The sequence below is a fragment of the Nomascus leucogenys genome, chromosome 2, assembly GCF_006542625.1.
Source record: "Nomascus leucogenys isolate Asia chromosome 2, Asia_NLE_v1, whole genome shotgun sequence".
NCBI classification, from domain to species: Eukaryota; Metazoa; Chordata; class Mammalia; order Primates; family Hylobatidae; genus Nomascus; species Nomascus leucogenys.
Window position 1 is genome coordinate 78,246,983 of NC_044382.1, and position 72,089 is coordinate 78,319,071.

A 72,089-nucleotide genomic window follows, 5' to 3' on the forward strand; every position below is an offset into this window, starting at 1 on the left:
ACACTGGTCTATGAGAAAGAGCATTCCTTGGCAGAGGGAACAACAAGGATGAAAGCTCTGTGGCTAGAACATGCCTGGCACAGACAAAGAAGGGCGAGGAGCCCAGTGCATATGGAATAGAGGGAGCAAGGGAGAGAGTAGTAGAAGATGGTCTCCAAGAGGTAAGAAGGTGGCAGGATCAGGTAAAGCCCCGTGGGACACTGTTACGAATGTAGCTGCTACCCAGGTGAGGTGGGAAGTCACTGGGGGATCTTGAGCAGGGGAGTTAATGGCGTAATCTGTCTTACAGTTTAAAACCATCACTGTGGTTGTGTCAAGAACAGACTCAAGGCAGTAGGGGCAGTATCAGGAATTCCTGAGGGGGAGGCAGTTGCAGAAATCCTGGTGAGAGATCCTGATGGTTTGGGCCTAGGGGACAGCAAGATGTGGTCCAGTTCTGGATATATCTTGAAGATAGAGCAAGCAGAATTGGCTGGTAGATTGGATCTGTGCTATGCAAGAGAGGGAAGGAGATGATGCTGCTGGTTTTTCTTTGTTTTGTTTATTTTTCCACTTCACGTTTATTTGTGATCAAGTAGAATGCCAAATAACATTCAGAAATTAGCCATTCTGGGCCAGGCGTGATGGCTGATGCCTGTAATTCCAGCACTTTGGGAGGCCGAGGCAGGCGGATCACAAGGTCAAGAGACCGAGACCATCCTGGCTAACACGGTGAAACTCCGTCTCTACTAAAAATACAAAAAAAAAAAAATATTAGCTGGGCGTGGTGGTGGGCACCTGTAGTCCCAGCTACTCAGGAGGCTGAGGCAGGAGAATGGCATGAACCCGGGAGGCGGAGCTTGCAGTGAGCTGAGATTGCGCCACTGCACTCCAACCTGAGCAACAGAGCAAGATTCTTTCTCAAAAAAAAAAAAAAAAAAAGAAATTAGCCATTTTGTTTTCAGCTCCCTACCAAAGGTAAGGATCTAGGGTGAGAAACAAGCCCTGGACCTCAGAACAAACAGGACTCAGATTTTACCTATATCCAAAAAATCCTGAGCCAGAAAGTTTATTTACTCATTTTAAAACTTCTATTTTAGGTTCAGGGGTACATGCGCAAGTTTGTTACATGGGTAAATTGCGTGTCGTGGGGGTCTGCTGTACAGATGACTGTTACCCAAGTAATAAGCATAGTACCCTATAGGTAGTTTTTCAATCCTTCTCCCACCCTCCACCCTCAAGTAAGCCCCACTGTTTGTTTGTTGTTTTTTTAGACAGAGTCTTGCTGTGTTGCCCAGGCTGGAATGCAGTGGCATGATCTTGGCTCACTACAACCTCTAACTCCTAGGTTCAAGCGATTCTCCTGCCTCAGCCTCCTGAGGATTATAGGCATGCACCACCACACCTGGCTAATTTTTGTATTTTTAGAAGACAAAGGGTTTCACCATGTTGGCCAGGCTGGTCTTGAACCCTTGACCTCAGGTGATCCACCCATCTCAGCCTCCCAAAATGCTAGGATTACAGGTGTGGACCACTGTGCCTGGCCTGTTCCCTTCTTTGTGTCCATGTGTTCTCAATGTTTAGCTCCCACTTATAAGTGAGAACATGCAGTATTTTGTTTTCTGTTCCTGAGTTAGTTTGCTTAGAATAATGGCCTACAGCTCCATCCATGTTGCTGCAAAGGACATGATCTTGTTCATTTTTATGGCTGCATAGTATTCCATGGTGTATATGTACCACATTTTCTTTATCCAGTGTGTGGTTGATGGGAATTTAGGTTTATTCCGTGCCTTTGCTATTGTGAATAGTGCAGTGATGAACATATGTGTGCGTGTCTCTGTACGGTAGAACGGTTTATATTCCTTTGGGTATATACCCAGTAACAGGATTACTAGGGTGAATGGTAGCCCTGTTTTAAGTTCTTTGGAAAAACATCACACTGCTTCTCACAATAGCTGAACTAATTTATGCTAACACCAGGAGTGTATAAGCACTCCCTTTTCTCTGCAACTTTGCCAGCATCTTTTTTTTGTTGTTGCTTGTTTTGTTTTGTTTTGTTTTTTTTGAGATGGAGTTTCGCTCTTGTTTCCCAAGCTGGAGTGCAATGGCACGATCTCGGCTCACTGCAACCTCTGCCTCCCAGGTTCAAGTGATTCTCCTGCCTCAGCTTCCCAAGAAGCTGGGATTATAGGCACGTGCCACCACACATGGCTAATTTTTTGTAATTTTAGTAGAAACAGGGTTTCACCCTGTTAGTCAAGCTGGTCTCGAACTTCTGACCTCAGGTGATCTGCCTGCCTCGGCCTCCCAAAGCGTTAGGATTACAGGCGTGAGCCACTGCGCCCGGCCTTGACTTTTTAATAATAGCCATTCAGACTGGTGTGAGACGTATCTCATTGTGGTTTTGATTTGTGTTTCTCTAATGATTAGTGATGTTGAGTATTTTTTTCATAAGCTTGTTGGCAGCATGTATGTCTTCTTCTAAAAAGTGTTCATGACCTTTAACTACTTTTTAACAGAGTTTTTTTTTTTTTGCTTGTTAATTTGTTTACATTTTGCATGATGATGTTTTTGACTTGAGCAATGAAGAATGTTGAGTTGCCCTATACAAAGATGAGGGAAACTGTGGGAGGAACAGATGAGGAGTTTCATTTCCATTTGGTTGTGCTGACTTTGAAGACACCGGTTTAGGCATCTGAGTGAAGATGTGAAGTGTGCCCTTGGATATCTGAGATTGAAATTCGGTAGGGGGGGTCCTAATTGAGGACTTAAATACAAAAATCATTAGCATATAGATGGTGCTGGCTGAGTGAACCTGGGATAGCAGAGAGCACAGAGCTTGGGTCTCCTCCTCTTGCCTGTCTGTGGCATTTGTAGCTGCTTGGCCGGTTTTTAGAGTCTTGGTCCTCGACATGACAGGTGCAGACGGCACAAAGCTGTTTTCCTAGTGACTCTGGGAAAACACCCCAGTTTTGTGTGGATCCAGAAAGGCAAAGAAGATTTGCTTTGAAAAAATTTCATTTCAGCAAAATCACCCTGCATAGCAAGCTTTACACATTAAGCTTTTCAAATTGATTTGCCCTGTCATTTCAACTTCCTAAACTTCGCCTTTCTCGTTGCTCAGTTCGATTTCCACTGGGAAACAGTTGTCTGAAGCCTGAACTGTATATGTCAAAACATCCTGTTAGGGCTTTCTGATGTTGGACAATTCAGGGCGTTTGGTTTTCACATCAGGGGAGGGAAATTTCTTCCTGTTATTATGTTAGCACTGCAGACCGGGTCTCTATTGCTTCAGGTCTTGGGCCAAAAACAGATGCCTAAGACATGTAGTGGTTTTGCTACAAGACATGAAACTGGCTCAGCCTGAGAATAGTAAAGACAATTTCAAATAATAATGATAACTACCATCAAATGGACCCTTGTATTTGCCAGACTCTGTTTAGTAGTGGATGCTACTGGTGCCCCACAAAGAACCCCTTCATTGGCTTACATCGTCCTCCAGTGGCTATGAGTGTTGGCTGCTACCAGCTCACCCCTGCTTTCTTGGCTGAATAGGATCCACCTTATCTGGTCATATAGGAGTCACTTTCGCTGGCTGAATAGGTAACACTTCGCCTGGAAGAATATGAAATACCCCAGCTGGCTGAATAGGAAACACCTCACCTGGCTGGATAGTAAATACCTCACTTGTCTGAATAGAAAACACCTCACCTGGCTGGAAGGGAAACACCTCACCTGGGTGAATAGGAAACATCTCACCTGGCTGAATAGGAAACACTTCACCTGGTTGAATAGAAAACACCTCACCTGGCTGAATAGGAAACACCTCACTTGGATGAATAGGAACCACCTCCTCTACTCCTTCCACAGAGGGCAGCCAGCAGCCAGAGACTGACTGACTTGGGCTGGCCCCTTTCCCCCACTGGGGACTCCCTCTGGCTCAATTTGGGCTCCAGAGCTTTCGGTAGATCAGACCAAAGACAGTCTTGGGTTGAGACTACTTTCTTCCTTTTCATCCTTCTTTTGTCCCATTCTGCTTCCCTCACTCTCCTCCTCCTGAGAGCTCTCTCCATCTCAGAATCCCATCTGAGGCTCTGTTTCTAGGGAATTGGGCTTAAGATAAGTGTCCGGTACATTTCATAACATGTAACACTCTCAGCAACCCTCTGACACAGTATGATTATTTCTCCACTGCAGACATGGATACAAAGACTCAGAAAGGTTAGTGACTAGCTTAGGGTCTCATGCCTGGATAGGTACAAGAGCTAGGATGGGATCCAGCATTTGCTCCAAAGCACATGCTCCTAACAGTATGGTACTTTGCCTTCCCACAGGGTTGATCTCAGGTATTTTGAATCACAGATATTTTCTCCCTTTCTCTGGTTTTCTATTTCCAGATAGTTTTCTATTAAAGCAGTGTTGACTGGAGGGCTAGGGACCAGCTACCTGTGGCGACCATGGAAAAGGGATTACTTGGGCCCTTGGGAAAGCAAAAAAATGTGATTACTCAATAAATGCAGCTATGTTGTACTAACCAGAATAAGTAGATATTCTTGGAAAATCCAAAAACCACTCCCATTAGGTTTTATTTTTATTTTTATTTATTTATTTATTTTTTTGACGGAGTCTCACTCTGTCGTCAGGCTGGAGTGCAGTGGCACGATCTTGGCTCACTGCAACCTCTGCTTCCCGGGTGCAAGCGATTCCCCTGCCTCAGCCTCCTGAGTAGCTGGGACTACAGGCACCCATCACCATGCTCAGCTAATTTTTTTGTATTTGAGTAGAGACGGGGTTTCACCATGTTGGCCAGGCAGGTCACCATCTCTTGAACTCCTGATCCCCTTGCCTCGGCCTCCCAAAGTGCTGGGATTACAGGTGTGAGCCACCACGCCTGGCCTCCCATTAGGTTTTGGATGTGGGCAAAGATTCCCCCAACCACTTGTAAGTCACTCCTATACTCACTACCACCTGTTCTAGACTTGGCCTCAGATGCCGTCTGTGCAGAGGTATGCAGTGTGTGAAGAGAACAACTGTCCAGGGTCCAGAAGACATAAATATTTGTCTAGGTCCCACCACTCATTAGCAAGGTTTCCTTTGCACATTTTCAGGCCATACTGAATAGCACAGTTTTCTCATCTGTAAAATGGGGAAAATGACATCTCCCTTGGCCTTTCTAAAATCATCATAAGTGCTTGAAAAACTATGAGTTGCTCTCGGAAAGGAATTATCATTGTTGGGTTCTCTGGGTGAGAAGAGTGTGCAGGTTCATTTGTATAACTCCCAGCATACAAGCTGAAGGCTTCGGTCACCTGGTAAATCCCTTGTTTTTTGAAATAAATTGCTGCCCTGAAACTGACAAAATGAGATCTGACTGGTGTAAATGTAGGGGCAAACCTTTAGGTTCAAAACATTCATGACACACCTACTGGATGTGAGAGGGTTGGTGAAAGAACAATCCATGCTTCAAAAGGATTTAAGGGTCTTTGACTGACAGCAAAGTCAATATCAGTCAATAATGACGATGCCATGGTGCTTGTACAAACATAAATATAATTCTGACTTGCCTTAAGAGAAGTAGAGAATGCATGGTCTCTGTCTCCTCTAGATTGGTGACATTCCAGTTGGAAAAGAAAATAATGATGGGAGATTATTTTTATTGACCACTTACGTTATGACAGGCATTGAGCTAAGTGTTTTATATGAAATATCTACTTTCAGTTTCACAAAATCCTATGCTGCATGAAATAATACTTTTTAATTGTACTGAGGAGGAAATTGGGGCTTACATAAGTCACTTGCTCAGCATCCCATAAGGAGTAAGTTAAAGTCCTTACCAAGGACAAAATGTTATTCAGTCCGAGGGCCATGCTACACTGTGGGTCATGGAATCGACTTCATGAGTCATAGCTAGATATCGGAAAATATCAGAGTGCCTTGCAAGTAGTAAAGAGTTGCTGTGTAAAACTTCTGTTCCAGTAATGCAAGTGTTGTGGGTGTGTATGTGCACACATGTGTTTGTGTGTATTAGATTGTGATGTAAAATGTATTTCTCACTATAAGTTTTCTTTTATTAGACTTTAAGTTCTGGGTTACATGTGCAGAACGTGCATGTTCCTTACATAGGTATTCACGTGCCATGGTGGTTTCCTGCACCTATCAACCCAATATCTACATTAGGTATTTCTCCTAATGCTATCCCTCCCCTAGCCTCCCACCCACTGACAGGCCCTGGTGTGTGATATTCTCCTCCCTGTGTCCATGTGTTCTCATTGTTCAACTCCCACTTATGAGTGAGAATATGCGGTGTTTGGTTTTCTGTTCTTGTGTTAGTTTGCTGAGAATGTTGGTTTCCAGCGTCATCCATGTCCCTGCAAAGGACATGAACTCATCCTTTTTTATGGCAGCATAGTATTCCATGGTGTATATGTGCCACATTTTCCTTATCCAGTCTATCATTGATGGGCATTTGGGTTGGTTCCAAGTCTTTGCTATTGTGAACAGTGCCTCAATAAACATACGTGTGCATCTGTTTTTATAGTAGAATGATTTATAATCCTTTGGGTATATACCCAGTAATGGGATTGCTGGGTCAGATGTTGAAAAAACACCAGCTTACACTTTATTTCTTTCATGCATTTCATTGCATTTCTCACTTTAAGAGAGAAAGAGCAACACAAAGCATGTCCAGAGGAGGGTAATGATCCACCCGCCTTGGCTTCCCAAAGTGCTGGGATTACAGGTGTGAGCCACTGCGCCCAGCCTCAAAATATATCTTTAACACATAAAATAAATTCATTATTAATACAGAATAACCTAACAATTTATTAAAGTAAGACATTAATGATATCTTTCGATTCTACATGGGAGGAGGAAATAATATTTTGGTATATATAATGCCAAGCATTTTTCTGTGAGTACACTTATATTTAATCTATAATTTATGTGTATAATTTTATTATTTATTTGTTTAGTTAGTTAGTTCTATTTTTAGAGATAGATTCTCACTCTGTCCTTCAGGCTGGAGTGCAGGGGCATGATCACAGCTCACTGCAGCCTGAAACTCCTGAGCTCAAGCAATCCCCCCTACCTCAGCCTCCAGAGTGGCTGGGATTACAGGCACATATCACCATGCCCAGCTAATTAATTTTTTTTGTTTTTGTAGGATGGCATCTCACTACTTTGTCCAGGCTGGTCTCCAACTCCTGGCCTCAAGTAATTCTCCTGCCTTTGCCTCCCAATGTTCTGGGATTACAGGCATGAGTCACCATGCCTATCCACTATGATCTACAACATGTTTTTTTATGTAATATTTTCTCACGTCAGAATAAATGTGCTTTATTCTTTTTGAACATCTGTGTAGTATTCCATTATAGCCTATGTTCTTAATTTGATTAACTAATGGCCATGTTGGTGGTCATTTGAGTTATTTGCAATTATTTTGCCAATGATGAACATCTTTGTCTATGTAAGATATACATGCTTCACATCTCCCATGCATGGTAAGTTTTTATCTCCTGAAAAACATTTGGATTTCGTGAACAGCTAAGAGTAATTTGTTTCCATTCTTGTAGGAAACACGTATTCAGCATCTAATGGTCTCGAGCCTATGCTGTGTGCTGTGGTTATAGAGAGGGGTTCAGTTTCATCAACACAGCTTTGTAATGTGGGTTTCCTGTGACGAGGGCCCTAAGAGATGCTTGAAAATCCTTGCTCTGGGGTGGCTGGAAAGGAATTAGGAAAAGGTTTACAGAAGACATTTGATCTGAGCAAGTAGAATTTAAGTAAATAGAACTCTCCACGTGAAAAGGAAAGAAAAGGACACTTCAAACCATAGAAATCAAGCTTACAAAGCCAGAGAGAGATGAGCTAGCATGGCATGAGTTGTAAGTGGCAAATCATAGCTTGGGTCTGAAACAGAGATGGATGTTCTGTGCATGGAGGAGGGAGGACCCACGCAGGAGGCTGCTAGAGGCGGCCGGGACCAGATTGCAAACTCCATGCTGGAAGCCTGACCCTGGAGGGAGGGAGAAGAGTGAAGAATGAACTGAGGTCATGGGTTTTGCAGTCAAGCTAGACTCCAGTCCTTGCTCTGCCACTGCAAGATCTTCCCCATGGTGCCTTGATCCCACCCAAGAGGACAGCAGAGGGCCTTCTCTGGCCCTCCTCTGGCTGTGCCCCTCGCATAGGATGAGGGGTCTTTGGGGTTTAGAGGACACACCCATGTCTTCGCTATTGTGAATAGTGCTGCAATATACGTGAGCATGTCTCTATGTAATAGAATGATTTCTATTCCTTTGAGTATATACCCAGTAATGGGATTGCTGGGTCAAATGGTATTTCTGGTTCTAGATCTTTGAGGAATCGCCACACCATCTTCCACAATATTGGAACTAATTTACATTCCCAGCCCATCAACGATAGACTGGATAAATAAAATGTGGCACATATACACAATGGAATACTATGCAGTCATAAAAAAGAATGAGATTATGTCCTTTGCAGGGACATGGATGGAGCTGGAAGCCATAATCCTCAGCAAACTAATGCAGGAACAGAAAACCAAACACTGCATGCTCTCACTTATAAGTGGGAGCTGAACAATGAGAACACATGGACACAGGAAGGGGAACTACACACATTGGGGCCTGTCAGGGGGTGGAGGGAGGGAGAGCATTAGGAAAAATAGCTAATGCATGCTGGACTTAATACCTAGGTGATGGGTTGATAGGTGCAACCACCATGGCACACGCTTACCTATGTAACAAACCTGCACATCCTGCACATGTACCCAGAACTGAAAATAAAAATGAAAAAAAAAGGGGACACACACATCCAGAACCCATTGTTCCTTCTTCTAGACCATGCAGCCTGTGATTGCTGTGCGAACATCCCCTGATCTACTTCCAGGGTCTGCATGAACCTCCCTGCTGAGTGCCTGCCCCCATGGATGCACCATGCTACTGGTGTGCCCATCACCACCTCTGAGCAGTGTCCGAGCAGTGGCTGTTTTCAGGGGATATGGATGAAGCTTTGACATGTAGGCCCAGGTGGCCACACACAGTGAGGCACCTCAGTATGGGATGGAGCCAGGATAGGAGGGAAAGGGGATGGTTTGTGAGTTCAAGGCTTCCACTTGCTTGGAGCCCCATTAAATGTTGAGGGAAGTCCTGCTTCTTAACCTGCCTGCTTCTTAGTTTCCTCTTCTGTATAGTAAGACTGAAAAATGACTATGTCATAGGGATTTTGTGGAGATTAAATAAGATATCAGATGTAAGGACCTCAGCATAATGCCTGTGTAGCATTCAGTAAGTGCTCAATAAAGGCCTGCTGTAGGCAACAGGGCTCTCAAGGAGGCTTTGTGGCTAAGAGTGGGACGCTGGATGTGGTGGTGTGGTATGGAGGATGGGCTGGGGGTGGGCACATAAAGACAGGAAGACCAACCAGGAGCCTGCAATGGTGATGACACAGTTGATGGCGATCTGGACTGTCCTTGGCAGTGAGGTTGAGGCAGGTCAGTGGATATCTTCAAGCCACACAATCACTGAAGTTGGGAATGAACAACACCTTTCTGATAGGCATTAAAATCGCCATTTCTTCAGCATGACCCATTGAATACCAGCCAGAGAGTTACCAGGGTTGTTTTGCTTAAACTCAGAATCCCTGGCACCAGCTCAGATGCAGTCTCTCAGAATCTCTGGGGATGGGATCCAGGAGCACTAACAGAGCACACTGAGTTTGTGAGCCACAGACACAGAGCAAAATAAAGACCAATTGTTGACAAAGGATGGCATATTAAAATCTGTAATGACATTCAAAGAAAAGGGAGTATTACCTGGTTGGAAGGAAGAAATATTACTTACTACATTCCAACTGTTTTGGGGGAAATGTCTTTCTAAACATGAAGCTGAAAGGGGAAAAAAAGAACAAGAAGTTGTTGGTGACAAAAAGGTTGGAAGCCACACTGCTCTGGAGGAGGCTGTGAGTGTGTGTGAGTGAGTGTGTGTGTGTGTGTGTGTGATCTGAGGGATTGAAAATCGATATCCCATTTCCCTTGGAGTTTGTACAGCTGCCCACAGGGCGATTCCTGACTCAAGGATAAATAGGGCCATAGCACCCGGCTAGAGAACAATGAGTTTTCCAGATGGGCCACATATCCTTTCAATGTACTTTTCAGGAAATAAGGTTTGGAGGGGAGCTACTTCCTCCCTTGGAGAAGGGCACTCATATACTCATGACCTCCTCCCAGACAGTTCCCCAGGGGTGCATGGGTTGGTAAATGAGTGCTTGTGTGTAGGAGAAAGCATACTGCTTGAGATAGACCCTCAGAGGTTGGACAGGGGCCATATGTACTGTTATTTATGTACTGGTCTTTCTATGGACTGGCCTGCCATTACCTTGAGGTCAGGGGCAGCTTGTATTTCTCTGTATCATCCCCCTCCTCATATCTTTTGAGATTGGCCAGGTCATGCTGCCATCATAAGTGACTAGGGTTAATTTCTTGCTCACACTGTGTGTCCATCTTGGGTCCAGTCGGAGATGAACTCCCCACATCGTCCTCACTCTGGTACTCTAGTTGATGGATGAAGCTTTCAGCACCTGGGCTGCTTCCAATTACCAATAAAGGGAAGGAAATATGGTGGATTTCACGCTGGATCTTAAAGGCTTCTTCTGTCTGGGAGTCACAGGTAGCTGCTCACATTTCACTACACCAAGGAAATCACCTGGCTCCGTTTAAGTTGGAGGAGTTGGAAGTTCAATGAACTTAGTCTTTTGAAGGAGGAAACCACAAATAGTGGCTAACAGCAAGAATGACTGCTCTGTTGCCATAACAAACTAACTAGGGCTTGGGAACATGCAGGCAAATGAATGAAATGGGCTTGCCGTGAATCCTGAGCTAGTAAAAATGTGGCACATATACACCATGGCATACTATGCAGCTATAGTAAAGAATGAGTTCATATCCTCTGCAGGAACATGATGAAGCTGGAAACTATCATTCTCAGCAAACTAACATGGGAACAGAAAACCAAACACCACACGTTCTCACTCATAAGTGGGAGTTGAACAGTGAGAACACACAGACACAGGAAGGGGAACATTACACACCAGGGCCTGTCGGGGGTTGGGGGGCTAGGGGAGGGAGAGCATTAGGACAAATACCTAATGCATGTGGGGCTTAAAGCCTAGATGATGGGTTGATGGGTGCAGCAAACCACCATGGCACATGTATTCCTATGTAACAAACCTGCACGTTCTGCACATGCATCCCAGAATGTAAAGTATAATAACAAAAGTTGAATTAAAAAAAAAAGAATGAGGACTATAGAAGGATGCACGGTCTGGGAAATCCAGATTAAGTCTTGTTGTTGTCTGGGTGTTGGGTTTCATATTTGAAAAATAGGACACATTGGCCCTTTAACTTCAAATTTCCCCATTTTTTCTGTTCCAGCTTTGTGATTTGAATTCTGAATGCTCTTCATGGTCTTCCAGGGAAGCGCCCAGTAGCCCAAACCTACCACTTGGGGCTCCTTGCCCAGAAACATGCCAGTGAAGTTGGCAGTAGATATCCCAAGTGTGACAGCTGAAAAATGTGAGCAGAGAACTTAGGTCAGCCCTCAAGCCCCAACTGTTCCTGCTGCAATATGGACTCCGTTCATGAAAGCCAGATTAGCAGAGTCCTGAGGAGTATGGGCTGTGGGGTCTGGCAGCTTGGGCGAAAGTCTCACCTTCAGCACTTACTGTGTGGCCTCAGGTGAGTGGCTTATCCTCTCTGTCTTTGGTCTCCTTCCCAGAGGGTGTATTAGTCCATTTTCGTGCTGCTGATAAACATACCCAAGACTGGGTAATTTATAAAGAAAAAGAGGTTTATGCTGGGCGCAGTGGCTCACACCTGTAATCCCAGCACTTTGGGAGGCTGAGCGGGTGGATCACCTGAGGTCAGGAGTTTGAGACCAGCCTGGCCAACAAGGTGAAACCCGTTTCTACTAAAAATACAAAAATTAGCTGGGTGTGGTGGCAGATACCTGTAATCCCAGCTACTTGGGAGGCTGAGGCATGAGAATTGCTTGAACCTGGGAGGCAGAGATTGCAGTGAGCTGAGATCATGCCATTGCACTCCAGCCTCAGGGATAGAGCAAGGCTCTGTCTCAAAAAAAAAAAAAAAAAAAAAAAAAAAACCCAAAAAAAAAAAGGAGGTTTAATGGACTCACAGTTCCACGTGGCTGGGGAAGCCTCACAATCACATTGGAAGGCAAAAGGCATGTCTTAAATGGTGGCAGACAAGAAAGAATGACAGCCAAGCAAAAGGGGAAACCGTTTATAAAACCATCAGATCTAGTGAGGCTTATTTGCTACCATGAGAACAGCATGGTTCCCCACCATGGTGGTTTTCCAACCACCCCATGATTCAATTATCTCCCACCAGGTCACTCCCACAACACATGGGAATTGTGGGAGCTACAGTTCAGTATGAGATTTGGGTGGGGACACAGCCAAACTATATCAGAGGGTTTCTGTGAGGAGTAGATGAGTTCACACGTGTAAAACCGACCTGTGATGCCTGACACTCATTGAGTGCTCAGTGATGAAAGTTGGCTGTGATTCTGAATGTTATGACTTCTTTCTGTGTGCTGAGATTCCCAGTGCTCATGGCCTCAGTTCCTCCATTTGTGAACTAGAAATACTAAGACCTCCTAAGAGAATTGTAAGGCTTAAAGTTGGTGGAAATACCTCACACACAACACCAACTTGAGATTAGTAACCTGTACCCTGGCAATTTTTCTCCTGGTTCTTCAATTCATCAACTGTGTCACCTTGGGCAAGTCACTTTAATCTGTCTGTGCCTCAGTTTCCTTATCTGAAAAGTAGGCATCAACATACCTGTAGTCACACGCTGGGATTCTGAACCTCTGCTTTTAAGTGTGCCCTGGTCCCTTCCCCAATATTTCTGATTATGGAAGAGAAATTACAAGAGAAATTTTGTCAAGGTTCAAAGCTGCCTGAACCCTCAAAAGACAGCTAGAGCTTGAAAGCTGGAAAGTGCTCAAACTCTGTATTACTCAGCCCTTCTTACCTCCATCTGGGTGTCATTTCAGCATGCTGCCTGGCCTCCCTGCCACCAGGGTCACTCCTTCTCTCTGCACTACACACAGTGTGGTCTTGCTAAAATGTCCATCGGACCATGCCACTGCCCAGCCCAAGCCCCTCCAGTCTCTCCTCTTGCTCTGAGGATAAGAGCCAGGCATGAAGCATGGCGTACAGAGCCCTTCACAGTCTGGGTCCCATAGCAACTCTGGACTTTTCCCTTCTTCCCAACTCCCCACAGGAAACTCTGTGTTCCTGCCAGGCTGCGTTTTGTCATTCCAGGAGCTCTCCAGGCCCCTCCCTGCCTCTGAGCTTTTTTCCGCAGCTGTTCTCCCTGCCAAGAATGCACTTCCTAGCACCATCCTCCTGACTTAGTCCTACTCTTGTTTAAGGATCCAGTTTGAGTCACTTCTGCAGGATCTAAGATTCCTTCACAGATCTGCCTTCTCCCCTTCCTCCAAGGCTGGGTTGGGAGCCCCTCAGGTTTCCTTGACTTCATGCACACCTCTGTATCCCTCCCTCTTCTGCACTTGACCATGAGCTCCTAAAAGGCAAAAGGATGAAAACACTTAATAAGCACCTACATGTGTGCTAGGTGCTGTTCTAAGCACTTCACATATAATGACGTACTCAATACCCACAACCTTCTTATGACAGTTGCTCTTTTTATCCCCATTTTACATAACATGTAATTAAGCACAGAGAGGTTAAATAACTTGCCCACAGTCACACAGCTAGTTAGTAGCAGAGGCAGCAGTTTTATGGGGCTGTCATGGAGTAGAAATTGGTGAGTATTTGTTGAAATGTGGCAAAAGAATTGAAGAAGAGAAGCATCAGCATTTTTTTTTTTTTTTTTTTTTGAGATGGAGTCTTGCTCTGTCACCCAGGCTGGAGTGCAGTGGTGTGATCTCGGCTCACTGCCAGCTCCGCCTCCTGGGTTCATGCCATTCTCGTGCCTCGGCCTCCCGAGTAGCTGGGACTACAGTCACCCGCCACCACGCCTGGCTAATTTTTTGTATTTTTAGTAGAGATGGGGTTTAGCCAGGATGGTCTCGATCTCCTGACCTCGTAATCCACCTGCCTTGGCCTCCCAAAGTGTGAGAAACATCAGCTTTGAAGAAGAGAACATCACCCAATTCCAGGGCAGAAGCGAACTCTTAAGAAATATCATTAAGGACACTCTGGGCCAGGCATAGTGGCTCACACCTATAATCTCAGCACTTTGGGAGGCTGAGGTGAGAGGATTGCTTGAAGCCAGGAGTTCAAGACCAGCCTGGGCAACACAGTAAGACCCTGTCTCTACAAAATAAAATAAATTAGCCAGGCATGATGGCATGTGCCTGTAGTCCCAGCTACTTGAGAGACTGAGGTGGGAAAATTGCTTGAGCCCAGGAGTTCGAGGCTGCAGTGAGCTATGACAGAGCCACTGCACCACTCCAGCCTTGGTGACAGAATGAGACCCTGTCTTCAAAAAGAAAAAAAAAAAAGCCCTCTGGTGCTTAGGTCTTCATAGTAGTTGGGGGGCAAGATAAGGGGAGTGACGCATAAGAAAAGTTAGAAAATTGATGAAAGTGTTTTTTTCTGTTGCCCATCTACCCTTGGGAAGACTTGTGGATGACAGGATAAGAACTAGAATGGAGAGTTCTTGGTTTGGAAGAAAATTCATAGAATATAAATATGTAAGGCATATACTATATATATTTTAGTCAAATCAATAAGGGAGCAAAGAAAAGAACATGCTGATTACTTTCTGTAGTGGAAGTTTATTCCATAGTATGGTTGGGGTTGTGAATTTCTTTGTAAATTTCTTGGTAGACAGGTAACTTCTTGGTGCTAGAGGTGATATCCATGGGCACTTGTAGGTTTGAGTTGGAGATTTTGAGGCATCAGAGTGTAGAAATGGAATGGTGTCATTCCCCCTCCTGGCCTTTTAAAATGTTTCTGAGGTCCCAAGAGACAGGCAGGGGAAGACAGTGAAAGAGCTATGTTGACGTAACCTTGGAAAGCCTGGGCCAAACCGGGTTTCTTGGGGATGTAGATCTCTTCCAGCGAACATATAATCCGGCTATCCTCTTCCAGAAAGCTGGAGAACATGGTAGGCTTGAAACCTGGTAGCACTACTATGCTGGTGGCTCACTAATAACTGGAACAAATTTTAGGAAGGTTCTGTTTGCTCTTGGAGCACTGGATGGCTGTTGCCATCTTCACCTAGCTGGTGCTGCTTGTCAGGACCTCTCCTTGGGAAAATGATGCTCTGTGTGTGTGTGTGTGTGTGTGTGTATGTGTGCGCATGAGTGTACTGAAATAATTGCTCTATGAATAGCTGACTCTGTTACTTCTAATTTGGACCATTTGTTGGAGGATCCATCACAACTGTATTTGATGGTAGGCAGTGTTCTCCTTCTCAATTTGTAGATCTTTCCTCACTTAGTTGAATTTATGTAAGTTGCAACAGAGCCATTAAGTTGGAGGAACCATAACTATTGGTGAAGCAGCTGCTAGGCTTAAACTGTGAGGTCTTGGCTGGCTTAACTGGTGAAGTTTGCAGATTTCCTTCTCCACCTGGTGGCAGGATCAGGAGCTCTTGAGACATTAAGGGCAGTTAAAGCCTCCATAGGCTGTCACCAGGACAGAAATTGCATCATCTGGGTTCTGGGTTCCAGGACTTATGTGATTCCTGCTTCACTAGCAGATGGAGAATGGGAGCAGGACTGATGTATAGACAAGTGTCAGGATCTTTGACACTTCACAGAGACATTTGGGAAGGAGAAATCAGGGGAAAGACCAAACTCACTGCTGGGCAAAGCAGGTAAGACTCAGAGTGCCAAGATTTAGGAGAACTTAAGTTCAGTGGGTGGTAAAACTGGCATTTATAGGCTGATTAAGGGAAAAATAGAAAGCAGGATCTCACACCTTGAGCTGCACTCTTCTCTTGGATCTCAGCTATTGTTAGAGACAGATGCATGATAGGCTTCACCTAGAACAGGTACAAGAGATTTGTACCACTAGATGTGATAGTCTGAAGTCCAGTGACATGTTTCCTCTTTGCTCCTTTAGTATTAACTGGCTCAGAAGAGAGGGTTTGATTGACTCAGGATGCCACCATATGTCATGAAATGCCCCTATTGGACAGGATTCTTTCCGAGGCACCTGCCCAGCAGCCCACATATGATGGTCATTGCCTGTGCCTGAGTCCTTAGCCCAGCCATGGATAGTCACGATAGTCAGTCTCCTTTGAAAACACATGATGCAGAGGGCTATGTAAGATCAAATTCACCTGGACATGTTTAAAAAACTCATGACTACATGAGTGACTGGCAATTACAACATTGCCTACTTGTCTTTTGTATACGAATCGTGTATTTGACTTCATGGTGGATTTTAATTGATCTGACTTCACCATGCTTTTGTTCTTGAAACTGATGATTGGCATGACATAGAGACAATAGCACCACATAGTCTTGTGCAATATGGTTAGTAGGTGAATCCACTGATAATTATCACAAAGCAGGATGCAAGTGAAACCTTTGGTCACAGATATTAAGATCTAGAGACAGCTGGAAACCTTACAATTTCCTGCATGGATAGAAGGTACTGCACAGCACAAAATGCCAAGATTCATCAAGAAAGTGGAAAGATTTCTGGATGTGAATGGTGAGAATGGCACCTCCGAATTGATGGATGAAGATCACAATGGCAGGTTGCATCCATCCTTCTCTCCAGATAACTGGAGAGGTCCCCTGGGCCTCATAGCAGGCATGCATGTGCCCAAAGTCTTGTGAATGTAGTTCCTTTACTTTCTTTCTCTGGTTTCTCTATCCCAGCAATTCCAAACCAGTCTGTGAGATGTGGGCCATTAGAGAGAGAGGAGAGGCTGGAAGTAGAAGGCAGTTATAAAATGTTGTAATGAAAAAAAAGTAAAGACAGATTTTTAATTTTTAGTTAGGCTGCAGACATGGTTCTGGCTGTTAGAAGTTATCATAAGGTATATACAGTCAAAGACAGCCTCGCTTCAGTCGTCTCTTCCTTGCACTGGGACAGCATGTGGTCACAGCTACTATGGGAAATTACTTGGTAGCAGTGCCAACCTCAGTGACATGGGAAGTGTCAGGGCACACATGATCAAATCCCTATAGTGCACAGTTAGCTAAATTAATGAACTGGGCTGAACAGTGACTAAGGCATATTAGAGGGTCCTTGCCCTTTGCCACCTAAAGGAGGCAACACTCCTTAGTTCCCACTCACTGGGGCTACATGGTACCACCTGGCCAGATCTCCTGGTATTTCAAGGAAAGCTAGGTTTTGTGTATAAAATTTACAAACTCTTATTTTCCCAAACAATTGGGCATACCAAGCAGAATGCATCTGTGGGTCAAATATGGCCCACGATCATTGGTTTTTGATCATCGATATTTGTGAATGTGCCCAGCTCAGGGCCTGGCATGCAATAAGCCTTCAGCTCCCCTGAGTTCTGCCCCTCTCTCCCCTAGCCAGGAAGCCTTTGTGTGATCAGGAAGAGAAATAAGATTAAGCTCCAGATGGGTGGAGGTTGTCTTTTTGTTGTCTTAATGGGTTAAGCCTCATCACTAAATTTTCTTGAGCTGTTGGCTTTTTGTAGAAGAACTACCAGCCAGGCCCGAACACTCTGAAAGCTCTATTAATCTTTCTATAACCCACCCTAAAACCCTAAAGTATAATAAAAAAAAAAAAAAAAAAAAAAAAAAAAAAAAAAAGAAAAAAAATCTTTCTATAACCCCATTAACACTCACTGCATATTTCCTGTGAAAAAGGATTGGAAATGACCAAAGCCCACAGTATGGAAATATCTGTCATGTACCCAGCAGCCAGGAAAAGGCTGTGTAGGCACACAATGAGAAGATTGTTAGAACACGTTTTCTTCGAAATTGTTAAAGGAAGGAGGATGGAGAGAGAGAGAGAGAAAGAATCACTTCACCCTGGGAATCTTATCACTTGACAATCATTACAATAGAGTCACCTGTATTTTTCATCTAGAAATACCTATTACCTTGAGCATGGGGTTGGTTAGATGCCTGCTCCCCAGGGGAAATCTGGAAGCAGGGATTTATTCATGCAGCAATAATTGAGGAGTTCATTTGATTCCAGTGTTGATCTTTCAACCACAATCAATTTCACGCTCTGTCATAAATAATGGAGGTCGTTAAGGCAGCCAAGTGGAGGGGGGTGGTCTGGCTGGTACTGTTGACAGTGTTCAAACAGTATCAGTAGAGAGAAGGACAGAGCCCACTGTGACAGCAAGCTTGGAAAAAGTTTCAGTGGCAGGGTGTTTTTCTTTTTTTTTTTAAACAGACCTCACCCCCTTTGAACAAGAAAGACGTTCAGATATTGCAGATTAACTGCTCAGGGAACAGCAAGATCTCATCAATGGTCTCAAATAGTCCAGCAGTGTCTGGGAGTGTGCTGTAATAGCTCAACTTCACATTCAGTCCCCCAAGGCGCCCGGGCCTGCTTCTCGGGGGGAACCCCGTCAGTGGAGGAATTAATAAGTGGACTGCTGTAATTGACAGAGTTTCAGGGATGCTCCAGGTGAGGTGCCTTGAGGCAGAGTAGGAAATGGCTATTTGAAGTCTGAATTATATGAGAATAGAGAAGAAAGGGTAAAAAAAAAAAGTCTTGGCTGCTTTATAGAGATTTTCTATTTCTAATAAAATAAGATGTAGAATTTTTTAAAGTTCTAATCTGGAGTATACTGATTTAAATACACCTCCCAGCCTAGTCCTCTTTCCCTGGCTCACCAGGCTACCGATTCTGTCAACCTCTTTCCAGCCCCAGGGCCTTTGCATGGGCAGCTTCTGTGGTCTCACTCCTCTTCCCTTTCCTCACCTGGCTAAGCCTTACTCAACATTATGTTTCCAGCTTCAATATAAGTTCCTCAAAGAAATGTTCCAGACCAAATTGTATGTTCTCATAGCAACCTGTACCCTTCTTTTCTAGTACTGGTCACAGTTGAAATTAAACAATGGTCTGTCCAAGGGAATATAAATCGCTCTGCTGTAAAGTCACATACTTACATATGTGCAGCACTATTCACAATAGCAAAGACATGGAATCAATCTAAATGCCCATTAGTGGCAGACTGGATAAAGAAAACATGGTCCATATACACCACGGAATACTATGCAGCCATAAAAAAGAATATCATGTCCTTTGCAGGAAAATGGATGGAGCTGGAGGCCATTATCCTTAGCAAACTAACACAGGAACAGAAAACCAAATACTGCATGTTCTCACTTATAAGTGGGAGCCAAATGATGAGAACACATGGAGACATAGAGGAAAGCAATGGACACTGGAGTCTACTTGAAGGTGGAGGGTGGCAGGAGGGAGAGGATCACAAAAAATAACTGCTGGGTACTAGGCTGAGTACCTGCGTGATGAAACAATCTGTACAACAAACACCCAGACACGAGTTTACTTATATAACAAACCTGCACATGTACCGCTTTCAGTATATACCCAATAATGGGATTACTGGGTTGAATGGGAGTTTTGATTTTAGCCCCTTGTGGAATCTTAACACTGCTTTCCACAATGATTGAACTAATTTACACTCCCATCAACAGTGTATAAGCGTTCCCTTTTCTCTGCAACCTCACCAGCATCTGTTATTTTTTGACTTTTTAATAGCCAGTCTGACTGGTGTGAGATGGTATCTCATTGTGGTTTTGATGTGTTTTTCTCTAATGATCAGTGATATTGAGCTTTTTTTTTTCATATGCTTCTTGGTCACATCTACATCTTCTTTTGAGAACTGTCTGTTCACATCCTTTGCCCACTATCGAATGGGATTATTTTAAAATTTTACTTTGAATCCCCATTAATGACTCTATCAACCAAATGCAAATTCATGGTGTCACAGAATGTCTAGCTATTATTATCTAGCCTGCTTTCATAGATTAGCAAATTGGCATCTTAAGGCACATGGAGATGTCATTCATTTTATTCACTTATTTATTCCTCCAACATTGGCAAGGAGCCGTGTTGGCTCATGGGATGCTGGACACAGGATGAAAGAAGTGAGAAAAATATTCCTGTAATCAAGGCTCATAATGGAGTGGTGGAGATGGCTGTGTAAACCAACGATTGCAATAGACCCTAGTATATGATGTGACAATGGTGTCAATTTTATGAGCATCGAAGAGGAGCCCCTAAATCATCCTGGGTCATGGGTTGGTGTCATTCTCGAGCTGATTTTTGAAAGACAATGGAAATTCTCAGAGTGGCCTCAGTGTGTAAGGGCATCCCAGCCAAAAGAAATAAAGTGCACAAAGGCTTGGCTTGGAGGTGGGAGGGAGCTTGACATGAACCTCTGGGGGATACACATAATTTAGTATTGCTGGAAGGTCTTCCTTCCTTCCTTCCTCCTTCTTCCTTTCTTTCCTTTCTTTCCTTTCTTTCTTTCCTTTCTTTCTCTCTCTCTCTCTCTCTCCCCCTCCCCTCCCCTCCCCTCCCCTTCCCTTCCCTTCCCTTCTTTTCTTGGACGGAGTCTCACTCTGTCGCCCAGGCTGGAGTGCAGCAGCACGATCTCGGCTCACTGCAAGCTCCGCCTCCCGGGTTCATGCCATTCTCCTGCCTCAGCCTCCTGAGTAGCTGGGACTACAGGCGCCCACCACCACGCCCAGCTAATTTTTTGTATTTTTAGTAGATACGGGGTTTCACCATGTTAACCAGGATGGTCTCAATCTCCTGACCTTGTGATCCACCCATCTCGGCCTCCCAAAGTGCTGGGATTACAGGCGTGAGCCACTGCGCCCAGTCTCTCTCTCTTCTTCTTTCCCTTTCTTTCTTTCTTTCTTTCTTTCTTTCTTTCTTTCTTTCTTTCTTTCTTTCTTCTTTCTTTTTCTTTTCTTTCTTTCTTTTTCTTTTCTTTCTTTCTTTTCTTTCTTTCTTTCTTTCTTCTTTCTTTCTTTCTTTTTCTTTCTTTCTTTCTTGTCTTTCTGTCTTTCTCTCCTTCCTTCCTTCCTTCCTTCCTTCCTTCCTTCCTTCCTTCCTTCCTTTTTTTCTCTTCCTTCCTTCTTGCCTGCCTGCCTTCCTTCCTTCCTTCTTTCTTTTTTTGCCTTCCTTCCTTCTTTCTTTTCTTCTTTCTTTCTTTCGTCTTTCTTTCTCTCTTTCCTTCCTTCTTCCTTTTTTCTTCCTTCCTTCCTTCTTGCCTGCCTTCCTTCCTTCTTTCTTTTTTCCTTCCTTCCTTGTTTCTTTTCTTCTTTCTTTCTTTCTTTCTTTCTTTCTTTCTTTCTTTCTTTCTTTCTTTCTTTCTCTTTCTTTCCTTTTTCCTTTTCTTTCTTTCTTTCTCTCTTTCTTTCTTTTTTGAGAGAGAGTCTTGCTCTGTCACCCAGGCTGGAGTGCAGTGGCATGATCATAGCTCACTGCAGCCTTAACCTCCTGAGCTCAAGCAGTCCTCCTGCCTCAGCCTCCCACAGTGCTGGGATTACAGCCTGAGCTACTGTGCCCAGCCCTGGAAGGTATGTTAACAGTTGGGAGTGGTGAGACATGAGCCTGGGAGGGATAGAAGCCAGACTGTTGGGGGAGTTTTAATAATGAGCTAAGACATTGGTATTTATTCTGGGACAAAGAGGAAAGATAGTAGCGATTTAATCATATGGCAGGTACAAATTCCAACCCATGAACTCAAATGTGCAAGAAAGCTAACTTATTTTTTGCTTAACTCAACTTAATTCCCAAATGTGAGCCCTTTCATTTCAACTTTAATGTCAACCATTTTAGGAATTCCTCTAAAGTAGGTCCCTGAGATTATCTCATGTTCTGAGATCTTACATGGTGTCAAGGGATTTAGGAAAGCCAACTGGTCCCCAAGCAGCCTATCCACTGCTTGACCAGTGTATTAGTCTGTTCTCACACTGCTAATACAGACATACCCAAGACTGGGTAATGTATACAGAAAAAGAGATTTAATGGGCTCACAGTTTCACATGGCTGGAGAGACTTCACAATCACGGCGGAAAGCTAAGGAGGAGCAAGGGCGTGTCTTACATGGCAGCAGGCAAGAGATTGTGTCCAGGGGAACTGCCCTTCACAAAACCGTCAGATTCCATGAGACTTATTCACTATCATGAGAACAGCATGGGAGAAAACCTGCCCCCATGATTCAATTACCTCCTACCAGGTCCCTCCTATGATACATGGGAATTATGGGAACTACAATTCAAAATGAGATTTGGGTGGAGACACAGCCAAACCATGTCAACCAATCATGAGGAAGACAGATGATGAAGTGTTCATTATCTCTGCCTGAGTGACCCCTTGAGGTCTAGCAAGCTCTCAATAGCCAAGCTAGACAAGAGAATCTTTCACAATCTGATGATTCCAGCTTCCCCTAGACATACCATGCAGACTCTTATCACTTGGTTTTGCTATTACTGTGTTAGTGATTTCCGGAGGTAGGCTTCAGGTCACACAAGCTCCAGGGCCCATTTATCTCTCTGCTTTGATTATCTCTCTTTTAGTGGGGAAGCTCTGTGTTCTCACCTGGCAGAAGAACAGAAGAGAGTAAGTAAACTCACTCCTGCAAGCCCTTTTTTACAGCAGCATTAATCTATTCACAAAGGCAGAACCCTCATGACCTAAACACCTCCACTGAGGCTCCACCTACCAACACTGTTGCATTGGGGACTATGTTTCCAGCCCATACATTTTGGGGCACACGTTCATACCATAGCAGACATGTTTTGATTTTCTTCTTATTTACTGTTGTGTATGTTCTATAGCTATTTTCTTTGTGGTTATCCTGGGGATTACATATAAAATCCTATGATGATAATTTATTTCAAATTTATACCTGTTTAACGTCAGTCACATATAAAACCCCTACTTTTTTACAACTTCACACCCCCCATTTTGTGTTATTGATATCATGCATTGCATCTTATATATTGTATACTCATTAACATAGATTTATAGTTATTTTTATGCATTTGTGTTTTAAATCTTGTAGAAAATAAAAAGTGGAGTTACAAACCAAAATTATAATAATCCTCTTTTTTATATTTGTCCATGTATTTACCTTTACCAGAGAACTTGATATTTTCATATGGCTTTGAGTTACTGTGAAGTGTCTTTTTATTTCAACTTGAGGGACTCCCTTTAGTGTTTCTCGTAGTGCAGTGCTAGTGGTAATGTCCTAATTTTTCTCTTATTTTTGAAGGACAGTTTGCCAGATATAACATCTTAGTTGAGTTTTTTTTCCCTTTGAGCACTTAAATATCTGGTTCCACTGCCCTCTAGCCTGCAAGGTTTCTGCTGAGAAGTCTGCTGACAGTTGTATGGGGATCTCTTGTATGATGAGTCACTTTTATCTTGCAGCTTCCAAGATTCTCTCTTTATCTTTAAACAGTTTGGTTATAATGTATCTTGGTGTGAGTCCTTTATTTAAAAGGTTATTAAGCTTCTTGTATTTGTATATCCATTTCTTTCCTTAAATCTGGGAAGTTTTCAGCCATTATATATTTTTTAAATTTGTTTTTTTTAATAAATGATATTTATTTCTTTTTTCTGAATTTAACTTTTATTTTAAGTTCGGAGGTAGGCGTGCAGGTTTGTTATATAGGAAAACGCACGTCACAAGAGTTTGTTGTACAGATGATTTTGCCACCCAGGTATTAAGCATAGTATCCATTAGTTACTTTTTCTGATCCTCTCCCTTCTCCTACCCTCCATCCTCTGGTAGGCCCTAGTGTGTGTTGTTCCCCTCTATGTGTCCACGTGTTCTCATCACTTAGCTCCCACTTTTGAGAACATGTGGTATTTGGTTTTCTGTTCCTGTGTTAGTTTGCTAAGGATAATGGCCTCCAGCTCCATCTATGTTCCTGCAAATAACATGATCTTTTTCTTTTTTATAACTGCATAGTATTCCATGGTGTATATGTCCCACATTTCTTTATCCAATCTACCATTGATGGGCATTTAAGTTGATTCCACGTGTTTGCTATTGTGAATAGTGTTCAGACATAATTTCTTCTAATAAGTTCTCTTCTCCTTTTTCTTTTGTCCTTCTGAAACTTCCATAACATGCATATTATGTGCACACTGGTCCACTTGATGGTGTTCTATAAGTAATTTCTGGTCTGTTCACTTTTCTTTATTCTTTTTCCTTTTTGCTTGTCAGATTTGATAATTTCGAATGACTTATCTTCAGTTTGCTGAATTTTTTTCTTGGCTATTTGAACCTGCTGTTGAATTCTTCTAGTGATTTTTTCAATTTAGTTACTCTATTTTTCAGTCCAGGATTTCTTTTTGGTTCTATTTTGTTATTTTTATTACTTTGTAAATATTTTCCTTTTGTTCATATATGTTTTTCCCGATTTTCTTCAGTTCTTTGTCCTTGTTTTCCTTTTGTTCTTTGAGCATATTTAAGGCAGTTGTTTAAAAGTTTTTATTTAGTAAGTCCAATGCATTTGTTTCTTCAGAGACTGTTTCTGGAGACAAATTTTGTTCCTTTGAATGGGCCATGCTTCCCTCTTTCTTTGTATGCTTTGTGGTCTTTTGTTGAATATTGGTGATATAATCTGGCTCTGTATCCCCACCCAAATCTCATCTTGATTTGTAATTCAAATTGTAATCTTTACGTGTTGGAGAAGGGACCTCGTGGGAGATGATTACATCATGGAGGTGGTTTTCCCATGCTGTTCTTGTGATAGTGAGTCAGTTCTCAAGAGATCTGACGGTTTTATAAGGGGCATTTCCCCCATTTCCTTGGCACTCTTCTTTCCTGCCACCATGTGAAGAAGGATGTGGTTGCTTCCCCTTCTGTCATGGTTATAAGTTTCCTGAGGCCTCCCCAGCCATGCAAAACTGTGAGTCAGTGAAACCTCTCCTTTATAAATTACCCAGTCTCAGGCAGTTCTTCAGAGCAGTATGAAAATGGAGTAATGAAATTGGGCATTTGAAAAACAGCAACCCTTCTAGTCTTTGCACACTGGAAAAGAAGATATTTATTAATTAGTGGCTCCCTGAGCCTTGAGATCAACCCTGGGTGAAGGTTTACAGTCTTCTCAGGTCTATTCTCAGCATGTGGTCTGTCTGGATTTTTGTGTGTTCTTTTCCTCTCAATTTCTCCTAGCAGCTTTTATTTCTTTATTTTTCATTTACGTGTTTTTTTAGAGATGGGGTTTTGCTATGTTGCCCAGGCTAGTCTTTAACTCCTGGGCTCAAGTGATCTGCCCGCCTCAGCCTCCCAAAGTGCTAGGATTACAGGCGTGAGCCACTGCACCCAGCTCCAGCAGCTTTTTAATGTCTTAGTTTCCCAAAGAGTCTCACCCAAGCTTCTTCTCAGGGCTTTAGGTGTTCTGTTGTAGTCCTCTGCCTGTAGTCTCTTGCCCTAGCTCTCCATGGGCCTGCAGTTTGCTTTACGTGTCTTGATGGTCACCACTGCCTTTTAAAACTTCTAGCCTGTGATCCAAACTATGCCCCTATTTCTGTCTGAGCTTCAAGACAGGTGAGACAGAAACCAGCCCCTTGAGTACTTGAAATGTGGCTAGTGGAATTAAACCCTGACGTTCCACTAGCCACCTGATGAATTAAAATTTAAATTTTATTTAATTTTAATTAACTTAAATTATTTAAAATTAAACAATAACATTGGCTATAAGAAAAAATATGGAGGGCTGGGCACAATGGCTCACACCTGTAATCCCAGCACTTTGGGGAGCTGAGGCAGGAGGATCATTTGAGCCCATGAGTTTGAGACCAGCCTGGGTAACATAAGGAGACCCTATCTCTACAAAAACAATTTTTTTTAATTAGCCAGGTGTGATGACGTGTGCCTATAGTCCCAACTACTGGGGAGGCTGAGGTAGGAGGATTGCTTGAGCTTGGGAGATTGAGGCTGCAGTGAACTAGGATCATGTGACTGCACTTTAGCCTGGGTGACAGAATGAGAATCAGTCACTAAAAAAATAAACACATAAAGATGGACAAGTATTGGCAGGGATGTAGAGAACTGGAACCTTCATACATTGCCGGTGGGAATGTAAAATGGTGCAGCTGCTTTGGAAAACAGTTTGGCAGTTCCTCCAAAAGTTAGATATAGAGGTGCCATATGATTCAGCAAATCCACTAATCCACTGTGAGGTATATACCCAAGAGACTTGAAAACATAGTCACACAAAATCTCACATGAGTGTTCACAGCAGCACTATCCGTAAAAGCTAAAAAACAGAAACAACCTAAATGTCTATCAGTTGATCAATGTGACATATTTAAAAGGTAGTTTATCTATATAATAGAATATAAAAAGAGATTAGTACCTATACATGCTACAACATGGATGAACCTTGGAAGAACTATGCCAAATGAAATAAACCAGACATAAAAACACATGGTACATGAATCCAATTACATGAAATGTCTAGAATAAACAAATCCACAGAAACAAAAAACAACATTAGTGATCACAAAGAGCTGTGGAGAAAGAGGGAATGGGTATAGGGTTTCTTTTTGGGACAATGAAAATGTTCAAGAATTAGATAGTGGTAATGGTTGCACAACCTTGTGAATATACAAAAAATGTGAAATTGTACATTTTAACATAATGTATTTTTTCAGTATGTAAGTTATATTTCAATTTAAAAAACAGTCACATGTGACTAGTAGCTATGGCACTGAACAGCACAGGTCAAGATCAGACTGGGGAATTCCTTTCCCTTTGTCAGTGAACAAGAACCCAGTTCTGGCCAATGAAACATATGAGGGAGAGTTGCTGCGTTCTCCTAGGAAAGGCTTCCTAACTTCCAAAGAGACATGGTAAGAGGTGTCCCTTCCAAGGAGACATAGAAAGAGACATAATAGAGGTTAGCTATCTTTCCTACATTCTCTTCATTCTTTTTCCTATGTTGTACAGGACATGCAGCTTAGAACCTGTGATGCTATCTTGAGTTCATGAGGAGGCAGGTGAACACACCCATACATATAATCCCCATATATGTATATGTATATGCCCTATACCCATATATATATACATATATGGGTATGTATATATGCATATTTTGGCTATTTATTTTATTTTATTTATTTATTGTTAATTTCTTTTTATTCAACTTTAATTTTAAGTTCCTGGGTACATGTGAAGGATGTGCAGGTTTGTTACAGAGGTAAATGTGTGCCGTGGTTGTTTGCTGCACAGATCAACCCATCACCCAGGTATTAAACCCAGCATTCATTAGCCTTTCTTCCTGATGCTCCCCTTCTTCCCACTCCCTGCCCTCAACAGGCCCCAGTGTGTGTTATTCCCCTCCCTGGGTCCATGTGTTCTCATAGTTCAGCTCCCACTTATAAGTGAGAACATGAGGTGTTTGGTTTTCCATTTCTGTGTCAGTTTGCTGAAGATAACAGCTTCTAGCTCCATCTATGTTCCTGCAAAGGACATAATCTTGTCGCTTTATATGGCTGCATAGTATTCCATCGTGTATATGTACCACATTTTCTTTATCTAGTCTATCATCGATGGACATTTGGGTTGATTCTATGTCTTTGCTATTGTGAATAGTGCTGCAATGAACACACACATCCACATATCTTTATAATAGAATATTTTCCTTTGGGTATACATAATTTCATTTTATTTGTTTATTTTAAAATTGTATTTCAATAGCTTTAGGAATACACATGGTTTTAGTTACATGGATGAATTTTGTCATGGTGAAGTCTGGGCTTTTAGTGTAACCATCACCCGAACAGTGTGAATTGTACCCAATAGGTGAGTTTTCATCCCTCACTTCCCTCCCAGCCTCCACCATTCTGAGGCTCCCTTTTCTATTATATCACTTTGTCTGCTTTTGTGTACCCATAGCTTAGCTCCCACTTAGAAGTGAGAATGTGTGATATTTGGTTTTCCCTTCCTGAGTTACTTCATTTAGGATAATGGCCTCCAGTTCCAACCAAGTTGCTTCAAAAGATATTACTTCATTCTTTTTTTATGGCTTAATAGTATTCTGTTGTATATCTATATCCACTATATATATGCCACAATTTTTTAACCTACTCATTGGTTGATGGGCACTTAGGTTGATTCCATGTCTTTGCAATTGTGAGTTGTGCTGAAATAAACATAGATGTGCAGCTGTCTTTTTTACATAATGATTTCTTTCCCTTTGGGTAGATACCCAGTAATGGGATTTGGGATTGCTGGATTGAATGGTAGATCTACTTTTAGCTCTTTGTGAAATGTCCACACTGTTTTTTCACATAAGTTGTACTAATTTACATTCCCACCAACAGTGGATAAGCATTTCTTTTTCACCACATTCATGCAAATATCTGTTTTTTCTTTGTTTTGTTTGTTTTTTTTTTATTAAATAATGGCCATGCTGACCAGGCTAAGGTGGTATTTCATTGTGGAAACCTATGTATATTGAGGATGGCAGAGGGGAAGATGGAAAACACATGGGGTTTTGATGGTATTGTTGAGCTCTGTCTAATAGTTTACCTGAGGCCTTCCATCTATCTCCACTAGATATGCATTTGAGAATATAAATTGTCTCATTATTTTTTTTTTTTTTTTTTTTTTTATTATACTTCAGGGTTTTAGGGTACATGTGCACAATGTGCAGGTTTGTTACATATGTATCCATGTGCCATGTTGATTTCCTGCACCCATTAACTCGTCATTTAGCATTAGGTGTATCTCCTAATGCTGTCCCTCCCCCCTCCCCCCACCCCACAACAGTCCCCAGAGTGTGATGTTCCCCTTCCTGTGTCCATGAGTTCTCATTGTTCAATTCCCACCTATGAGAGAGAACATGCGGTGTTTGGTTTTTTGTCCTTGCGATAGTTTACTGAGAATGATGTTTTCCAGTTTCATCCATGTCCCTACAAAGGACACGAACTCATCATTTTTTATGGCTGCATAGTATTCCATGGTGTATATGTGCCACATTTTCTTAATCCAGTCAATCGTTGTTGGACATTTGGGTTGGTTCCAACTCTTTGCTATTGTGAATAGTGCCGCAATAAACATACGTGTGCATGTGTCTTTATAGCAGCATGATTTATAGTCCTTAGGGTATATACCCAGTAGTGGGATGGCTGGGTCAAATGGTATTTCTAGTTCGAGATCCCTGAGGAATCGCCACACTGACTTCCACAATGGTTGAACTAGTTTACAGTCCCACCAACAGTGTAAAAGTGTTCCTATTTCTCCACATCCTCTCCAGCACCTGTTGTTTCCTGATTTTTTAATGATGGCCATTCTAACTGGTGTGAGATGGTATCTCACTGTGGTTTTGATTTTCATTTCTCTGATGGCCAGTGATGATGAGCATTTCTTCATGTGTTTTCTGGCTGCATAAATGTCTTCTTTTGAGAAGTGTTTGTTCATGTCCTCTGCCCACTTTTTGATGGGGTTGTTTGTTTTTTTCTTGTATATTTGTTTGAGTTCATCGTAGATTCTGGATATTAGCTCTTTGTCAGATGAGTAGGTTGCAAAAATTTTCTCCCATTCTGTAGGTTGCCTGTTCATTCTGATGATAGTTTCTTTTGCTGTGCAGAAGCTCTTTAGTTTAATGAGATCCCATACCATTCAGGACATAGGCGTGGGCAAGGACTTCATGTCTAAAACACCAAAAGCAATGGCAACAAAAGCCAAAATTGTCTCATTATTTAAGCCATTTTGAGTCAAGTACTTGCTGCTGAAAACATCTGAACTGATACAGTTATATTCCCTCATCTCACCACTCTTCATTATCATTCTCCTCCTCCTCCTCTTCCTCATATTTTTCTTGGAATTTCCCAAGGTGCTATTTTATGTTGGGTGGAAACTTTAGTACAGATACAGGAATTTCTGAGACTGTGCTTGACTGCTAGGTGAGGAGGATTTCTCCCTAATGGGTTTTTCTTTCCTCCTTAAGTAACTGCTGGAGAGATCATTCTATTACTAAACGGCATTTTCACAGCACTTTACAGCTTTCGGACGTCCAGCACACCATCCTTTATCTCATTTAATGTTCATTACAACCTAGTAAAATGGTTAGAACTGGGACTTTTACCCTATTTTGAGCATGAGGAAGGCGAGCTTTGGGTGGAAGTGATTTGCCCCAGGTCATCCAGAAGGTCATGGAGAAGCAAACAGTCAAACCCAGGTCTTCTGACTTCTGTTTTAGTACCTCTAAGCACCACAGCTTCTTTGGAGTAGACATCGGGTAACAGTGTTAGATTCCTATTCATTTTTCTTCTCCTTTCCAGCAGGGAGGGACACAATGGAATTGGCAGTCATGATTTAGAAGTATGCACTGGCGGTCCCACCTTCTTCCTGCCCTTTACCAATTTCATGACCAATGGGGTCTACTTTAGGGCTCAGCAAGGCAGAAAACATCTGGATGGACCATATGCCAGAAGGCAGACTTAAAGTCCTAAATATTCGTTTTCTTGCATTATAGAAATCTTGTCTCCTGGCCTCTAAACCTGAGACAATGAAGTGACCTGGACACAGGTAGGTGGATGTTGGTGCTGCCCTGAATATCTGTCGCATTTGAAAGAGAGAGGGCTGGGTATAATTAGGCTGGTTCAAAGTAGCTTGTTAACCCACACCAGCAGCAGATATGAGGAGTAGTCCTACAAAAGCAGTAATTCCAGTCTGGTTCCTGCAGTAATTCTGGCTCTCAAAGGAAACCAGGAAAGGAGCCTGGTGCCTGCTCAGCTCATTCCACTTTCCCAAATCAACTGTCTTCAAGCCCCATACTTATCCCACATGCCTAGCAACTGAAATGGCTTTATTGCCTGTCTTACTGAGAAAATGCAAAACACCAGCTGTTAGACATCCTCCCAGCTCAAGTTCTTTCCGGAGAATGTGGTATGGGATAGCAGAAGGACACCAACTTCACTATTTTTGTCATCAGCATCATCACCATGGTTAATATCATCTCCATCAGCATCAACAACAACATCCAGAACAGCAGGAAGTGGTATTACCAACATGTTAGGTGTGCTGTGATGCACTTTACACACACCATCTCATCTTACTTCTCACAATATCCCCATGAAATAGGTTCTGATATGATTTGCAATTTACAGAGGAGGAAACTGAGGCACAGAACATTAAGTGGCTTACCTAGAGTCACACACGCATTCATGCAGAATCCAGGAATGCATCCCAGGCTCCTCTGACCCTGAGCCTAAGTGTTACACTGCTTCTCTAGATGGCAGAAGCATTTAACCATTGATCATTTGATTAGTCAATCAACAGGATCAAATTCTAATCCCTGTGCAGTTGCAGTCATTCCTCAGTATATTCAGAGGATTGGTTCCAGGATCACTTGTGTATACCCAAATCCCAGCATGCTCAAGACCTGCAGCTGGCCCTGAAGAACTGCATATAGGAAAAGTCTGCCCTCTGTATGTGTGGGTGTACTGTCTGTTCTCATGCTGGTAATAAAGACATACCTGAGACTGGGTAATTTATAAAAGGAAAAGATTTAATGGACTCACAGTTCCATGTGGCTGGGGAGGCCTCACAATCATAATGGAAGGCAAGGAGGAGCAAGTCATGTCTTACATGGATAGTGGCAAGCAAATAGGGAGATTATGCTGGGAGCTCCTCTTTGTAAAAGCATCAGATCTCGAGAGACTTATTCACTATCATGAGAACAGCATGGGAAAAACTCACCCCCATGATTCAATTACCTCCCACTGGGTCCCTTCCACGACACTTGGGAATGGTGAGAGCTACAATCTAAGATGAGATTTGGGTGGGGATGCAGCCAAACCAGCTTTCACATCCAGGGAATACTGTGTTTTCATCTGCATTTAGTTGGAAAACATTGACGTATAAGTGGTCCTGTGCAGTTGAAACCTAAGTTGTTCAACTCTTGCTCAGTTCTGCATCTCACATCTGTAATGCTCATGATTAGACATAGAAATGTGCATGAAAAACTGAGTTTTATTTATTTATTTATTTTTGCAGAACAGCATGGAAAACAGGAACTGCTAGTGTCAACTAGGAAAGACTGTCACAAGGGTTAGATGAGATCATTGAGAATCCAAGGAGAACTGTTTAAAATGGACCCTGGAGAACGAATCAGTGAGGACTGGGGAATTTCCTTGCCCAGAGGGAGGAGCTGGGGCCAAGCTCACCTTCTCATGGAGTGTGTGGGTTTCTCGTCCCAGAAGGAGGAGCTTTGCCCAAGCCCAGCTTTCCAGGGCCTTTCCCAGATGACTCCAGAATGCCTGATGTCAGACTGTATTTCTCCCTTGTCAAGGCTGCTGCCACACTTACCAGTGTGGTGAATCCTCAGGATCTAGAACCAGAAATACCATTGAAGCCAGCAATCCCATTACTGGGTATACACCCAAAGGATTATAAATCATTCTACTATAAAGGCACATGCACACGTATGTTTATTGCAGCACTGTTCACAATAGCAGAGACTGGGAACCAGTCCAAATGCCCATTAATGATAGACTGGATAAAGAAAATGTGGTGCATATATACCATGGAATACTGTGCAGCCGTATAAAAGGATGAGTTCATATCCTTTGCAGGGACATGGATGAAGCTGGAAACCATCATTCTCAGCAAACTAACACAAGAACAGAAAACCAAACACCACATGTTCTTACTTGTAAGTGGGAGTTGAACAGTGAGAACACATGGACACAGGGAGGGGAACATCACACACCAGGGCTTGTCAGGAGGGTGGGGGCTAGGAGAGGGATAGCATTAGGAGAAATACCTAATGTAGATGACGGGTTGACGGGTGCAGCAAACCACCATGGCACATATATGTAACAAACCTGCAAGTTCTGCACATGTATCCCAGAACTTAGAGTATAATTTAAAAAAAAGAAAAAAAGAGAGTAATTAATGGAGTGAGGTCTCTCCCTGGAACATACTCCAGAGAGGGTCCACTGAGCACACCTCTATCTGAGAGTGATAAGAGAATGACATATCTTGTCCCCTCTTTCTGATCTTGGTTTTGTCATCTCCAATAAAGCCATTCTGTGTGATGCTGTGCAGAATTCATCACAAGCCCTGGCACCTGACAGATGGCAACCACAGAGGGACCCACCTTAGGGACAGTGACGTGGCTGACAACCTCCAGCACAGAGAAAGCCGTAATGGCTGCCACTTGCCACAGTGTCATTGAGATAATGATTGTCGTCTTCACTATGAATATGGCCATCACTTCCCTGTCTCAGCCAAGCATTGCACATGCCCTTCCTCCTGCCCCTCCGTCTTGGCAATCCCTGCAGCATGGAAGGCAGGGGACTTTAAGAAACCAGCCTCATGCTTCAGTGCTGCATCAAAGAAATGTCAGAGGCTGAGTCCGCTCCAGAATGTAATGTGTCCTGTCAATCAGCCCTCAGACCGACGACCTGCAAGGTCCATTGACGGAGGCCGGAGAAGATTTATTTTGTCTCATTTAATTGCCCTTTTTGCTTTGTAAACATAAAGGTTACAGCTTATAGTCTGACAGCTAGAGTAGCCTTTTTCTTATCAGAGAAAAAAAATGACATTTGGATTCTTAGAAAATGTTTCCTTCACTCTTCTCTAATAGCTCACACCACTTTCCCCTTGCCTAGTGCAAGGACTTGGAGGCTTGTTCAGTAAGACCCCAACAATGGAGTTAGATGGGCCCCTGTGACCTCAGGCAAGTGGCCATTCCTCTGTGGCGTCAGTTTCTTCTTCTCTTAAATGGGGATGGCAATAAGACTCACCTCAAAGGGTTGCTGTGAAAATTCGCTGGAGTGGTGCCATAGAGTGATTGAGAGTCAGAGCTAGGAGCTGGAGTTTCTGGGTTCAAATCCCAGCTCTGCCACTTACTAGCTATGTGATGCCATCTCTCCATGCCTCATCTTCCTTCTCTGTCCAATGGAAATGACAGTAATGGCACCTAGCGCACAAGGTTATTAGGAGGAGCAAATGAGTGAGTTAATATGTGTAAAGATCTTGGAACAGCATAAGGGGAGCTTAATGGGAGCTTTTATTTTATTTTATTTTTATTTTTTTGAGACAGAGTGTCTCTGTCACCCAGGCTGGAGTGCAGTGGCACGATCTCATCTCAACCTCTTCCTCTCAGGTTCAAGTGATTCTCCTGCCTCAGCCTCTTGAGTAGGTGGGACTACAGGTGCCCACCACCATGACCAGATAATTTTAGTGTATTTTTAGTAGAGATGGGGTTTCACCATGTTGGTCAGGCTGCTCTTGAACTCCTGACCTCAAATGATGTGCCCGCCTCAGTCTCCCAAAGTGCTGGGATTACAGGTGTGAGCCACAGTGGGGCTTTTAAATGATCATGTGCCATGTAGTTCATGCCTGGCCTGCAAAGGTGGTAGCTGTTATTATTTACGAAGTAACTCCTCAAGGAATGCTTTATGTATTGGCTTTTAATAATTTGGGGAGTTCCTGTAAAATGGAGATTTCTGCATTTGTGAGAAGCTGGAAGCTCTCTAGCACTGCTGGAACCACATTCCTACACAGTAACAATTGCTGTGCTGAGTGGCGGGGCCTGCATTACCCTCAGACCTGTAGGCATTCCTTTTCTCATCTTCTAGCCATAGAAACCTGAGAGAGGTTCTTACTCATAGACGCTGAGGCCACTGGAGCCCTTCTTTTCTCCCAAGATGTTCATCCAGCGTCAAGCTTAAGCAAGGCACCATCTTGCCATGGGGTGATTTTTCCAGCCTTGACTGAGACAGGGCTATGCCCTTGGCTGCAGGTTTCAGACCAGCCCTTCTACCCTTGGGCCACACGAGGCCTGCTGAAGTCCAAAAATACGCAACATAGAAATTCAGAGTGAAAAGTTATAAAGATTTTTCATGTTGCTGCTTTGCAAATATCCCAGATATTAGTCATTCTAACTTAGTTTAATCACTAGGTGATTTAAGTCTTTAGACTATCTGCGTATTTACATGAGACTTAATAATATAATTTTCATGTTGAATGCAGGGAAAATTGTAACTCATACATACGTGTATTTGTAAATATTTTCTCCATCAATTGCTCCTCTCTGTAGCCCTAAAATCTGCTCACCACTACTTTGCTTTTCTGGTTTGTACTGTCTGGTTAAAAACATCAACTCAATCATGTAACCATCTCTAAGCAAATATCCAACAATATGTATCTACAGAAATCATTTCTATGGCTCATTTCCACCTTTAAAAAAAAGGGGAGATTTTCCTTTGCAAGAAAGATCTCAAAAGTTGTGGCAGGTGCTGAGTCAGTAAGATAAATAAATAAAAAGGGCTGGGTGTGGTAATAGGGAGTGGTGAGGAGTGTGGCAAACTGAAGACAACACGCTCTGCGTAGAAGAGGCAGCTGAAACTCAGCTCTGGTCAAGGGTTGCCAAGCAGGAATTGAAACTCAGTGTTAACAGACAGTCTAATTTTTAAAGAAAGTTGGGAACACTCAATTTTTATCAGTAATTGTTCAATTTTTAAATGTTGATAAGCACTAAAAATAAAGAAAAAACCCAACTCCACGAGCCAAACAAAACACATCTATGAGATTAGTTTGGGCTCAGATATGCAGCCTCTTCAGTGCAGAATATTAGTAATGTGTTTGGGGTGTGGAGTCAGAAGACCCAGGGGTCGGCTCCGAGCATTGTCACTAGCTGATTGTCAGGGTCATTTAAACTCTCTGAACTTCAATTTCTTCATCACTAACATGGAGACATGACTATTTGCCAGAAAGAGTTATTGTTGAGGATTAAATGAGGAAATTCTGGCCAGGCGCAGTGGCTCACACCTGTAATTCCAGCACTTTGGGAGGCCAAGGCCGGTGGATCACGAGGTCAGAAGATCAAGACCATCCTGGCCAACGTGGTGAAACCCCGTCTCTACTAAAAACACGCACACACACACACACACACACACACACACACACACACACACACACACACAATAGCCGGCATGGTGGCAGGTGCCTGTAGTCCCAGCTACTTGGGAGGCTGAGGCAGGAGAATCACTTGAACCCAGGAGGTGGAGATTGCAGTGAGCCAAGATCGCACCACTGCACTCGAGCCTGGGTGACACAGCGAAATTCCGTCTAAAAAAAAAAAAAAAAGGAACTTCTTACGCAAATCTTAGTGCACTGCTAGCACGTAGTAAATGCTCAGGAAATAAATCGTGGCTGTAAGAGGTTTCCTAGGTGAGAGGCACGTGATTTTTTACTGGTGATGGTCAAATACCTTTTCACCACAGCCAGAGCAGCGAATCTGTGGCCAACCAAAACATGAACATGCTTTGATTGCAGTCATTACCAGGTATTCTTGTCAGATCAGCTCTTTTTTTCCCCCTTCTAAAATTGGTTTCTCCAGGGCTGAGTCCACTGATCCCACAGAGTGTAGCTCCAGCTTCCGTTCTCCCACCATTCACTCAGCAGAGAAATGCCAATATTGCTGTTTCCTGTGCACCCAGCTTGGTTGCAAATGCATTCAGGAAAGACCAAATGGGGGGCAGTGTGGCATCGCATACTGAGTCAAAGAGGCCCTGGACAGGGGCTGCTGGTTGGCAAGTCCTTTCTTGGCACAAAATGAGCAGTCAGCAGAAGGTGTTTTATACACTGCCCTGAATCCCTGTGAATTAGCCTGCTATTAGCATGAAAAATATTAAGCAATAAACAGTTGCGATATTTAACACTCTCTACAGAGGCCTGTTGCCACAGGCGTAACCAATGCAGACCGTGTTAATGAGCACACAGAAGCCATGCAGCAGGAAGGGACGGGGCTGGCTGTGGCATATGCAGGCTCTAGGCACCTCACAAACAAAACATGCTAAGTTGAGCTGGGTGCAGTGGCTCATGCCTGTAATCCTAGCACTTTGGGAGGCCCAGGTGAGTGGATTGCCTGAGCTCAGGAGTTCGAGACCAGCCTGGGCAACATGGTGAAATCCCATCTCTACAAAAAAATACAAAAAATTAGCTGGGCATGGTGGCATGAGCCAGTAGTCCCAGCTACTCGGGAGGTTGAGGAAGAAGAATTCCTTGAACCTGGGAGGCAGTGGTTACAGTGAGCTGAGATCGTGGCACTGCACTCCAGCCTGGGTGACAGAGTGAGACTCTGTCTCCAAAAAAATATATAAAATAAAAAATAAACAAAACATGCTAGGTTGAAGATGTGCGTGCCACATGTGGAGGCTTGTACACATGGGCATGCTTCTGCTTGGGCACACACACGTGCAGACACAAGCATGTACATACATACACATGTCCACAGGCAGATACACACGTAGTAAATGTTTATGCACAAGTGCAGTGCACCAGGAACATGCACACACACGCGCCACATTCACATGCGTAGGCACTCAGACTTCCCACCCATCCTGTACTCATACACCCAAATACACAGTCCCAGGCATATGTACATGCACATACACACAAGTAAAAACTTGTCCCCCAATGATGGGTACAGTGGTTTGGTCTGACCTGATAACAGAACTTATTTTCTGCCCATTTGGAGTAGAGATTTGGCCAAATGATGACTTCACTTAGTGACCACTAACCCTGATGGCAGCTTCATGTGATGGATTTTAAAGGATACAGGATTCGGCTGCAACAGAACAGTGGCTGCGTAGGACCAGGGATACAGATATTTAGGCTAAAAGAGTATGAGCTACCAGTGGACCTTTATAAACAGTCATTTATATGACTGGAGACTGTACAGATGCTAATGGCCTTGTTTCCCTGGGACCCTAACCAGTGGGAGGGTTCACAAACTTTCCATGACTCCCTCCTGCCTTAGGAACCAATCCAGACTCATGCATTCTGTACTGATCTTCCTTCAGCATTAGTTCTGAATTTTCTCAGTTACTCTTAACTATGCCCATGAGTCTCCAAATACCCTGAGCAATTCGCTTTAAACAAAACAAACAAACAAAACAAAAACAACAACAACAAAAAAACAAGCTGAGCACAGTGGCTCACGCCTGTAATCCCAGCACTTTGGGAGGCCAAGGCAGGCGGATCTCTTGAGGTCAGGAGTTTGAGACCAGCTTGACCAACATGGTGAAACTCTGTCTCTACTGAAAATGCAAATATTAGCCCGGCGTAGTGATCCGCCTGTAATCCCAGCTATTCGGGAGGCTGAGGCGACTTGAACCTGAGAGGCGGAGGTTGCAGTGAGTAGAGATTGTGTCATTGCACTCCAGCCTGGGTGACAAGAGCAAGACTCTGTCTCAAAAAACAAAACACACAAACAAACAAACAAAAAAATCACTTCATTCTTTCATTTCCTGAGGTCTTTGCACATACTCTGACATCTTCCCAGAAAGCTTTTTTTCTCTCTTGTCTCTCTCTCTCTCTCTTTTTTTTTTTTTTGAGAAAGGATCTTGCTCTGTGGCCCAGGCGGGAGTGCAGTAAGGTGATCTCTACTCACTGCAACCTCTGCTTCCCAGGTTCAAATGATTGTCCTGCCTCAGCCTTCTGAGTAGCTGGGACAACAGGTGCACACCATCACACCCTGCTAATTTTTGTATTTTTAGTAGAAACGGGGTTTTACCATGTTGGCCAGGCTGATCTTGAACTCCTGACCTCAAAGTGATCCACTTGCTTAGGCCTCCCAAAGTGCTGGGATTACAGGGGTGAGCCACTGTGCCTGGCCATCTCTTCTCATTTTTAAAAACCCAACAGAAATGTCACTTCTGGGAATACTCCTACTTGACTCAGCAGGCAAAAATCCATTAAACCATCATTAACCTACTATGTATTAGGCACTGCGTTTGGGGTTCATGATCTTGAACTCCTGGACTCAAGTGATCTTCCAGCCTTGGCCCCGCAAAGTGCTGGGATTACAGGTGTGAGCCACTGCACCTGGCCAATTGTGTTTGGGATTTAAAGACAGATGCAATATAGTCTAGGCTCACGTGGAATCCCCAGAATTAGCCACCGTGACTAATTCTGTGTTCCTAAAGCACCCTGCACACAGCATCCTGTGGTAACTTTAACTATTGCAGTGCAAGTATTTTCATGTCTGTGTTTTTCCCTAAAGAAACAGCTGTTGCTTTTCTTCCTTCTCCTCCTCCTCCTTCTTATATCTAGTTTTTTTAAAAAAATTTTAGACTCAGGGTTACATGTGAAGGTTTGATACATGGGTATGACGAGTGATGCTGAGATTTGGGCTTCTTGATCCTGTCACTCAAATAGCAAACATAATACCTGATAGGTAGTTTATCTCCTTTCCTCCCTCCCCTCTTTTGAGATCCCCAGTGTCTATTATTCCCATCTTTGTGTCCATGTGTACTCAATGTTTAGCTCCCTCTTATAAGTGAGAACACGTGGTATTTGGTTTTCTGTTTCTGTGTTAATTTGCTTGGAATAATGGCCTCTAGCTATATCCATGTTGCTGCAAAGGACATAATTTCATTCTTTTGTATGGCTGCATAGTATTCCGTGCCGTATGTATACTACACTGTGTTTATCCAATCCAGCATTGTTGGGCACCTGGGTTCATTTCACACCTTTGCTATTGTGAATAGTGCTATGATAAACAGGGGAGTGCAGATGTCTTTTTGGTAGAATGATTCATTTTTCTTTGGGTATATACCCTGGTATGGGGGTTGCTGGGTGGAATGGTAATTCTATTTTTAGTTCTTTGAGAAATTTCCAAACTGCCTTCCACAGGGGCTGAACTAATTTGCACTCCCACCAACCGTGTATAAGTGTTCCCTTTCTCTGCAACCTTGCCGACATCTGTTAGTTTGTGACTTTTTAATAATAACCATTTTCACTGGTGTGAGATGGTAGCTCATTGTGGTTTTGATTTGCATCTCAACAATGAGCTCCTTAAAGTCTGAAGCTGTGCCTTTTATATTACTGTGTCACCAGTGCTTAGCCCCATGCCTGGCCTAATGGAGATAGTTGATAGGCTCTCATCACGTAAACTAAGAAACCTATTGTAGTAAAATGCAAATGATAGTAGCCAGCAATGAACTATAAGTAGATTTGTTGGTGTAACATGAAGGAGGGAGGGTGGATGTGATCTCATGAAGGATTTTAAGTGCTATGTGAGATTGCTCTGATTAGTGAGATGAGAGAGAGCTGCTTGCAGAATGTTTTCATTCCTGCAATGACAAGGCTTCAGTAAGTCAAGAACATGTTTAGGGCCAGCCTGAAGTGGGGCAGTGAGAGTGGGGATGGAGAAAAATGGACTCAAATGAACAGGGGTCAGGACAGGGGGTGCTGTTGGGTAGGGTTAGATAGAGAAGAAGGATAGGATTGCTTTGTCGCTGCTTAGATCACTGACTGAGTAGAGGCACCATTCCCTGAGATGGGGATGATGGGAGGAGACTTGAGAAGGAGAGGCCAGTTCGGAGGGGAGGATTCGTGGAAGCGCTTTAGTAGGAAGCAAACCCAGGAAACACTGGCAGGGAAGTGGGACAGTAGGACAAGGAAGGGAAAGAGAAAATGCAGTGGTGCAGCAAATGGAAAGATCTGTGGCTTACACTCGCAGGGCAGCCCTGGAGACAGCACAGGCCACACCTCAGAGTTGTCTCTATCTGGGCATGAGGCCTGAAGTATTTATATTCCTGCAACTGGCAGTCATTGGTTAAAACCTGTCCCCAGTGGGGACATAAAACCCGAGGCACTCTGGCCCTGTGCACATCCAGGAATAGTGGTTTCCAGCAGCCTGTGTGCAGCCAACCCTCTGACAAAGCAACAGGAGGCTGCCGGTTGGGAGTGGAAACCGCAGGAGCTTGGCAGCACAAAGCCAGTCAGGGGACAGAGACGGTATGAACAGAGCTACACGGTAGCAGAGTGGAGGGTTTGGTTGGGGCCTTACTGAGCTGGGGTTACATGGGGATGCATTCTCTGAGTGAAGACTTGTATTAGTAAGTTGGTGTATTAGGCTGTTCCTGATAAAGAAATACCCGAAAGTGGGTAATTTATAAAGAAAGGAGATTTCATTGGCTCATGGTTCTGCAGGCTGCACAAGCAAGGCACCAGCATCTGCTTGGCATCTGGGGAGGCCTCAGGAGCTTTGACTTCTGGCAGAAGGCGAAGGGGGAGCCGTCACGTGGGGAAAGCAGGAGCAAGAGTGGGTAGGAAGTGCCACGCGCTTTGAAATGACCAGATCTCTCGAGAACTCTCTCATTGTTGTGAGGACAGCGCCAAGCCGGGAGAGATCCAATTCTATAATAAAAACGCCTCCCACCAGGTCCCACCTCCAATGTTGGGGCATCTCAACATGAGATTTAGGTGGGGACAAATATCCAAACCATATCAGTGGGTTAGTCATTCATTCAATCAATCCATCAATATTACAGTGTGTCCCGTGCCTTGTTCTGTTGCAGGCAACAAGGCTCCTAGCAGATAAAGTCTCCGCCCTCACGAAACACCCACTTTCATGGCACAGATAATAAACAGCAGAATTCTAACATGTCAGGTAGGGATAAGTGCCAGGAAGGAAATGTCAACAAATGCAAACAGAGTAAGGGGATGGTGAGCGAGGGGATGAGCTGGAATTTGCCTATGTTGTCTTTAAGGAGGTGATATTTGAGTTGTGACTTGAATTGAGGGAGCCAGCTGTGTCAGCATCTGGGGGAAGAGCATTCGAGGCAGAAGGAGCCAAGAGAGAAACAAGCGTAGATTGATGGCAGGACTGCAGGAAGGCCTGTGTGGCAGAGAGGTAGTCGGAGACCAGGACACAAAGTGAGCGCCTTGGCCATGGGCTTTGTTCTGAATGTAATGGGTAGCCATTGATGGTCCATATTTATGCATTTAAAATGTATTTAATTTTTATTAACTGTATTTAATTTTTAATTTTAACTATTACTTGTGGCACACTGTTTTGATACATATTTACATGGGTGAATGATTTAATCACGCTAATTAACATACCTGTCACCTCATTTCCTTACAATATTTTGTAATGAGAACATTTAAAATTTACTGTTTTAGCAAATTAAAATATATAATACATGATTATTGATTTTATCACCATCCTGTACAATTCTGTTCACTGCAGCATCATTCACAATGCCTAAGATATAGAAGCAACCCAAATGCTCATCTACTGATGAACCGATCAAGGAAATGTATATCCACAAAGGAACACTATTCAGTCTTGAAAACTGCGAAATTCTGTCACTTGCGACAACGTGGATAAGCCTGGAAGACATTACGTGAAGTGAAATAGGCCAGGCACAGAAAGAGAAATACTGCATGACCTCACTTACATGTGGAATCTAAAAAAGTCAAACTCACTGAAGCAGAGAGTAGAATGATGGTTACCAGAGGCTGTGGGGGAGGCGTGGATGAGAAAAAGGAAGAGGTTGATCTTTTTTTTTTTTTTTTTTTTTTGAATGGAGTCTCGCTCTGTCGCCCAGGCTGGAGTGCAGTGGCGCAGTCTCGGCTCACTGCAAGCTCCACCTGCCAGGTTCATGCCATTCCCCTGCCTCAGCCTCCTGAGTAGCTGGGACTACAGGTGCCCGCCACCACGCCCAGCTAATTTTTGGTATTTTTAGTAGAGACGGAGTTTCACCGTGTTAGCCAGGATGGTCTCAAACTCCTGACCTCGTGATCCAGCTGCCTCGGCCTCCCAAAGTGCTGGGACTACAGGTGTGAGCCACTGTGCCTGGCCTTTTTTTTTTTTTTTTTTTTTTTTTTTAATCAAGTGTGCTTAGATTTAGGTGTTATCTTTTATTTTATTTTTTAAAAAATTGCTAATAACATTTGTAGAAATTTATGAGGCACATAGGATATTTCGTTATGTGCATAGAACATGTAATAATCAAGTTAGAGTGTTCAGGATGTCCATCACCTTGACATTTATCACATCTATGTGTTGGGAATACTTCAAGCCTTTTTTTTCTAGCTATTTAAAAATATACAATACACTGTTGACTATAGTCACCCTACTCTGTTGTCAAACATTAGAACTTATTTCTTCTATCATATTTATTGCAGCACTATTCACAATATCAAAGATATGGAACCAACTTAAATGTCTATCAATAGATGAATGGATAAAGAAAAGGTGCATATGTGCATATGTATACACAGTGGAATACTATTCAGCCATAAAAAGCATGAAATTCTGTCATTTGCAGCAACGTGGATGGAACTAGAGGTTAATATGGCAAGTGAAATGAGCCAGTCACAGAAAGACAGATCTTGCCTGTTCTGATTCATACGTGGGAGCTTAGAATGTTAATATCATGGAGATAGAGAGTAGAATGATAGCAGCCAAGGCTGAAAGGGTGTGCACGTGGTGGGGCGCTGGCAAGGGGGGAGGTGAAGAGGGATTCATAGGTCATTTCGAATAAACAGGCGAAAAGATTCACATTTTTACCTTTTTAGAAGGTTACTCTGGCTGCTGGCTGGAGGACTCACAACAGGAAACGAAGAGTGGAAGCCGTGAGTCAAATCAGGAGGCTATTGCTGGTGATGTGGAAATAGCAGTGGAGGCGATGGGAGGTGGGAAGATTCAGCATGTGGTTTGCTTGTAGACCCAGCAGGACTGGCTGTAGTATTGCATGCAGACTGTAAAAATAGAGGAGTCGGGGATGAGTATGGGCTCTTTGACCTGAGCAATGGAGTGAAGGGGCTGTTGACTGAGGTGGGAAATCTGTCAGAGAAATCGGTTTAGGGAATCATATCAAGTTCCCTTTTGGTTATGTTACCTGTGAGGCATCTGGGTGGAGATAAGCAGGCAATAGTATGCAGAAGTCTGGACTTCAGGGAGGAAGTTGAGAATCATTGGCTTGTAGATAATCTTTGAAGACATAGGGCTTGGTGAGAGCACCTAGGCAGTGAGTGTAGAAGAGAGGGCTGAGAAGCAAATGCTCAGGTGTTCCAATATGTAGTATTAGGAAGCAGGAGGAAAGCCTGCAAAGAAGACAAAGATGGAGAAGCTTTGAGCAGGAGGAAAGCCAGGTGCATAGTGTCCCAAGAGCATGGAAAACACAGTATTTTAAGAAGGAGAGGGGGCCCGCTGAGACACATCTTGCAGAGCAGTTCGGTAGAAGATGTGCTGGTTGATGCAGGTGGTGGTTAGTGGTGGGGGAAGCTTGAGATGATTGATTGGAGAAGATATAGAAGAGAATGAATTTGAAAGTAGAGGCAAGGAGTATAGACAGCATGCTTAAGGCATTTTCCTATAAGGGGAAGCTGAGAAGTGAAGTCTCGGTCATTTCTGTTACTATGAGAGCTGTTTCAACATGTTTTATGCTGATGGGATGATCCAACACAGACAGTCTGAAACTCAGGGAACAGGTCTGAGCTGGAGAGAAAACTGTTTTTTTTTTTTGAGATGGAGTCTCACTCTATCACTCAGGCTGGAGTGCAATGGCACGATCTTGACTCACCGCAACCTCCACCTCCCTGGTTCAAGCAATTCTCCTGCCTCAGCCTCCCGAGTAGCTGGGATTACTGGTGCCCGCCACCACACCTGGCTAATTTTTGTATTTTTGTAGAGACAGGGTTTCACCATGTTGGTCAAGTTGGTCTTGAACTCTTGACCTCCGGTGATCCACCCGCCTCAGCCTCCCGAAATGCTGTGATTACAGATGTGAGCCACCGCGACTGGCCTGGGGATAAAATTTAAAAAGCATCATTCAGATGCTTGCAGCTCCACATAAAAGAAAAAAAAACAATCAAACTGGCACAAACAACCAGATTTCTCATCTCACAAAACAGTAATTCTAGAGGTAGAGCAGGTTCTAGGGTTGATTGTTCCAGTGGCTCAATGACGTATATCAACAAAGTCCCCAAATCCATACCGTCCCTATTCTCTGCCCTCCATTGTTAAGGCTTCATCTTAGGGATGCCAGTTGCCATCTGGGCAATGCACTTCCACGTTCAGCAGAAGAGAGCAACACCCCTCTTCCAGTAATCACTACAGCCATTCCCTTCAGTCTGATTAACCAGCTTAAGTCATGTAACCACGGTCACTGTTGAAATGTGTGCAATGGTTGGCTGAGAAATTAGATTCCATACCCGGAGTTGGGGATGATGCCAGATTCCTGTGGGTCACATGGATTCATGCATTAACAATGGGCTTTTGAACAAAATGTTGTGAAAGCGGAGAGGGAGAATGTTATGTGTGGATGCTGAACAAGCAGAAATCAATTTTATCTACAGGTATCATCAGGGTGTAAAGAGCAATCAGTACTGTCAGAGTGGGAGAGATTTTCTCAGGAAATCCTGTAACTTGAGAGGGAAAGTAGATTAATTATTATTAAATTAAATTAAATTATTATTTAGTATTATTTATTACAAAGAAAGACAAAACTTTCTTATATATGCCCCCAACTTATACATTAATATCTTTGAAATAGGGGTACTGGTAACTTCTCTATTTAGTGAGGCATAAATGAATGAATATGGAAAGTTTCATCTTTCATCCTCAGCTAGGAGAGGCTTAGAGAAGGAAGCGAAAGGTCTCCCCATTGGCAAGAGGCAAAACTGGTCCTTGAGTTCAAGGAGAATGAGATGTGGGTCCTTTCTACTCCGTAGTATTCCTGTGGTGGATATTCGGAGCAGAAGGCCACTTCCCCGAATCCCAAATCAGATGGATGTATAAACAGGACAAGCTCAGGTGTGGTTTATGCTGTATCACCCACCTGGTTTTGAGAGATGTCCGTGTTAGCCTCTTGCCTCTGGGTGAGGCTAGCCCTCCTGGTGATCCTTCTTATTTAGACATAGGGCATGCCCTAGCCATTCATATGGAGATGAGACATGTGGATGCAAGGGAGACCCCAAGCCTGATCTGTGAGTGAGAATTATTTAGGATGCAGACTGGTATCTGATATTGAATCCTCATTGCAGCAGAGTCTCTGTGTCTAAGTAGGGGCAAGTGTACATGGAAAATCTATGGCTTGGTTAAACAACGCAGACAAATAAATGAAGGGCTCCAGCAAGGCAAGGTGTGGGGTCCAGGCGAGGTCTATAATTAGTCCAAAAGAATTCAGGTTAGGCCCATACAGGGAGGGCCACTTTAGAAACCTAAGGGCATCCCATGGACAAATGTCTCTAGTCTTAATGAATAGCTCTCTGAACTCAGTGTCTGGCATCAACAACAGATAGCAGAATTTCTCCTCCTGACCAATGCTTAAGTCATTAGAGTAAGACTGCTTATAGGCAATGCTGTCTAGTGGAATGAGGATAAATTTTGAAGGTAGACTGGGGTTTGGATCCTGGTTCCATCACTTATTAGCTATATGGCTGTGGATAAGTGAGATTGCATTTCTCACCAGCAGTATCCTTATCTATTAAGTGGGCGTGTCAAGTGTTGTCACAGGAATATTAGGAGAGTTAAATAAAATAATGCATATAAAGCTTTTTAGCATATTCTAGGCATATAGTAAGCACTCAATAAACTGTAGCTGTTATTATTGGAAGGACAGCTCAGTTCTTGTTTTTGTTTTTTTGTTTTTTTTAGATGGAGTCTTGCTCTGTTGCCCAGGCTGGAGTGCAGTGGTGCTATCTTGGCTCATTGCGAACTCTGCTTCCCAGGTTCGAGTGATTCTCCTGTCTCAGCCTCCCAAGTAGCTGGGACTACAGGCACCCACCACCACGCCCAGCTAATTGGACAACTCAGGTCTTAAGCCTTAAATGCACCTCCTACCAACCTACTCAGCAGGGCTCTGCAGAAACCTGTTGGAAGTAACAAGCAGGATGTCATTGTTGCATATCATTGCTGTTAATTCCTGGCAAACTCCTGTGCCTTGGAGGATGATAAGGAGAATGAGAATGCAAGGACAATCATTTACTTTATTTAAGAAAAGCAGCCAGGCATGGTGGCTCATGCCTGCAATCCCAGCACTTTGGGAGGCCGAGGCAGGTGGATCACTTGAGGCTGGGAGCTCGAGACCAGCCTGGCCAACATAGCAAAACCCTGTCTCTACAAAAAATACAAAAATTAGCTGGGTGTGGTGGTGTGTGCCTGTAATTCCAGCTACTTGGGAGGCCAAGGCAGGAGAATTGCCTGAACCTGGGAGGCAGAGGTTGCAGTGAGCTGAGATTGCGCCACTGCACTCCAGCCTGCGCAACAGAGCGAGACTGTCTCAAAAACAAAAACAAAAACCCCACAAAGAACAGGTTGAGACTATAACGACAGCAGCACCTTGGCCAAACTTCCACAATGTGAGGCTGATGAAAAGAGAACAGAGAACACAAGAATGATCAATGAAATATACCTTCTTTGCTCACCTTTTTGTGAAAAGGCAATGAATGGCAGCACATTCTACCCACTTCTCCCAACTTCAAGATGGCAGCTCATGGGCTGATCATGCCAGACCCTTCAATTGCTCACAGTAACACACAGGAAATCTTGAGCAACTCAAGGGTCTGGCGTACCACTCACCACAAATCCTTAATCTGCCTTTAACATGTCTTCACGACCTAGAATTGTACTCACTTTTCCAGTGTCTTCTCTTGACATTTAAACTTTGTTCACTCTGCTCTTGTGACATTGTTCTTATTTCCTTTAGCCTATCAATCTGAGCTCCTTCATGCCTCTGGGCTTTTGCACTTGGCATCTCTTCAGCCCGAACCACTCTTGCCTGAAACCCCTTCCTGACCCTTCCTTCCTTGACCCACTCCTAGTTTCACCTTAGGTCTTGGCTTACTGACATATCCTTGGGAACATCTCACCTGATTTTCCAGACTACTATTATATATGTTCCCTTAGCACCTTGACGTTCTTCACAGTAACTATCTAGTTGAAATTAATTATTAATTCATAAAGTAATTACTATTAACTATTGGGGTAATTATTTAATCTCTCTCTTGCTGGTCTGTACTGAGTAGGATAGACAGTATATTTCTTGAAAAAAATAAAGGAAGTGCTATGCCAGAGAACTTAAAGGGTAAAATAATGGCCAAGGATTCTTGCCTTTCACTCATCTGTATGCCATCCAGCCATCCATCCCGTCCGTCCATCCATCCCGTCCGTCCGTCCATCCATCCATCCATCCATGCACCCATCCATCCTTCTAGCCATCCATCCATCCACCCATCCATCCAACTATCCATCCACTCTCTCTAGTACATCATTTAAGACAACAGACACTCTGAAGATTTGCTATGTATCAGGCCCTTGGTAAGCTCCATGGAGGTCCATTTATGCACTCATTTCTGCCATTCTTTTCAAATTTACTAGAAGATGCAATTATTTGCCATCACAGTGCCAAGGCCAAGTGGGCAAATGTCTAAGTCCTATTTCAAGGAGAATAATGAAGTGTGAAAAATGTGAGTTTACATGTGTTTTTAATTAAGAGGTAGGGGCAGGTTTGGGTAGAAAGCTAACTGAGTTGTTAGGATAACTGGTAGAGGCTAAATTGGAGAAGATGATGCAGGCAAATGGCTGGAAGACTGATCCACATTTAAGTTGGGCATAGGTAGAGCTTCTAGGAGCTCCTATAATGCACTATAGTGAGAAAGTGAATTTATTTCCAAGGACTGGGTCAGGGATCAGCACTTGACCTTACCCAAGTCAATGTGTTGGCAGTGGCTAAGGTCACTATGTTAGCCTCCGCTCCTGACTACATTTCTGCCTATGTTTCCTTAACCAAGACTTAAACTTTGATAATTCTGACTGACACCTGATCTTCTCCATGGACCCTATTCTCTATATCCCTAAACCCCTTGTGGGGTCCCACTCCCTGAAGAGTGACTTCCAATTCTGTAAGAGTTGTGAGGCTCTGTTCACCTGAGCTGCAGTGTCACCCTCAGATCTCCTAGTTGTCCATCCATATACCACTCACCCATCCATCCTTCCACCAGAATATCCTGGATTGAGCTTAAATTCACCCCTACCCATCACTCTTCCAGACAGTGAACTCAACTGGTTGCAAATGGTTCAAATGGTGCAAAATTAGGACTGGCTGCAAATGGTCCAAAAGTTCTTACTTCTCTGAATAATCCCTACGTTATGAAGTAGTTCAGAGAATTAACTGAGTTGGCGTATGTAAAGGGCTTTAACAGTGCATGCATGCAGTGGCAGGTGTCATTATTGCTGTTGTTAGTATGGATCTTTCAGGACAGAGTGCTGGAAACCAAAGAACACTTATCCCAGCTTCACAAGACCTGGTTCTTTCTAAGGTCTGCAACTAATTTAAGTGTGATTTGAGGTAAGCCCCTTAATACCCCTGGATCTCAATTTTGCCATCTCAAGTCATCTCAAAGGCCCTCTTTAACTAGATCCTGGCTTATTTTCTACAGGCTTAATTCCCCAAATACTGGAATGGTGCATTAATTCATTGATAACTCTTATAGCAATAATTAAAAGACAACAGTCAAATTGATTGAAGTCAAAAGAAGATTTTTTTCCCCTTTAGCTTACAAAATAATGTCAGTAGGGTCACCTTTCTGTTCCCTTTTCAGCTTGACTTTGCTTTGACTTGGCTTCCTGCTCAGGCAGTCACTCCCCCCAGGTACCTGCTGTCATGCTCTGGTTGTTCTCCCTAGCAGCCGAATAACCACAGCAGTGGCTTTTTTGCCAATCGTCTATCAAAAGTCCCAGAATTCACATCTCCAGGACTGAAGTGGGTCATGTGACTTTCTGAACCAATCACTGTGACCAAGGTAAGGGTTGGCCATGTTGCTTATGAAGCCCTGATGTTGATAATGAGAGTGGGTGCCAGCAGCCTCATAAGATTAGGAGATGGAAGGACTGGATGCCCACAGGGAAACTGGAATGCTGTACTAGAAGAAGGAGAGATGGCTACAGGGTAGGCAGAACAATAGATGTCCATGGAAGGGGCACACAAATGGAGCCTGCCATAACCAGGCCCTGGTCTACCTCTCTGGAACTTTCTCTCTTCCCATTCCTTGAATGCCATATTCTTTCTTCTGCTTCCCTTCTCTTACCAGAATGCCTTCTTATCCTTGTCTGCTTGCTGAGCAGTTTCCCACACTTCAAGAATTGTGAGGAACTGTTCTTCATTGTTCCTTCCTCTGTGTTCCCATAATGCCATGCTTAGATCTACATCTCAGAGACAATGATGATGCAATGCAATTGCTTATTCCCTGCCTGTCTCCTTCACTGAATTGTGAGTCCCAGAGAGCAGTGACTCTGAGATTTATCTTTGTAGCTCTAGTGCCTGGAGGAGTCGTGGTGCACAGTAGGCACTTAATAAATGTTTTTTGCATTAAAAGGATTCAATCAAGTTGCAATTTATCTAAGCCTTGCCAGTGTCCCCAATTGCGCATCATTTTCCCGTATCCTAGAGGATGCTGGGAAGATCAATGTGACACAATTACAAAGGCCTGGGAGAGGAGGGCAGCCAGTGAATACAAGATTTTGTTCTTAGTGGTGTATTGTTTATTAAGAGACCTTGGCACCTTGCATCTGCCAGGAGCTGGACAAAAGAGTTGGAAAGTTGTGACCAGAATGCCAAAGTGGATAAAAAAGTTCGGTTGGCAAATGTTGAAAACCTCAGCTAAACATCCCATAATTTACATTGGATTAGCAAGTGAAAGATGAGGTGACCGCCGCAACAATGCCTTCTTGGCGCATGAACATCTCATTTATAAAAATATTGATTTCACTTCTTTGGACATAATTGATTAATTATATTTTGGAAGAGAAAAATCGTTTGCAGGTCTTTGCAGGGTTTGCCTCGCCTCATCTCACAATGTCTTGTTCTCCCAAATGCTGATAACCGTATTTTTCAAGACTGCGACTTCTCCCTCTCTGAAAGTGGGAGGCCACAGAGTTTACAAGAAAATAGGAAGAATCTGTCTCTGAGAGGCACTTAGGTAGACTGGAAAAAGAAATAGTCTAAGCATGGAATATCAGAGTCATAGTCTGAGCAATAGAAAGCAACCTTAGAAATGATGAAACTCAGAGGTCTTTGGTTTTCAAATCTTACAAGCCGTCAATCACTGCATTTTAGAAGAGGATGGCAAAGAAAGTGAGAAATCTAAATGACATTAAAATTCTACTTTCTCTGTCGTTAAAAGCCCAGTACATGTTCTCTATGAAAAATTAGAATAAAGAACAAAGTGAAATTAAAAATGATTTTCTATTATCATATGAAGAAAATAACTATATATATATATACATATATATATAATATAATACACATATATAGTTGAAGGACAGTGACTTTTTTCCAATCATGTATCGAAATTCTCAGAAATCACATTTCCAGGACCGAACTGGGTTATACGACCATCCCTGAACCAATCATTGTGACCTGGGTGAGGGCTGGTCCATGTTGCACATGAGCCCCTGACATTGATAATGGGAATGGGTGCCATCGGCCTCATTGGATTGGGAGATGAAAGTGCATCCGTCCCATCCATCTCCCAAACCGATGAGACTGGGATGTACTAATTGGCCATACATATGTCTTCTTTGAGAAATGTCTATATATAGAGATGATATATATTTGAGAAATGTCTTTATATATTTATATATATATATATATATATATATATATATATATATATATATAAAATTTGAAATGGGGTCTCACCCTGTTTCCCAGGCTGGAGTGCAAAGGCATGATCACGACTCACTACAGCTTCAAACTCTTGGGTGCAAGCCATCTTCTCATCTCAGCCTCCTGAGTAGTTGAGACCGTAGGCCTGTGCCACCATGCCCAACTAATCTTTATTTTATGTTTTGTAGAGGTCTCAGTATGTTGCCCAGGCTGGTCTCAAACTTGTAGGCTCAAGAAATCCTCCCACCTGGGCCTCCCAAAATGATAGAATTACAGACATGAGCCACTATGCTCAGCCACTATTAATATTTCAAAGTATGTATTTTTAATAATATTTTTACAATAGTAGAATTATAGAATTATTCTGTACATATTGCTTTGTAGCTTGCTCTTTTACATATTTTGAACCATTGTGATGATTTCTTGCCTTTTATGACATAATTTTTAATGGACGAATAGTATTTTGTAATATATTTGTATAATAATGTCTTTATTTTTCCATTGTTGTGTATTTGGGGTGTTTCTTGTTTTACTATTAAAAATAACCATGTAATCAGCATTGTAATATACAAAGCTTTGCATGTATTTGTAGATATACCTCCTCAGGCTCTATTTTTTGGAAGGCCAATTACTGGAGCAAAGGTTATTCCTATTCTCAGGATTTTGATATATGCTTAAAATTGCCAGGAAATATGCATTGATTTACACTTCTACTAGTGCCGATTTTCTTCCACCCTTGTCAAGACACGGTATTAGCATCATTTGCAAGTAGACAGGTTGGCAACTTGACTAGTCAAAGAAAAATGTCTCCTTATTTTTCTTTGCTTCTTTTTATAAACAACTTCATTGAGATATAATTTACCCATTTAACATGTTTACTTCAGTGTTCAGTATATCCAGAAGATTGTGCAACCATCACTATAATCTAATTTTAAACATTTTCATCTCCCCAAAAGAAACTCTGTAACTGTGTGACTCACTTGTTTCCTCCTCTCATTCCAAGACAGTCACTAATCCACTTTTTGCATCTTCATATTTGCTGATTTTGAACATTTTGTATAAAGTCCGCTTTATATATATTCTGAAATCATACAATTTGTGGTCTTTTCTTTTTTTTTTTCACTTAGCATAATGTTTTCAAGGTTCACCAATGTTATGGCATGTGGATCTTGTTTATTCCTTGTAAAGCTGAATGTGATTCCAATGTATGGATAGACCACATCGTTTATCCATTCTTCTGTTGATGGACATTACGTTGTTTCCCCTTTTTGGCTATTATGAATAACATTGCTATGAACATTTGTGTACGAGTTTTTATGTGGATGTATGTTTTCATTTTTCTTGGGTATACACCTAGGAGTTGAACTGCTGGAGCATACTGTAATGATGCAGAGCAGATGAACCCCAAAATTGGGGCTTAGACTGGGAGGGCTCTTGGCTTCACCCAGGAAAGAATTCAAGGGTACTGGAGCCTGTTGGGGGATGGTGTTGGGGAAGGGAGAACATTAGGAAAAATAACTAATGCGTGCTGTGCTTAATACCTAGGTGACGGGTTGATAGGTGCAGCAAACCACCATGGCACACATTTACCTGCATAACAAACCCATACATCCTGCACATGTACCCTGGAACTTAAAATAAAAATAAATAATAATTAAAAAAAAAAGAATTCAAGGGTGAGCCAGTGGTGTTAAACAGCAACTTTTATTGAAGCCACAGTGCACAGCAGCAGCAGAGGGACTATTCCTTGCTGAGCAGGGCTACCCTACAGGCAGTGTGTCCAGAGTAGCAGCTCAAAGGCAGGGCTGCACTCGTATTTACACCCATTTTTAATTACATGCAAATTGAGGTATGGTTTATGCAGAAATTTCTAGGAAAAGGGTGGTAACTTTTGGGTCTGTAAGGTGTTTGCTATGGAAAAAGGCGGTAACTTCCGGGCGATGCCATGGCAATGGTAAACTGACCTGGGACACGTGTGGGCATGTCTTATGGAAAGCTGCTTTCACCCCTGCCGTGTTTTAGCCAGCCCTCATTTTGGTGCAGTGTCCGAGCCCCACCTCTGGAGTTCAGTTCCACCTCTTACCTCAGTAAGTCAATGTATTTAACTTTTTGGAGATCTGCTGGACTATCTTCCAAAGCCATTCCACCACTTCACCTTCCCACCAACAATGAATGAGGGTCCTTATTCCTCCACGTCTTTGCTAAAACTTATTGCCCATCTGTCTTTCTTTTATTATGGTCATTTTACCGGGAGAGAAGTGGTATCTCTTTGTGGCTTTTTTTTTTTTTCTTTTTGAGACAGAGTCACTGTGTCGTCCAGGCTGGAGTGCAATGGTGTGATCTTGGCTCACTGTAACCTCTGCCTTCCCAGTTTAAGCAATTCTCTTGCCTCAGCCTCCCGAGTAGCTGGGATTAAAGGCACCTGCCACCTCGCCCAGCTAATTTTTATAATTTTAGTAGAGACAGGGTTTCACCATTTTGGCCAGGCTGGTCTTGAACTCTTGAGCTCAAGTGATCTGCCTACCTCGGCCTCCAAAAGCTCTGGGATTACAGGCATGAGCCACTGTGCCTGGCCTCATTTTGGCTTTGATTTGCATTTCCCTGGTGGCTAATGATGTTGAGCATCTTTTCATGTCCTTATTATCTGTACTTACATCTTCTTTGAGAAATGGCTCAGATCCTTTGGTCATTTTGAAAAAGGTTATCTCTCTTTTTATTTTGAGTTTGAGTTCTTGATATATTTTAGATATGAATTCCTTATCAGATATATGATTTACAAGTATCTTCTCTCAAATTGTGAATTGCCTTTTTCATTTCTCGGTGATATTATTTGCAGCACAAAGTTTTTAATTTTGATTAAGTCCAATGTATCTTTTTTTTTTTCTGATTTCTCTTGTGTTTTTGTGGTCGTAGCTAAGAAACCAACCATTGCATCACCCGAAGTCAGAAAGACTTCCTCTTATGTTTTCTTCTAATAGTTGATATGTTTAGCTCTTATATTTAGGTCTGTTGAATTTTAAAAAAGTTAATACTGAGGTTGCACATTCATATTTTTTCTTTTGTGAATTTTATGCCCTTCTGCTTTGTTCATTTCTCCATCAGGTAGGTTTCTAAAAATTGATTTTTGTGAATAATTTATATATTGCAAGTTAATGCTTTGTCTTATTTGCTGCTATTTTATTTTCTTGTTTGTGTTTTGCCTAGTAATTTTACTGTGCTTTGGCCAGTAACTTTTAAAAAATTATTGTTTTTTAACCAGTTAGTAAGCAAGAGGACCAGGGTCCTGGGTACAGGGTAAAAGAGAAGATTTTCCTCTTGGGCTGCGTCTGTGATCGGGCTTATGACTGCATCACAGAATTATAGCCCTTCTGTTATAATTTCCTGGTAAATGGGTAAAAAATGTGTAATGTTGGATCTCAAGCAACTCAAGACAAATAGAAATTTGGATTTGTGTTTAGGAACACAGACTTCAGCATTGTTTGGCATTCTTCGGCTCAAATCCTGGTCCTGATACTCACTAGCTGAGTGACCTCAGATAAAGAGCTTGGTGTCTTTCAGGTCATCTTTTTCATCTGCAAATTTGGGGTGTTGATCTCTATATCACGAAGTTATTATAATGAGTCACTGAGGGAGAATGGGAGAATTTGTGGCACTGACAACGTGATGAATCAGAAACCTACAAATCCCCCCACTAGAAATATCTAGAAATGCTGGAAATAGTGTAGTTATAATTTTAAATGCCCAGATGAGCTTGCAAAAATGAAAGAGAGATTCTTTAATTGATAGAAAACTAGGAGAATAGACATGAATGCGGGTAGCGTGTCCATATTGAGGGTGTGTGTGTGTTTGTGTGTGTGTCTGTGTGTGTGTGTGTGTTTGTCAATTTTACAATCTAGGGAAGTGGGTTTTATTAGTATGCACTGAGGGCAGAGACAAAGTCTTTAACCACAGAGTGTAGGATACTGGGAGGGACTGAGCCTTCACTCACAAAAAATAGAACCCTTGAAAGACTGCTTCTTCTGAGAAAGAGTAGACGGAGAAAAATCCACCCCCCAATCCAAGTCAAGGGAGGAGACAGGAAGTTTGTCTGTTCATGCTCAATCTCTGGGTAGAAAAAAAACCTGTGTAACTTCAAAACACAGGCCTCCTGTTGCTTACCTACATTTGATATTCAAATTTATCCAGAATATCCCCAAGTTGAGAAAGTAAAACATCAGTCTTGGATTTTTCTTTTCTGAAAATTATTACTGAGTGCAGAAGAGGAAACATTTCCTACTCATTTCATGAGACAGAACATTAACATCAAAAGCTAACAAGGACAGTATAAGAAAGTAAGATTTTAGGCTGGGCATGGTGGCTAACGCCTGTAATCCCAGCACTTTGGAAGGCTGAGGTGGGCGGATCACTTGAGGTCAGGAGTTCTAGACCAGCCTGGCCAACATGGTGAAACCCCGTCTCTACTAAAAAGTACAAAAATTAGCTGGGCATGGTGGCAGATGCCTGTAATCCCAGCTACTCAAAAGGCTGAGACAGGAGCCTCACTTGAACCCGGGAGGCAGAGGTTGCAGTGAGCCAAGATCATGCCGTTGCACTCTGGACTGGGCAACAAGAGCAAGACTCCAAATCAAAAAAAAAAAAAAAAAAAAGAAAGAAAGTAAGTAAGATTTTTTAGGCCAATTTCATTTATAAACATAGATGAAAAAAACCCAAGCAAGTTGTTACTAAAATTAGCAATACTTGAAACAGAAAACATATGATGTCCAAGTCGAGTATATTCTAAGGATGTGAATTTGGATCATATGAGATAATCAAGAAATTTAATTTATCCTATCAACAGGTTAAAGGAGAAATAGCTTGTAATAATTTCACTAAGTGTAGAAAAAGCTGACAAAAATTCTTAGCAAAAGAAAAGAGAATTTCCCCTAGACTGATGTAAAAATCCTCTCAGAAATATCAAATTTATTAGAAAATTGAGGAAAGCATCTGCTTTAAGACCAGAATGAGAAAATGGTATCTACTGTCACTACTTCCTTTTTTTTTTTTTTTTTTTGAGACGGAGTCTGGCTCTGTTGCCCAGGCTGGAGTGCAGTGGCGTGATCTCGGCTTACTGCAAGCTCCGCCTCCTGAGTTCACGCCATTCTCCTGCCTCAGCCTCCCGAGTAGCTGGGACTATAGGCGCCAGCCACCATGCCAGGCTAACTTTTTGTATTTTTTTAGTAGAGATGGGGTTTCATCATGTTAGCCAGGATGGTCTCGATCTCCTGACCTCATGATCCACCGGTCTCGGCCTCCCAACGTCCTTGGATTACAGGCGTGAGCCACTGCGCCCAGCCACTACTTCTATTTAATATTGTACTGGTGGTCCTAGCCAGTACAGTAATGTAAGAAAATAAATAAAAGCTATAAGTTAGACAAGAAGAAAAAAGCTGTTAATGTTCCCAGATGATATAATTATTTACATGGAAAATTCAAAAGAACTCACAGATAAATTATTAAAATTAATAAGAGAATTTAGCATAGTTCTTGCACAAACATTTAATATACAAAAATAAATTGCATTTCTTGTAAGCAGCCACCAATAGGTAGAAAATGTAATAAAATATATACCATTTATAACACTATATGTAAATAAAACTAAATTTAAAGATTTGCAAGACCTATAAGGAGAAAATTATTAAATTTTACTGAAAGAAGTTAAAGGAGACATAAAGGGATATTTTATGTGTATGGATAAAAAGACTCAGCTTCATAAAGCTGTCACTTCTTCCCAAGTTGATCTAAAGAGTCAATGTTATTCTTTTTAAGATTCCAACAGGTTTTGTTTTCTTTGTAGAATTGGATGTTAACACAGTACTAAATTTTATGAAAAAATAAAGAGATAAGAATATCTAAGATACTTGTAAAGCAGAAAAATAAGGGGAAATGTCTTATCTCATATTAAAAAGTAGTATAAAGCTATATTAGTTAAAATTATAATGACTCTATGCTTATTAAGATAGTGTTACATATGGATGGACAACCAGTATCCCCACCTCACACTATACACAAAAATCAATTCCAGGTAGATTGAATATTTAAATATGAAAGGCAAACATAAAACCTTTTAGAAGACAGTATTGTATAATTTATTTGTGATTTGCATCAGTGAACCATATATATATATTTTTTTGAGACGGAGTATCGTTCCGTCACCCAGGCTAGAGTGCAGTGGCGCAATCTCGGCTCACTGCCAGCTCCGCCTCCTGGCAGTGAACCATATTTTTAAGGCAATACTTGAAAAGTACAAATCGGCTGGGCACAGTGGCTCATGCTTGTAGTTCCAGCACTCTGGGAGGCTGAAGAGGGAGGATTACTTGAGGCCAGGAGTTTGAAACCAACCTGGGGCAACATAGTGAGACCCCATATATACATAAAAGTAAAAAAGCAAAAATTAGCCCAGCATGGTGGCACATGCCTGTAGTCCCAGTTACTCAGGAGGATTGCTTGAGCCCAGAAATTTGAGACTGCAGTGAACTATAATTGTGCCATCGTACTTCATCCTGGGTGACAGAGCAAGACCCCATCTATTACAGAAAGAAAGGAAGGAAGGAAGGAAGGAAGGAAGGAAGGAAGGAAGGAAGGAAGGAAGGAAGAAAAAGAAAGGAAGGAACGAACAAATTATAAAGGGAAAGATTAATAAATTTGATTACGTAAACAAATGCCTATAAAACAAATAATAAACAAAAAGAGAGTTAAAATATAAGCCACAAAGTGAGAACAATGAAATTGAAAAATAAGCACCTTGTAAAAGACATCACATAAGTGGCAATGTAAATGTCATTCACCATGCAACATTATGGTCAAATTTATTAATATTTGGAGAAATAAAAATGAAAACAACCGTAAGATATCATATCACGTCACCTAATTGGCTGAAAAAAACAGGCAATATCAATTTTTGGTAAGTCCAAGGCATGATGGCAAATTGTACACATTTCTGATAGGAGGATGAATTTGTAACCACTTTGGAAAGCAATTTAGTTTTCTCTGGTAAAAGTAAAGATAATTATACCCTATGAACAAGAAATTCACCAATTCTCTAGGAATATATCCTTGATAAATGCTTGCTCATGTGCAGCATGAGACACATACAGGGAGGACCAGAGAAGAGCATTTTATAATATCAGAAGGAATGAAAATACTTATCAGCTTTGGAAGGGAAAATTACATTTTGGTACATACAATGGGATTCTAAACAGCGGTGGAAATGAACTTACTGCTACATGCAGCAACAAGGAGGAATCTCAAAAAACATAATAAATCGAGCAAAAAAGGCAAATTGCCAATGAATAATATGCTACTATTCTATTTATTTAAAGTTCAAAATTCATGGAAAATTAAACAATAGGTTGTGTAGTGATACAAACATGGTACAATTGTAAAGAAAACAGTGGAATGATAAGCTCAACCGACAAGCAGGAGGGGGCTGGATCTGAGGGAGAGGGGCCAGGCTAAGATCCGGGAGGGACCTGTGGGCAGCTTCAAAGGTACTTGTGATGTTCTGTTTCTTAAACTGGGTGTTGGGTACACAGGTGTCCATTGCATTGCTTCCTGTCTTACCCATATGTTATAAATATTCATTTGGATTTATTCAGTGTTGCATCACACCAGTCAAGAATCTTTTTCTGGAAACAGCTATGTAATAAATATTTTAGGGCTTTTCCAGTCACAAAGTCTTTGTCACAACTGCTGTCTTAGTCTGAAAGCAACCATAGGTAATATATAAATGATGAGTGTGCTTGTGTTCCAATAAAACATTATTTACAAAAGCATGTGGTGGTGGGACTTGGCCATTAGACATTAGTTTGCTGACCCCTTTTTTGTAAAATAAATTAAAAATTGGGCCAGGCGCGGTGGCTCACAACTATAATCCCAACACTTTGGGAGGCCGGGGGGAGCGCAGAACACCTGAGGCCAACATGATAAACCCATCTCTACTAAAAATACAAAAAAATCCCTGTAGTCCCACCTACTCAGGAGGCTGAGGCAGGAGAATCACTTGAACCTGGGAGGCGGAGGTTGCAGGGAGCCGAGATCACACCACAGCACTCCAGCCTGGGCAACAGAATGAGACTCTGTCTCAAAATAAATAAATAAATAAATTAAATAAGTAAATAAATAAAAAATAGTAGGGAGGGAGGCAAGGGTTGAGAAACTGCTTACAGGATACTATGTTCACTATTTGGGTGACAGATTTAATTGAAGCCCCAAATCTCAGTATCGCACAATATATGCATGTAACAAACCTGCACATATACCTCCTGAATGTAAAATAAAAAAATAATATATATATATCATCATTGACTTAAAGAAATCTTATATATAACACATACACTTATATATAATACGTATACTTATATATTATATATAATACTTATATATACATTTATGCACTTACAGAGAGTACCTATATTAACATAAAACAAAAAAATTTGTAAAGAGAAATTTATTTTTAATGATGAAAAGAGTTGGTACATAATGGTAATAGGATTGATTCTTCGGGAAGAGATAGGTTTCTGGACTTGCATAGCCCAAGAAGATAGGTTAAAAATGTATAAAGTAGGTATTGACAACATTACAATGGTAAGTATACAAATCTGCAATCAGAATGAGAGAGTTAACATACCTCTCTTAGTAATTGATAAGTGAAACTGACAAAACTTTATAAGGCTGTAGAAAATTTGAGTAACAAAAGTAGCACATTTTGAGCAAATGAACATATATAGAATTTTGCAGGTAATATTTAGAGAATATAAAAATTCTTGTCTAAAACACATGGAATATTTATAAAAGCTGAGTATGTGGTCCAGCCACATAGTAAACCTAAATTACCAATAAACACCACATCCTTTAACCACAATGCTGTAAAATTAGAAAGCAAAAAAAAGGTTTGTAATTTAACAATATATGTGTAGATAATTCATATATGAAAGAAAAAATCACAACGGATATTTAAAAATATGTATAACAATAAAAAATAAAACTTTTCATGTAAAAACTCATGAGATACATCTAATGTAGTGACAAAATTATGCCTTAAATTAATCTCTTAGAAGACTCTCCCAAACATAAATGTGTTTCACCAAACATTTAAGGAACAAATAACATCTAATGCAAAAGATAACAAAAGGATGACTCTTCAATACCTTTTATGAGGCTAATAGAGTCTTGAAACCAGAATTATACAAGGATACTATAATGAAGGAAAATAATATTCAAATTATACTTATGAACAAAAATCTTAAGTAAGATAACTGCAAACAAAACTCAGCAACTTGTATTATAGGTATAACGTAACTAATTAGAGATTTTTCCAGAAACATAAGAATAGTTTACTGTTAAAAAAAAAAAATATGCAGAGCTTCAGGCTGGGCACGGTGGTTCACGCTTATAATCCCAGTACTTTCGGGGCCAAGGCGAGAGGATCACTTGAGTCCAGGAGTTTAAGAGCAGCCTGGACAACATGGTGAAACCCAGTTTCCACAAAAACAAGCAAACAAACAAACAAATAAAACAAAGTTAACTGGGCATGGTGGCATATGCCTGTGGTTCCTGCTCCTCAGGAGGTTGAGGTGGGAGTATCCTTTGAGCCCCAGGAGGTCAAGGCTGCAGTGAGCTGTAATAACGCCACTGCACTCCATCCTGGGCGACAGAGTGAGCCCGTCTCAATTTTTTAAAAAAGTAAAAATTTTCAGTTATGTAAGATGAACAAGTGGAGAGCTAATGTACAAGATGAAGACTATAGTTAACAATATTGTATTATATACTGGTAATTTCTCAAGAGAGTAGATTTTAGGTACTCTTACCACACACACACAAGGTAACTTTATGAGATGATAGGGATGTTAATTTGCCTGATGGTGGTAATCACTTCACAATGTATATGTTTATCAAGACAAGTATACCAAAACATCATGGTGTATACCTTAAATATATACCATAAAAAAAGAAAATTAAATATTTGCAAACTATGAATCTGATGAAGGACTAGTATTCAGAATCTATAAGGAACTCAAACAAATTACCAAGGAAAAACCCAAGTAATCCCATTAAAAAGTGGGCAAATGACATGAATAGGCATTTCTCAAAAGAAGATATGCAAATATATGAAAAAACGCTCAACATCACTAATCTGGGAAATGCAAATTAAAACCACAATGAGATACCACCTTACTCCAGCAAGAATGTTCATTATTAAAAAGTGAAAAATTAATAGGTGTTGGTGTGGATGAGGGGAAAAGGGAACACTTTTACATTGCCGGAGGAATGTAAATTAGTACAACCTCTATGGAAAACAGTATGGAGATTCCTTAGAGAGGAGAAAGTAGATATACCATTCGATCCAGCAATCCCACTACTGAGAGTCTACCCAAAGGAAAAGAAGTCACTATATGCAAAAGACACTTGCACATGTATGTTTATAGGAACACAATTCGCAATTGCAAAGATGTGGAACCGACTTAAGTGCCCATTGACTAATATGTAGATAAAGAAAATGTGGTGTATATACACCATGGAATGCTACTCAGCCATTAAAATGAATGAAATAATGGCCTTTGCAGCAACTTAGATAGAGCTGGAGGCCATTATGCTAAGAGAAGTAACACAGGAGTGGAAAATCAAAACCATATGTTCTCACTTATAAGTGGGAGCTAAGCTCTGCATATGCAAATGCATAAGATAGTATAATAGACTTTCCAGACTCAGAAAGAGGAGGGTGGAAGGGGGATTAGGGAAAAAAAACTACATGTTAGGTAAAATGTACAATACTTGGATGACAGGTGCTCTAAAATCCAAAATTCACTAGTATATAATTTATCCATGTAACCAAAAGCTACTTGTACTCCAAAAGCTTTTTATAGAAAAAGAAACTGTAAAAAATTAAAAATATATCTAGTTAATATAGTTTACTATACTAAGAGATTAAACACAGAAAGTCATATGATTCTCTCAATAAACTCCCCAGCAAAATGTATAAAAATCAAGAAATATTCACGATTAAGAAGAAATCTTCTAGTGAGTTGAAACCGAACAAAGTTCCTTAACCTGCTGAAGAGTACTGCTACTTTAATGAGAAAAACTCTCAAATGCTTAAGTTGAATGAGGAAATCAACAGTCATGGAATTTATTATATTTCTACGCTTCTATGCATAAAGAAGGAAATTCCCAAGCCTTCCTTTTGCTTCTCGTGGAAAATTCCTAAGATTTGCACTGTTCAGCAGAGATGTTGATTTCAATTTTACTACTAGTGCAACGAATTATGAAGCCAGAACAGTTGCTTAGAATTGAAGGCATTTTAGCGTATAGGTTATATTTCACGGGCAATATCTGATGACTTAATAGATTCCTTTGCACAGTTTCACAGTAACAGGAAACAGAGCAGGATTATATATTTACACAGCATTCTTCACACCCAATAGGAAAGTAAAACTGATGAGTTTGTTAATATTCTCACCATCTCGCCTTTGAAGTAGCTTTATGATGCAAGTATACTCTCTGCTTTTTCTGCAGCTCTTGGGGGATAGAAGAAACATTTTCTTCTTCCTGAAATTTCTCTCAACAGCAGTTAAAAAGGTTTTCTGTTTCAAGGTTAAGCACTGGAAATCCCTTACTTTGAACAAGAGAATAGAGTAGACCGAACTACTTAAAAACATCTGACAAGAAAAAAATGATGGACAGAAAGAATTTTAACAAGAAGAGTATGAGATGTAATATTTTGCATCCAAAGGCATCTACTAAAATCCAAGAACAACCATACATAATGGTGAAATTTAAGCAGCATTTTCTTTAGAGTTGGTGACAACACAAGCATATCTCCACTTCTGCCTCTCTCCCATTATTTTTGCTATTTTATGAAATAACTTCTTTGAGGTATAATTGATATTTAATAAATAGCACATAATTTGTACAATTTGATAAGTTTTGACAAGTGTATATACCCATGAAACTATCACCATAGTCAAGACTGTGAATATGTCCACTAGCCCCAATGGTTTTCTCATGTTCTTTGTGGGTTTTGTTTTGTTTTGCTTTTTATTTGTATAAATGTAAGGGGTACAAGTACATTTTTTTTACGTGGAAGTATTACCTAGTGGTGAAGTCTGGGCATTTAATGTATCTATCACTGGAATAATGTACATTGTACCCATTAAGTAATTTCTTGTTACCTACTCCCCTCCCACCCTCCAATCCTCCCAGTCTTCAATGTCAATCATTCTAAACTCTACGTCCATGTGTACGCAGAGTGCATAGAAAAGGGAATACTTACACACTATTGATAGAAATATAAAGTTAGTACAATCTCTATGAAAAGCAGTATGGAGATTTCTCAAAGAACTAAAAATACAACTACCATTGGATCCAGCAATCCCATTATTGGCATCTAGCCAAAGGAAAATAAATCACTCTGTCAAAGAGATAACTGCACTAGTATGTCTATCACAGCACTATTCACAACAGCAAAGACAGGAATCATCACAATCAATAAGTGTTCATAAGCAGGTGATTGGATAAAGAATATGTGGTGTATATACATAATGGAATGCTATTCAATCATAACAAAGAATGAAACTATGCATTCATTGCATAATTTTGCATCAACATGGATGAAACTGAAGGCCATTATCTTAAGTGAAACAACTCAGAAAGAGAAAATCCTTGTGCCTTTGGTAATCTTCCCTCCTGTACCTCCTCGTCTGACACAACCTCCTGTCCCTAGACAATCACTAATCTGCTTTCTGTTGCAATAGATTAGTATTCCTTTTTCAGAATTTAATAGTAATCAAATAATACATATGTATCTTTTGCATCTGCCTTAGTTTATTCTAAGTAACTACTTCAAGATTTATTTGTGTTACATGTCAGTAATTCACTCCTTTTTATTGCTGCAAAGTAGTATCCCCTTGTATGGATATACCACCTTTTGTTTTTCCATTATCTGTTGATAGGCATTTGGATTGCTCCCTGTTTTTGGCTACTTTAAATAAAGCTGCTGTGAACGTGGGCATACGAGTTCTTGTCTAGGCTTACACTTTCATTTCTTTTGCATAAATACTTAGGAGTGAAGTGGCAGGATCATAAGATAGGTGTATGTTTGACCCTTTATGAACTGCCAAACTAATTTTCCAAATGTCTTGGAACCATTTCACGTTTCCACTAGCAGTGTACAAGATTCCAGTGGCACCATGTCCTTGCCAACACAAAATGTGGTCAGGTTATAATATTTTAGACATTCTAATAGGTATGTAGTGGTAACTCATTGTAGTTTTCTGTCTTTCTTTCTTTCTTTCTTTTTTTGAGACGGAGTCTTGCTCTATCACCCAGGCTGGAGTGCAGTGACGCGAACTCGGCTCACTGCAACTGCCGCCTCCCAGGTTCATTGTAGTTTTCATGTGCATTTCCCTAATGGGTAATGATGTTGATTATCTTTTCATGTACTTATTTTGCCAGCTACATTTCTTTTTTGTTAAAGTGTCTGTTAAAGTCTTTTGTCTAATATTAGTTTTTAAAATTATTATTATAGCATCTTTTCCTTACCTCAGGAGGACAATAAGTTCCGAGACCCCCAGTGGAGCCCTTGGAACTTGGAAGCAGTGGATAGAAGCAAACCTACGTATGCTCTGTTTTTTTGATCTGATAACTGAGATGACTACTAAGTGACTAACTGGCAAATAGTGTCTACGGGGTAGATACACTGGACAAAGGAATGATGTATGTCCTGAGCTGGACAGAGCCATATGACTCAATATTTTATCACATTGCTCAAAATGGCATGCAACTGGAAACCTATGAGTTGCTTATTTCTGGAATTTTTCATTTAATATTTTTGGACTGAAGTTGGCTGTGGGTAACTGATACTGTCGAAATTGAAACCTCAGATAAGGGGGAACTACTGTATATATTCTGGGTAAAAATCCTTTAAAAAATCAGATACATGCCAGATGTGGTGGCTTGCACTTGTAATCCCAGCTACGTTGGAGGCTGAGGCAGGAGAATGACTTGAGGCCAGGAGTTCAAAATCAGCCTGGGCAACACAGCAAGACCTTGTCCCTAAAAACAAAAATGCGTATATATATATATATGTGTGTGTGTGTGTGTGTGTGTATATATATATGTGTATATCTATATATATATACTGCCAGGCATGGTGGCATTTATCTGTAGTTCCAGCTACTTGAGAGGTGGAGGCAAGAAGATCTCTGAAGCCCAGAAGTTCAAGGCTGCAGTGAGCTATGACTGCACCACTGCACTCCAGCCTGGGTGACAGGACTAGACCTCATCTAAAAAAAGCCTCACAAAACATCAGCTGTATAATTGGCTAATATTTTATCTGCATCTTTTCTTTTCATTATGTTAACAATCTCTTGTTTAAGCAGCTTTCTTGAGGCACATATACCATAAAATGTATGTATATATAATTTATATTTAGTATTATAAAATTCACCCATTCTTAGTGAACAATTGATTTTTTTTTCCAAATTCACAGGATTGTGGAGTAATCAACAGCTCAAGTTTAGAATATTCCATCACCCAGTAAAAATTTCTGTACGTCCATTTAGTTACTTCCTATTTCTATCTCTAGCTGCAGGCAACTGATCTGCTTTCTGATTCTCTGGATTTGCCTTTTTCTGGACATTTCATATAAATGGAGTCACCCAGTAGGTAACCTTGACACTTTCACTTAGCCCAGTGATTTTGAGGTTCATCCCTGTTGCTGCATGCATCAGTAGTTCATTCTCTTTTATTTCTGAATGGTATCTATTCATTAGTTGATGGACATTTGGGTTGTTTCAAGTTTTTAATTGTTACGAATAATGCTGCTATGAACATTTGTGAATAAGTTTTGTCCAGACAGATTCATTTATTTCCCTTTGGTAGATACCAAAGAGGGAAAATATGGGTCTTTTATTAAATTTATGTTTAAATTTTTGAGGACCCAATCAACTTTCTTCTATAGTGGCTGTATCATGATTTATTCCCATCAGCAATGTTTGAGGGTTCCAGTTTCTTCATACGCTTGACAATACTTGCTATTATTTGTCTTTTTAAAATTGTTTCCATTTAGTGCATGTGAAGTAGTATCTCATGATTTAAATTTGATTTCCTTTAATTGTTAATTAAGCATCTTTTTGTGTGTTTATGGTCATCTGTATATCTTCTTTGGTAAACATTTTTATTCAAATAGTTTATACATTTTAAAATTCAGCCATAATTTCTTCAAATATTTTTCATTCCAGTTTCACATATATCAGGGAACTTAAAGTTGTCTTACAGCTCACTGATGCTCTGCTCATTTTCGCATCTTTGTGTTTCATTTTGGGTAGTTTCAATGGCCATATTTTCCATTTCACTGATCTTTTCTTCTGCCACATCTTATCTGTTGTGAATCCATCCCATTCTGTGTATTTCTCATTGGAGACATTTTAGTTTTCATTTCTAGAAGTTGATTTTATGTCTTTTATTTTTTCCGTGTCTCTAAGCAACATCTTCAAAGTTTTCTCTGGCTTCTACTTCCTAATTCTATCAACTGGGTCTATTCTGTATCAGTTTTGATTGACTGTTTTCCTACTTATGGGCTATATTTTCTTGTGTTTTTGATGCTTGGTAATTTTTGATTGAATGTCAATTTTGGTTGTGAATTTTATTTTGCTGTGTGCTAGACATATACTTTTTTCTTGAACTTTGTTCTTGGATGTGATTGCATTACTTGAAACCTGTTTGGGTCTCACATTTAAGTTTTGTTGGGTGAGGCCAGAGCAGCACTTAGTCGAGGGTTAATATTGCCTCCCTGCTGTGGCAAACCCTTTTATTACATTATCCAATGTTCTGTGAATAATGAGGTTTTCCCATAATGACTGGTGGGAAACAGTCAGTATGTCCTGGCCTTATGTGATTCCTAAGTATTGTACCATATAATCCTTTTTTTTAGACAGGGTCTGGCTCTGTTACCCAGGCTGAGGTGCAGTGGAGCCATCATAGCTCACTGCAGCATCAAACTCCTGGACTCAAGTGATTCTTCCACCTCAGCCTCCCGAATAGTTGAGACTACAAGCACGTGCCACCACATCTGGTTAATTTATTTTTATGTTTATTTTTGTTGAAGTGGATCTTGCTATGTTGTCCAGTCTGGTCTTGAACTCCTGAGTCTTCCCACCTCAGCTTCCAAAGTGCTGGGATTACAGGTATGAGCCACCATGCCCAGCCAGTACCCTATAATCCCTAATAATGATTCTTTACTTAACCTCATGGAGTTTTCTCACATTCCTGAGCTGATCAGTATCCACTTGAAGACTCACTCGGGACCTATGCCTATCTCTGGATATCTCTCTTTCTGGTTAGCTTTCTCTTCTCTGGTATCTTGTCCTGATAATTCCAGCCACCCTGGCATTTCTGGACTCTCAGACCCCATCTCTTTAAGTCACCAAGGCCACTCACTCTGCCTGGGTCACCTTTATATGCTTCAGCTTGGAACCATCTCTGGGCAGGAAGCTGGAGCGATTCCGGTGCTCACCTCATTTCTGTCTTATCTCAGATATCATTGTTCTTTGCCTAATGTCCGATGTTTTGAGAACCATTGTTTCATAATTTTTTAAATTTTGAATTATTTTAAAATATCATAATTATGAAATGATTTTTGTAGATGTTTCAAGGGAGAAGTTAAACCCAGTTTCTGTTTTTCCATCTTGGACAGAAAAGGAAATACTACTATTCAATATTGAACTAAAGTCACAATGACAGTGTAATAAGCCACAGGCCCAGGTGCCTGCACCTGTACATGCAAAGAAGTAACAGGTGTAACAACTTCAAAGAAAGAAACAAAGCTGTCCCTATTCATAGTTCATACAACTTCATAGAAAATTCTACAGAATATACAGCCATATTAATAATAAATATGAGTCCAACAAGTTGCTGGATACATGATCAATGTACAGGAAAAAAATCAATTAGGCTCTTAAACACCAGCCAGAAACAATTAAAAACAATAAAGACAAAGATTTGATGTATCATCATAATAAAAACTATAAATTCATTAGAGATCTATTTAGCAGGAGACATGCTTAAACCTTACGGAGAAAAATATAATATCCTACTGAAAAACATATGAAAAGACCTACTGAAATGGGGAACTCATGTTGGTTGCATACATTAGGAAAATCTCAGTTAAGATGGCGATTTTCTATATATTCATCTATACATTTTAAAAAAAATTTTATTTTACTCTAAGTTCTGGGATAGATGTGCTGATCGTGCAGGTTTGTTACATAGGTATGCATTTGCTATGGTGGTTTGCTGCACCTATCAACCTCTCATCTAGGTTTTAAGCCCCACATGCATTAGGTATTTGTCCTAATGCTCTCCCTCCTCTTGTCCCCCACCCCTGACAGGCCCCGGTGTGTGATGTTCCCCTCCCCGTGTCAATGTGTTCTCATTGTTCAACTTCCACTTATGAGTGAGAACACGCAGTGTTTGGTTTTCTGTTCCTGTGTTAGTTATATTCATCTATATCTTTATGCAATTGCTATACAAATGCCCAAATGCTTATTATTATTATTATTGTTGTTGTTGTTATTTTGGCAGAACTTGATAGGAGGGTCTATGAAATTCATTTGGGAAAGTAAGGGCCAAGAAGTTCCAAGGCAATTCTGAAGAAGACAAATAAAGGTGGAACATTTCCTTCTTAGGTGTCAAGATTACTGTAAAGCTGCTATGTCAGTCAGGGCATAGTCAGGAGAGATAGACCACACCAGTTGTTTTCACAGAGAGGAAATACCACTTTGTACTTTTCAGATTGACAAAATCAATAAATCTGGTAACACAAGTTTTGGTGAGGATATGGGAAAATGGAAATTTATGTTTCTGATGATAATATAAATTGGTAAAGCTCTTTTGGACAGCAATTTGGCATTACCTAGTACAGTTGAAGATATCCACACTGATTATCTACCAATTTCATTTCTGAATGTTTGTGCTGGAAACACTCCCTTATGTGCCCAAGGAGAACTATACAGGAATGGTTATTGTTGTAGTTTGAAATTGCAAGAATGTGAAAACAACCAACATTCTCTCAACTGGGGAATGGTAAATAAATTGTAGTTTATGCACAACAGGATATGATATTGCAGTTTAAATGAGTGAATGAGATCCACATGAATCACTGTAGATAAACTGAAAAACAGTAAGTTTGAGAGAATAGCAAGTTTTAAAAGAATACTGCATACAAAATTTTTAAATCCACAAAATTATACGGATATGGACAGCATATTTCTATGTACACACATATAATATAGTTTATATATAATATTATATATATACAAAAATTAACCAAACGTAACTGTGATTCAGTCAGACCCATTCATTACTGAGGTTACCTCTGGGGAAGGAGAGAAGTAGAGAAAAGAATAAGGAAAACTGAGGGGGCGGAGTTTACTAGTATCTGTAACATTTTGTTTCTTTACAAAGAGCTTTAAAGCAATATGGTAAAATGTTAACATCTGTTTAATCTTGGAAAAGAGTATATATATGTATCTGACATGTTATGTTTTGTAAGTTTGGAAGGTTGTATAACTAGAAAGAAAAAAAGAAAAGATTAAATGGGATCAGGTACCCAAAGCACTGGGGCCACATTGAGTTACTATCATTGTGATTACTAAACTGAATGACCAAGGTCATTGATAGATAATTCCATGGCTGTTGGATCCAGAGGAAGCAGTAGATTACATTTGGTGTGATCATGTTGGCTGAGAGAGTATCTTTCAGGTTTCTGAAAACTGTGTCACCACTAGATTCCTCTGCTACCTGTTAACACCACGAATTTAGGACAGCATTCTCATCTTACAGCCGTGGATAAACTAAAACTCAGAGAATAGTAATCTGCTCAGTGATCCAACCAAATAGTGTTTCTTCTGGAGCTGGGACCCTTTTAAAATTAGATTCTCGATTGTCTTTCCAGCTTAGGCTATAGCATGGAGGATGAAGCCTTGTTGGTGGAATCAGCCAGTGTGAGTTTGAACTTGAGCTCATGTTTCATGGATCGAACTATTCTCCTTCTTGGAGCCTCAGTTTCCTCAACAACAGCAAAAATACTGGGAGGCTCAAAGCTACTTCATGGGGATGCTAGGAAGTTCTGCAGGCTACCATGAAGTACAGCTGCTGGGTTAGAGAGATCCTCAGTCCATCCTGGTTCTCCAACTTGTCCTTAGTGGAGTAGACCACCTGGTAGATTATCTACTCTTCTTTCTACACAAAGATCATCCCAAATTTCTCACTCTCTTTCTGTCATTTATTGGACATACCTCACTCTAGCTCCAGAACTGAACCCAAGACACAGAGCTGGCCACTTTGAGTCATGGGAACTCGTAGCTTCAGGGATTAGTGCATGATCCAAACTGTACCAATGAATTGGTCCTGGAATTTTTGCAGAAGCTACTGGGAAATACATTGTTAAAACTCTTAGACCCAACCACACCTGAAATACACACAGGCCTTTCAATTACATGAGCTGATAAGTCTACTTCCTCACCTCCTCCCTTCCTTCTCTTTTTCTTATTTTTGTTTTTGTTAGTTTGTTTTGGCCAGTTTGAGTTGGGTGTCTATGATTTTCACCTGAAAGAGTTAAAATCCTTGGTGCCTCAGGTTTCAGTCCTATCATTAACTTTAAAATGATGGATGGGACATCAACAGTCCTACAACGTGGTTAGTTTTTTTTCTGGGTTAGAATCAGCCCCTGTCCCAACTGTTCCCTACAGAACAGTGATCTAACTTCTTCAAGTTCTATCTCAAGAAAATGCTGCCTGGTAATCTGTTTTGGGGGTCAGCTCCTACCTCTTTCCTGCTACGACATAAATCTCTTTGATGCAAAGCACTTAGACAGAGGTGGAGAATATTTGGTCCTATAATTTCGTAAGCATATAAAAGCCAGGTGAGTGATGTTGCTGTCATTAACCCTAAATCCAGGCAAACATCTGCACAGTCTTCTAGTAGCTTAGAGGAGACAGCCTGATGGATAGCTGGGCTCCTGGTGTTCATTTAGACATCTTGGCAGCTGGGACACATAGGTAGAAAAGAATAGCTTACCAAGCCCAACTGTTCCCAGATTCTTTTAGCCATAGGTACAGATTCCTACAGTCTTCAGAGACAGCTTTGTTGCATCCCTTAACTTGTCCCTGGAAAGAGGTAGCTTCACCAGTGGGATATAGAATCATTTTTGCTGTCACAAGCCAAGTGGTTGTGTTTCCAAGCTGAGCCCTACAAAACTGCACCTGCAGCCTTTTTTTTTTTTTCCCAAGATGCAGTCTAGCTCTGTCTCCCAGGTTGGAGTGCAGCAGCACAACCTCAGCTCACTGCAACCTCCACCTCCTCCCTGCCTTAGCCTCCAGAGAAGCTGGGATTACAGGCACACGCCACCATGCTCGGCTAACTTTTGTATTTTTAGTAGCGATGGGGTTTCGTCATGTTGGCCTGGCTGGTCTTGAACTCCTAACCTCGTGATCCACCCTTCTTGACCTCCCAAAGTGCTGGGATTACAGGGGTGAGCCTCCGTGCCCGGCCGCATCTGGAGCCCTTCTATGTAGTATAGTGGTTAAGTTTATGGGCTGGGGAGTCAGAAAAACCTGGGCCCC